Source organism: Lepus europaeus, chromosome 7 (genome assembly GCF_033115175.1).
Source record: "Lepus europaeus isolate LE1 chromosome 7, mLepTim1.pri, whole genome shotgun sequence".
Classification (NCBI taxonomy): Eukaryota; Metazoa; Chordata; class Mammalia; order Lagomorpha; family Leporidae; genus Lepus; species Lepus europaeus.
This window is the reverse complement of record NC_084833.1, coordinates 59,663,699-59,735,091: the sequence shown is the minus strand read 5'-3', so window position 1 is coordinate 59,735,091 and position 71,393 is coordinate 59,663,699. Positions and strand designations below refer to the sequence as shown.

At 42.3% G+C, this 71,393-nt stretch overlaps 3 protein-coding genes and 1 pseudogene across 4 annotated transcripts; 3 read left to right on the top strand and 1 right to left on the bottom strand.

Moving 5' to 3' along the window:
• Positions 1-659: 659 nt before the first annotated feature.
• On the bottom strand, positions 660-1,607 carry LOC133764489 (olfactory receptor 52H1-like; annotated as a pseudogene).
• Positions 1,608-19,216: 17,609 nt separating this feature from the next.
• On the top strand, positions 19,217-20,227 carry LOC133764488 (olfactory receptor 52B6). The gene has a single exon (XM_062198164.1). The coding sequence runs from the start codon at positions 19,217-19,219 to the stop codon at positions 20,225-20,227; it is 1,011 nt and encodes a 336-aa protein (XP_062054148.1).
• A 12,878-nt stretch (positions 20,228-33,105) lies between these two features.
• Positions 33,106-44,622, top strand: LOC133763226 (tripartite motif-containing protein 6-like). Of its 2 annotated transcripts, XM_062196603.1 has the most exons (7): positions 33,106-33,558; positions 34,354-34,449; positions 35,045-35,275; positions 42,204-42,226; positions 43,465-43,565; positions 43,823-43,849; positions 44,057-44,622. In XM_062196603.1, the coding sequence occupies exons 1-7, from the start codon at positions 33,136-33,138 to the stop codon at positions 44,620-44,622; spliced, it is 1,467 nt and encodes a 488-aa protein (XP_062052587.1). In that variant the 5' UTR covers positions 33,106-33,135. The 2 variants fall into 2 exon arrangements, with proteins under 2 accessions (XP_062052587.1, XP_062052586.1); XM_062196602.1 differs by lacking the exons at positions 42,204-42,226; positions 44,057-44,622 and adding an exon at positions 41,751-41,773 and having other exon boundaries at positions 33,136-33,558; positions 43,823-43,857.
• A 3,230-nt stretch (positions 44,623-47,852) lies between these two features.
• LOC133763224 (tripartite motif-containing protein 5-like) lies at positions 47,853-64,698 on the top strand. The gene is made up of 8 exons (XM_062196601.1): positions 47,853-47,961; positions 51,105-51,585; positions 52,174-52,269; positions 52,573-52,803; positions 61,931-61,953; positions 63,182-63,282; positions 63,543-63,569; positions 63,817-64,698. Exons 2-8 carry the CDS (start codon positions 51,157-51,159, stop codon positions 64,389-64,391), a joined length of 1,482 nt encoding a protein of 493 aa, XP_062052585.1. The 5' UTR covers positions 47,853-47,961; positions 51,105-51,156; the 3' UTR covers positions 64,392-64,698.
• Positions 64,699-71,393: the final 6,695 nt, after the last annotated feature.

Sequence of the window (71,393 nt, the reverse complement as noted above, 5' to 3'; positions counted from 1 at the left end):
GAACTCTACCCACTCACAACTCATTTGACCTCAGAAATGAGTGAAAAGTGACTTTTGTATCTTAGCAATGCCTTTAACCTTTTCCTTAGAAAAACACTTGCAATCATAATTGAATAATTTCATGGTTATTTTCTAATCAGTCATTTGCTAAACATTGCCTCTGCACTTACTATATACCTAGACCTTGCACCTGATGTTGCCTAGAAATGGATAGGGGCTGCCAAAAGAAAACCCTAAAACCTTACTGAGCCATCACAGCAGTAATTCCCTGCCCCACAACAAGGTATAAATAAGCTTCTCTGATGTATAAATCTGGAAAAAGTAATTTAGACTACTTAGAGCAGCTTTATAAGGAAAGTGAGATATCGATTTATTTTATTCTATTCATTAGCAGTTTTGTGATCACTTTAGAGCAATGACAAATAATTCTAAGTACTTTTGGTTTTAGGAGTAAAATAAGTATTTATTAATTCCTAGACTCAGAATTTATTTGCCTGTACCTAGAATGGCAGAGTAGACTTCTGCCTAAAATAAGAAAGCAAAATCCTAATTATTATTAATACGGAAATTTCTAATTTGCCTTTCCTCTGAGGCTACTGACTATAGATTCAGTCTTTGAGGTAGGAAATTCCCTCCCCATCATTGACCTCAGAAATATATCACTGGGACCCTTTGGGAAAGAATAGAATAATGACTTTGTCCCGGATCTGCTTGGTCTTTACTCCATAGACAATAGGGTTGAGTGCTGGTGGGATAATTACATAGAGGTTGGCAAACATAATGTGAAAGGTACGAGGGACATTATGCCCAAAGCGATGGGCAAGGATGGAGAAGAATGCTGGAATATAGAACATGAGGATGACACAAACGTGGGAACCACAAGTGCCCAAGGCCTTCTGACGGGCATCTCGGGAGGGCAGGCGAAACACGGCACAGAGGATGAGAGTGTAGGAGATGGCAATTAAGACCACATCTGTAATCACTGTCATGATGGGAACACAGAAACCATACCAGATGTTAATGGAGATATCAGCACAAGCAAGCCGGGCAACACCTATGTGTTCACAGTATGTATGAGGGATGATATGTGTCTTGCAGAAGGGTAGACGATTCACAAGGAAAACACATGGGACGAAAACAAAGAAACTTCATAAAGAGATTCCCACAGCAATTTTGGCAATGGTTTTGGGGGTTAGAATAGTGGTGTACCTCAATGGTGAACAGATGGCCACATAGCGGTCAAATGCCATGGCGAGCAGTATAGCTGAGTCCAGGACAAAACTGTAGTGCAGAAAGAATAATTGGGTGAAACAGCCAGGAAAACTGATTTTCTGGGGACCAAACCAGAAGATGGTAAGGGTTTTGGGGATACATGTGGTAGACAATATGAGGTCAGTGATGGCCAGCACAGAAAGGAAAAAGAACATGGGTGTATGAAGACTGTGTTCCACTGCAATGAGATAGAGAAGGATGCTATTGCCCGCAATGGCAACCATATAGATGAAACAGAAGGGGATGCTTATCCAGACATGGTACTGCTCAAGTCCAGGGATGCCTGAAAGAGTGAAGAGGTCTGTGTTGTAGCCAGTGAGGTTGAATGTAGCCATTGAGATCTGAAGAACAGCTTCTGTGTCCTAGAAACAAATCATGTAGGATGAACATGAGCCAATTGCATGGTGAATTTTCTTCCACCCTTCCTCCCTTTTCTCATTTTTGAAAAAAGAAACCTCTCATCACTACTGTGATCAATGCTCATCACTTCAAGAAGGATTCCCCAGACCCAGTATTCCCAGTCCTAGTCATTTTATTACTCTGGAATCTTCCTCAAACTGCATAAAATGTTATTCCCATTTCAGTGACTGGGTTCTCCTGAGTCAACGTGATTTGCTGTTGTATATATGTGAGTACAGATAAAATAGTCTAGCTATAGACAAGAAAAACAGAGAAATGTGGGTCACAACTGAGAAAAATGAGATAATTAACAATTACAGACTACTATAACACACCCGGGTATTATGAAGTCTTACTTAGACTAATCTTCTGAGATAAGTATTTTTATCTCCCTCTTTTTTCTTTTAAAGCAACGGAGACTCTGAGAAGTAATCCTACCTAAGAGTTCACGTTTAGTAACTGGCAGAGGGAAGGTCATTAGATTCCATAGCCAACAGTCTTTCATGCTGCTGTCCCACACCAGGGGTTGTCTCAATACTCCGATTTCAGAAGCAACATGGGCCCTGCGCCTCCAGGGCACCTGGCCTTCAAGCCACCCGCCCCATGCTTTCCTGGCTTGCATGCTACTCCATGTGGCTGGCTCCTGGTACTCTGTATGAAACCAGATTTATCTTTCTTTTAGATAGGACCCCCATTCTCCTCTGCATTTCTCTCACTGAATAAAAATCTTAAAACTTAAAAAAAAGCAACAGCAGCAGCAGCAGCAGCATGGAGGTATAAAGAAAGATGTAAAGGAGCAGTCACTGGAACTGTAGTTTGCCTAGAACAACCCTGCCCCAATTCCAATGACTGACCTGAGATCCTTGCACTGTATGTAGAACCTCAGGATGTACAGACCAGAATTTTCTGTGACTGCTTTTTCAAACCTCACACAGTCGGATGATATGAGAAAGAACATGAGGCTCAGGCTTCAGTTCATCCTTAGGAATAAATGTGGAAATCTCACTTAAGAATTAGAAAAAAACTGTTCAAGTGTGTTATTTGTAAGTACAGAGGAGACCTCTAGTGGAAAAAATAGAATTTATATATTTTAAATCTTGGGTCAAGATAAAAGCAAATAAGTAAATTTTATAACTAGAGTTCATATTTTTTTGACCAATTTCATTTTTGTACAAAAAATAAGATCTTTACATAGGGTCACATTTGTAACTCTCTTCATAATCCTAGGAGATACATAAAATTATTACTCATATTTTGAAGATGCAAAAACTGAAGCAGACATAAATTAAATAAGCTGTCAAAAAATGATGCAATGAGGAAATAGTAGAGCTAAGAATCAAACCCAAAAGTCTTTCCTTAGACTTCTGTGTACATAATCAAAATTATTTATGCAGTCAATAGACTATATGGCTGCCGGCGCTGCAGCTCACTAGGCTAATCCTCTGCCTGCAGCACCAGCACCCCGGGTTCTAGTCCCGGTTGGGGCGCCAGATTCTGTCCCGGTTGCTCCTCTTCCAGTCCAGCTCTCTGCTGTGACTGGGAGTGCAGTGGAGGATGGCCCAGGTCCTTGGGCCCTGCATCCACATGGGAGACCAGGAGGAAGTACCTGGCTCCTGGCTTCAGATCGGTGCAGCGCGCTGGCCTTGGCGGCCATTTGTGGGGTGAACCAATGGAAGGAAGACCTTTGTCTCTCTCTCTCTCTCTCTCTCTCTCTCTCACTGTCTAACTCTGCTTGTCAAAAAAAAAAATAGACTATATGGCAAATAGCACACATATGAAATCTGTGTAACAAAAGATACAAAATTAAACCAAGTAAAGAAAAATTTAAAGAACTTAACTAGTTGAAAGCATGATACCAACATGTCACTTAAGATAATAAATGTTGCCAGCACTGTGGCTCAGTGGGTTAACGCCCTGGCCTGAAGTGCCAGCATCCCATATAGGCACCGGTTCTAGTCCCAGCTGCTCCTCTTCTGATCCAGCTCTCTGCTATGGCCTGAGATAGCAATGGAAGATGGCCCAAGTCCTTGGGCCCCTGCACCCATGTGGAAGACCCAGAAGAAGCTCCTGGCTCCTGGCTTTGGATCGGAGCAGCTCTGGCAGTTGCAGCCATCCGTAGAGTAAACCAGAGGATGGAAGACCTCTCTCTCTCTCTCTCTCTCTGCCTCTCTCTGTAACTATCTTTCAAATAAATAAAAATAAAAAATCTTTAAACAAAAGAAAAAATAAAATTTAATTTAAGTAGGCTTTAACCAGAGCAAAAGTTACCTTGCACTGTTAAAAGGTACACTCCTCAATGAAGGTTTAAGTCATGACACTTGCCAACATTTCTTCTTAGCACTCTATTGTTTAAAATAAGTAGGTAAACCATGTTCTTTAGTAACAATCTACTCATTTACTGCTCTGTCTGTTTCCTTGCTATAGTTCACAGTTCTTCTTGTAATTTTTCATCATTCTTTGAAGATAGATGTCTCACTATTAACTACAAGAAGTTTCACATTCTTGTGACTCACCAATCCAAAACTTTATCCTCAAAGGATAACTTTATATTGTTACTGAAGCACAAGCACCCAATTCTAGAGCCCTATCATTTAAAAATTTTTTTACTATTTATTTACTTGAAAGGGAGAGCAAAAGGGTAGATGGTAGGAGGTAGACACACACACACACACACAGCAAGAGTGAGAGCGAGAGTGAGTGAGCAAGTAAGCCAGGGAGAGAGACTCTTCCCTCCTTTGATTCACTCCCTAAATGGTCACAACAGTCATGGCTTGGCCACCCTGAAGCCAGGAACTATAAACTTCATCCAGGTCTCCCTAATGGGTGGTAGGATCCTGAGTACTTGGGGCATCTTCTACTACTTTCCTAGGCACATTAGCAGAGAGCTGGACAGGAAGCAGACTAGTCAGTCAAATCAGCACTCTAACACAGAATGCCAATGTGACAAGTGGAGGCGAAACCCACGGCACCACAATACTAGTCCCCAGGTCTCTATCTTTGAAGCATTGTAATCCAAAATTAGTTGACCCCATAAATCACAAATTTAGGCATTCCACTTGTATCTGTTTGGTTATACGACTCAGTTATTATCAATTTACTCTTCAAAACACTTGAAACTTCTACCAGAGTAATTGTCTCTTACCATTCATGCAGTGTCCAGATATCTTTTCATTCTCCTCTATGGAGTCTGAATTCTGAAATTCAGCATTTCAACCATTCTCTTATCAGTATTTTGTTTACCATTACTTCATTGACCTCCAAATTAAATTCCTAGATTAATCAATCTAATTAGTACTCGGTCATGGGAAAAAGAAAAATCTTTGACTTTTTACTTCATGATCTTATAAAAAACTTCCCATATTCTCCTCACCTCATTTTCCCCATTAACATTTCATGTTAGTGTCTTTATATTTTCATGATCATCAGCCTTAAACTTAACCATAGACACTGTCGAATGATCCAACTGTGTAATCTTGTTCAGCCAAACTTGCTTCCTCTTCAGGATTTTTGACAGACTCCAGGAATGTTTGATAGTAGACATTCTGCTTTTTCTGAAAATGAGTATGTTATAAAACAATTTTCATAATAAGCCCCCTCATCATTTCCAGATTCCAACTATGGTATCTAGTTATTAAGTTTTTACATAAGCATTCATTGAAATTCATCTCTTTCCTCCGAGCTGAGCAAAACGAATGAAACAGAGATAGTGGAGACCTTTTTGATAAAGAAGAATAAAGCCACAGCCATTGCTTGAGATGGAACTCTCATGCTGCAAGATGTCATCAAGTAGAATGCATTGAACTGTTTGCATTGAAGACTGAGCTGTTTACAATAGATGCAGAAAAATAAAATCCAAATAAATAATGCGTGCTATTCTAAATAGAGGTGACCTAGGCATATGTTCCTCCAGTGCACATACTTCTCCTTGATCTAAAGCAATCATTCCCACTCTTATCCTACCTGCAAGCTAAGTTCTGTTTATCATCTAAGGCTCGATTAAACCCCTCTCGTTTAACTTGTACTTTCCTTGCCTGGGAACAGTTTCCTGATCTTTATTTATTTGATCTCGCTAAAATGAATATTTTCTCATCAATTTAATGTATATGTTACATGGAAAGGTTGTCAACTCAGTGTCTGGAAAACATAAGGTTCTCAATAAGAGCTGTTGTGAGATATCTTTATTACTATAAACACATGCAAATATTTGAAGAGTCTTCAAAAAATTCATGGAAAACACATATGGGGGGAAGCTATGCATGGATTTCAAAATTGTCTTGCACCAAAATAAACATAACTTTTAATTCCACTTTTCTACAAGGTTTTAGAAGTACCCTTCTACATGGATGGGCAGAACACCAAGATGCCAGAAAGTCACAAGTCATATCGAAACCAGAGTCAGACTATTATTCTTGATCCTGTAGTTGGGGCTGTTGAATTGCAGCCTCCATAAACCGCGGTATCACTTGTTCCCTGTGCTCCACTTATCCATAGCCCTTCCAACCTCTAAGACAATATTCCAAGGGGAAACTAGACTGAGCTCAACCCAGTCTTAACTGCCGCTCCTTGCTCTTCCCGGTCTCTATGTGCCCATCAGTTAAACTTCTCTAGAATCTGAACTCTGCTGTTGACTTCCCAGTCCTGCCTGTCTCGCCCACCTGCCAGCACTCACCAAGCCCCAGGCCCAGGATAGGGACTGAGGATGACAAGAAACAGCATTGTCAAGAGGCTGGTCCTCTTATCCTCACTCTGGCCCTTCAGAGAGGGCACTCAGAGGGATCACACACACACAACCCCCATCAGTGAGCTATGATGCACAGTGAGGCACTTCTCCAGGGTCTAGCTCCTGAAGTTCTGGGGTCCCAAAGGCTAGGGTGAATCTCACAGGCTCAGATATTCCAGGACAGGCAGTATCCTGAGAGAGAAGAATCCCCCGAGGCTTTCAAAATAGAACGTGCTCTCTGCTACTAGAATAGCCCACAGGGAAATCTCTGTATTTGTTGTGTGAGCATGAGTTTGAGGAAATTCGTACTCTCTGAGTGCTACATTCTTATTGCTATAAACGTTTATTTATGTAAATATATATAGTGGTTACTTGAGTTACAGAATGGGTAGATGAGAGGAACGATACAGGTTCTTTCTGATTCAAGCCTAAAACAGGTTGGAGAACGCCATGGTTATCACAAAGAAGGTAATATTTATCAAACAGTTGAATTTTCATATAAAACTCTTCCATGGACACTTGCCAGTCTTGTCACTTCAGATTTCAGATATTCAGCTTCAGCTTCTCCCTCTAGTCACCACTGCTGAGTGGTGCTTGTTGCTTCTGCTATTGGGTCCTGATTGATTTAACAACTCAATCCTAGGGGTGGGCATTTGGTGCACATCCCATATGCCTGCGTTCCAGTCCTGGCCTCGCTGTCAATGGCAGATTCCTGCTGATGTGTACCCTGCAGGTCAGCAGGTGATGGTTCAAGTAGTCAGATTCCCTCAACCCACTTGGAAGACCTGGATTGAACTGTGGACTTCTGGTTTCAGCTCAGCGGCAAGTGTCCCACTGGGGACACTTGAGGAGTGAACCTGCAGATCAGAACTTCCTCTGCCTTTCAAATAAAACTATGTTTTAAAAGGGATTCATATTTGATTATTGTCTATAGCCCTTGTCTATACTCTTAAGGAACAGTGATTTTTCTGCTTGCTACTTATGGAATTCTTTGTTTAGTGGAATGTTAAGCTTGTGATTGTAAAGAAAATGTAAGTATATCATTGTAAAAATTTTTTAAAAAGTAAGAAAAGGAGGTAGGGTGGGAGTGAGGAAGGGACACTCCCAAGTTGCCACTAAGCAGCCCCTTAATAAACTTAAAACCTATTTAATGAGGCCAGCACTGTGGCATAGCCGGTAAGGCCGCCACCTACAGTGGCAGCATCCCAAGTGGGAGCCAGTCACAGCTGCTCCACTTCCAATCCAGCTCTCTGCTATGGCCTGGGAAAGCAGTAGAAGATGGCCCAAGTCCTTGGACCCCTGCTCCCGCTTGGAAGACCTGGAGGAAGCTCCTGGCTCCTGGCTCCTGGATTTGGATCTGCCTAGATGCAGCCGTTGTGGTCATCTGGGGAGTGAACCAGAGGATGGAAGACCTCTCTCTCTCTCTCCCTTTCCTTCTCTCTGTGTGACTCTTTCAAATAAATAATATTTTTAAAAGACCTATTTACAGGGTTCTTGGGGTGAAAATCTAGTGATAAAGCCAGTGTTAAAGCCTTTAGAGGGGCCGGCTCTGTGGCATAGTAGATAAAGCTGACGAATGCATTGCCAGCATCCCATGTGGGATCCAGTTCGAGTCCTGGCTGCTCTACTTCCAATCCAGTTCTCTGCTGTGGCCTGAAAGTTCAGTGTAGGATGGCCCAGGGGTTTGGGACCCTGCACCTGCATGGGAGACCTGGAGGAAACTCCTGGCTCCTGACTTTGGATTGGTGCAGCTCCAGCCTTTGCAGCCAATTGGGGAGCAAACCAGTGGATGGAAGACCTCTCTCTCTCTCTCTCTCTCTCTCTCTCTCTCTGTCTCTCCTTGTCTCTCTGTATAACTCTGACTTTCAAATAAATAAATTTTAAAGAAAAAAAGCCTTTAGATATTATAAAATTCTATACAGCAATGTTGTGCCATTTTTTAAATGTCATTATATTTCCTGATAGGAAGTTTCTCCCTCCTTTTGGTCAAAGGCCAAAAGCAAAGAAAAGCAGAAACCTCATCCTTCGTCTATAACAAAGTCCCTCTATCTCCCTGCTTCTTTCTTTTTCCACAAGGGATGCTTAGCTACAAGAAGCATCTTCCCACAGAATTTCCCCATCAGAATGAGCCTCCCGCTTTGGATGGAGGATGACCATCGGCACTGTGTGCGCCATCTGCACTTGCTGTCCATATCCCAGGCAATGGGAGCTTCCCATACTCACTCACCCTGCTTCAGATGCCCTGTGAGAATTTTCAAGGAAATTTTTACCATGTTGCATAACCATGGGCCTTTCTTCTCAGTTGTCTGCCTAAATTCTTCATTTATTATGAAATAGATTTCCTATGTATTTCATAATATATGTACTATTGTTCCCCGGGGTAGGACTTTCTGAATCGATTTTTTCAAAAACTTAGGGTGTGGGGCTAAGAGCAAGACTTGGGAAATTAATTTATGACACAATCCTGAGACTTACAGAGAGATTTACTTCTGGAGACATCATCTGGTGGTAAAGTAGGTAGCAATGGTCTTACCTTTCCCCTGAAAAATTCATATTCCATTAGTCTCTAAAAAAGTTTTCTCAAAAGGAAGGCAACTGTGTTGGTGGGGAGAGGCACTATCTTGGCTTCTATAAGTAGAGAGCAATTTTTTTTGTTCTTTGCCTATGATACATATTTCTACAAAGAGCACTTGACCTGACTTCCCTTATATAATCCCAGCAGTAAGAATCAGGTGTGAGGAACCACATGGTTATTGTTTGATTTTTAAGTAAATTATTATAATAGTTCTGTGGTCCAGAATACTGTGTGTGTGCATTCAGGATAAAATAAATATTGAAAACCCAGCAAAGCTCAGTGCAAATTTCCAATGTAAATAGTCTTCTACTTTTATGAAATTCAAACCTGTTAGTCTTGGACAGCTATTTCCCTATGTCTATCCCTGTCTCTATTTTTAATTCTCTGTAGCTACACAAATACCTGGGCTTTAAAAGATTTACCTAAATCATAATCAAATAATGTGCAATGACATCCTGCTCAATAATATTACAAAGCTTAGAAATATGAGGGGACAGGGCCAGCACTGTGGTGTACTAGGATAAGCTTCCGCCTGTGGCATGGGCATCTGATGTGGGCATTGTTTGCTGCCATGGCTGCTCCTCTTCTGATCCAGCTCTGTGCTCTGGTCTGGGAAAGCAGTAGAAGATGACCCAAGTGCTTGGGCCCCTGCACTCATGTGGGAGATCTGGAAGAAGCTCCTGGTTCCTGGCTTAAGATCAGCTCAGCTCTGGCTGTTGTAGCCATTTGGGAACTGAACCAGTTGATGGAAGACTTTTCTCTCTGTCTCGCCCTCTCTCTGTAACTCTACCTCTCAAGTAAACGAATAAGTTTTTTTTTAAAAAAATAAATATAAGGGGAAATTGGAAACAAATGAAACAAGGGAACATAAAAATCAGAAACAAACCTAACAGAGTGGTTGAAGTGCACATTTGAAGAGTTGATTATTTTAAAAATGTATTTGGAAGGCAGAGAGACAGAAAGAGAGAAGCTTCCATTCTCTAATTCACTCCCCAGATTCCTATGTCATCCAGGGTTGGTCCAAACTGAAGCAAAGAACTCAGTCTGGGTCTCCAATGTGGCTAACAAAAACCCAACTACTTGAGTAATCACCCAATACCTCCTGGAGGGTACACTAGCAGGAAGCTGGAGTTGGGAGTGGAACTAGGACTCAAACCCAGGCACTTTAATATGGGATGCAGGAATCCCAAGTGGCATCTTTACTGCTATGCTAAATGCCTGCCCCACAGATAAGTTGTGAAGTTAGGTCATGGCCTGAGCCATATCAGGCTAAGATGAGCTTCAATATGACAGTAGCTAGAATGCATTGGTGCACGTTTATCAACTGGCTATTAGAGGTTGATTTACAGAGTTGCTGATTCCTGAGATGTAGATACTCTCATCATGGTTGATTTCAAGATAGCAATACGATGCTGATGTGCTTCAAAATTCTTGGAAATTTGACATTTGGCTGTCATGATCCTATGAGAGCAGCCTCCAGCACATGATGGATTGTAGCCCTTTGTTACATCCAGCTCCAGGGGAAATAGAATGATTTAATCAGAAAGGATAGGGAGAGTGAATTCCTGTGTTATTTGGAAGTAGAGGAGTAAGAACAAAGATTTCGGAATCCAATTTTCAATTATATACCATCATATATTATTTGTGTGATACTGAATGTATTCAAGTTTTTATTGAGATAAGATTATAATGACATAAAATTCACAATTGTAACCATTTTAAAATGTACAAGTTAGTGGCTTCTAGTACATTTACAATACTGTGTAACCATCACCATGGTCAAATTCCAGAATATTTTCATCAACTCCAAAAGAAACCCAGGTTCACTAAACTACTCTTTCCCACTATTCAGAGCCTGATTCCTAGGGAAGCTTGGCAGCCACAGGAGAGAGCAAAATGATGCTGGGGCCCCTTCAAAATCTGGTTCTCAAAGAATTGCCAATATATGTCTAATCTGTCTGCTGACTACCAAGAAGACACAATGTACAAAGCTTAAAGGGAACTTGTCCAGTGTTAAAAGCTCTCTTCAATATGAAGAAGAGTTGAGGGGAGATTTGTTAAAAACAATGTAGGCTGGGGTCGGCGCCGTGGCTCACTTGGCTAATCCCCCACCTGTGGCACCAGCATCCCATATGGGCGCTGGGTTCCAGTCCCAGTTGCTCCTCTTCCAGTCTAGCTCTCTGCTGTGGCCCAGGAAGGCAGTGGAGGATGGCCCAAGTGCTTGGGCACCTGCACCCGCATGGGAGACCAGGAAGAAGCACCTGGCTCCTGGCTTTGGATCGGCGTAGCTCTGGCTGTAGAGACCATTTGGGGGGTGAACCAACAGAAGGAAGACTTTTCTCTCTCTCTCTCTCTCTCTTTCACTGTCTAACTCTGTCAAACAAATAAAAAAAAAATCTTTAAAAACAAAAAAACCATGTAAGCAAGAGTTTTTAACTTCACTACTGGCTGCAACAGTGGGTAACCATTGTGGTAAACAACAAGCTAATCAAAAATTAAAAAGGAAAAACTGGGTAATGAGATACCCATAGGGGCTTTAAAAAGCACTGACTATCCTTGAGAATCTAGGAGTAGTGTGTGTGTGTGTGTGTGTGTAGGGCTGTAAAAAGTCCTAAGCTTGAACTTTTTGCTGACAAGATGCTGCAAATCTAAGGGAAAGCTAAATAAAGAAGGGTTGTAAACTGCATGGCTGAGTGTTGAATATGTGTCTAAAAGTGCTAACAGAACCCCTCAACAAAGACAAGATTTTTTTTAGGTTTTTAAGAAAATCTCTGTCCATTCATTAGCAATATGATGAGAATAAAATAGAAAATCCAGTAACTATATAAAGCAAAGGATGAAAACTTTGCAGAAATAGTTCAATAGGTCACTTGAAGAAAAACCTACAATAATCACTGACAATAATAAATCACAAGAATGGGGGGGATCTAATTTGCCAAGTCATATTATACTATTTAGATTTTCCCATTCTGACAGAAAGAAAAATCATGGGACATGCAGACATTCAACATATGGCCCATACAGGGGGAAGGGGAAAATTAATGAAACCTTTCTTGAAAAGCCCAGATATTAGACTTACTTTATAAATACTTTAAATCAGCTAATTTTAAATATGTACACAGAGCTAAAGCAAACTGTGTCTATAGAGCGAAAGGAATGTATGAGAAAAACATCACATCAAATGTAAAATGTTAACAAAGAGAATTTATTAAAAGAGCCAAATAAAAATTTTGATGATCAACAGTAAAATAACTACAATCAAAATTTCACCATTATAGCTCAAAGATTTGAATACAGAAGAAAAAAATCAGCTAACATGAAGATAGACTGATTTAGATTATCTTATCTGAAAAACTAAAGATAGAAATGACCTAAAATGAACAAAGGCTCACAGACATGTGACACACAACCAAGTGTACCAATGAATTCATAATAGGAACCCTAAGAAGAGATGTGAAAAAGAAAGGTACAGAAAGAGTTTTAGGAAAAATAATAGCAGGGGCTGGCGCTGTGGCTCAGCCAGTTAAAACACCAGCCTGCAGCGCCAGCATTCCATATGGGCACCAGTTTGAGTCCCGCTTACTCCATTTCGAATCCAGCTCCCTGCTAATGTACCTGGAAAAGTACCAAAAGACAGAAGTACTTGGGCCCCTGCACCCATGTGGGAGACCGGGAAGAAGCTCCTGGCTCTTGACTTCATCCTGGCCCAGTACCAGTCATTACGACCATTTGGGGAATGAACCAGAAGATGGAAGACCTCTCTCTTTCTCCACCTCTGTCTGTAACTCTACCTTTCAAATAAATAAAATAAATATTTTAAAATTAATAGTATTAGCAGACTTTCTATAAGTTTTTAAATTAATCTACACATCCAAGAAGCTCAACAGACTAATCAGGATAAACTCAAAGATCCACAGCATAATAATGCAAATATTGAAAGACAAAGAGAAAAGGAGAACCTTGGAAAAATCAAGAGAAAGGGACTATAAATTCCAGGGATCCTGAAAGAGATTAGTAGCCATGAAGGTGAAAACGTTGTGGGATTATATTTCTAAAATGCTGAAAGACAAATCAGTGAACTAAGAAAAATATCTAGCATACACCCTTTGAAAATGAAAGAGATATTCAACAAACTGGTATAGAATGGAACTCCCTTAATCTGATAAAAAACATCAATGAAAATTAAACTGCCCAATAACAGCAAATAACACCTCCCAGATGGGGCCGGCACTACAGCATAGTGGGTAAAGCCACCGCCTACAGTGCCAGCATTCCATATAGGCACTGGTTCAAGACCCAGCTGCTCCACTTCCTATCCAGCTCTCTGCTATGGCCTGGGAAAGCAGTAGAAGATGGCCCAAGTCCTTGGGCCCCTGCACCTGCGTGGGAGACCTGGAAGAAGCTCCTGGCTCCTGGCTTCGGATTGGCACAGGTCTGGCCATTATGGCCATCTGGGAGTTAACCAGCAAATGGAAGACCTCTTTCTCTCCCTCTCTGCCTTTCCTCTCTCTCTGTATAACTCTTTCAAATAAATAAATACATCTTTTAAAAAAACACTACCCAGAATGAAAAGGAATAAATAACAGTACTTCTATTCACAGATGACATGAACACACATATATATATGTATGTATATTCATATATGTATATATATATTTAAAACCCTAATAAATAAACCCAGAAAGATTGCAAACCAACATATAATATTGACAATCGTTACAAAAATCAGAGAACAAAATTATAGAACTCCCAGAAGAAAACTTAAGGAAAGATATTCATGAATTGGGCAAAGTCTCCTTAGATATAACACCAAAAGCATGAACAACAAAAGAAAACATAGGTAAACTGAGCTACATCAAACTTAAAAATAAAAATAAAACTTTCATGTTTATTTAAAGGACATCATCAAGAAAATGAAAAAAAACTCTTAAAATGAAAGAAATACTTTCAAGTTATATATACTAAAGATCTAGTACATAGAACAAAGAATCCTTACAACTCAATAAAAAGTTAAATATTCAAATAACAACATGGGCAAAAAAAATCTCAATAGACAGCTCTCCAAAGCAGATAAGATAAAATGACTAGTAAGCACATGAACATGCCATTGACATCATTAATCTTCAGGGAGATGTAAATCAAAACCACAACGAACTATCCTTCCACATTTGCTAAAATGTACACATTCAAAATTTCACATTAACAGTAAGTGTTGGTGAGGATATGGGGAAGATGCAATCCTTATGCACTGCTCGTGAGGATGTAAAATAGCACAGCCACTCTGAAAACTGACTGGCAAATCCTTAAACAATTAAATAGTGAATATGTAATCCAGTCATTTGATTCTTAGATATATACCCAAGAGATATAAAAATATTTTAACACAGAAACTTGTACATAAATACTTTTATCAGCACTATTTGTAATAGCAAGCAAAGGAAGATAACCCACATGTCCATCAATAGATGAATTTATAAATAAAATACATTATATATGTGCAATCAAATATTATTTGGTCACACTAAGAAATGAAATACTGGGCTAATGAAAGAGATGCAAGGTGAAAAAGCATTGTTTTGAATACAGACACTAGGGAGGTGAAGAATGAAAAAAGTCCCATGAAGAAAATGTTTTGGCAAAACAATGAGAAGACAAGGGGCAGACAGAGTAAGATTAAGAGCATAGAAAGGAGCTAGTTTGGGAACAGGAAATAAAAATTTCCAGGCCAAAAATCTTTAAATTGGGGTTGAATATCCCCCAGTTGTCACCCTGGATGTTCAAGATATCTTTCAGTAGGTCATGTCCATCTGGCTACATACCTAAGCACACACTTCTGTGCCTTAGGTCCTCGTGTTGAATAGGGAGGGGGATCAGAGCTGAGAAAGGAAAAGGTGCACAGGGGAAGAGAACTCCCATTCCCAAAGGAAAAGGGGGAATAAACACTGGATGAGGCAAGAGTTGAGATTCAATTCTGTATATTAATGAAGACTGAGCTATGCATGAAACCTGGGAATGAGAAACAATCTGAGAAGCTGACATCAGGGAGGTAAGCCTGGGTCTGATATTCTCAGGATGGTGAGAAGACACTAATGTGGAAGAGAGAGCAGGAAATGGGTCACAGATAAGTACACAGCGCTGTAGTAAAGTTCAAGGAGGGGCAAGCAAGTTCAAGTGAAGTGAATTTTGCTTCCTGGGGAGTGAGGTGGGAGAGGGCAGTTTAGAGAATTCCTTTCCAGGTGACGATGGAGAGACTTGTGAAGAACTGACCCTTGGCTTCCAAAGAGGAAGCAGGAATCTTAAATGACACATAGATTCTATTCTCAGATATTGAGGTAGAATGGTACTGCAAATTAAACACTGCATATGAGGAACTATGTATAAAAAATGCATGGGTTATGTTCCTCAACAGAATAGTCAGGTAGAGGATTAAATAACAGGTATTAGGAATTCACCAGAATGATAGAAGGGATATTGTCTCCTGCAAAAAGAAAAGAATTAAAGGATAGAGTAGGAAATCTAGAATAGAGAGAAAAGAAGATAAAGAAAATTATTCTTAATGTCATCATTTATCTACTATTGCATAGATAAGTCCATTGTTGTAACAGGGCTGGGAGGAGAGGAGAGAAGGCTTGGAGACAGCATTTATTCATTAGGAAAGCAATAAGGAGTGAATTGAAGGATGACAGAGATGTTCCGGTGGAACTTGCCTAGATTTGTAAATGACCAGATATATGAATTTGTCAAACAAAACCTATTGCCTAAGAATAGAAACCAGGAATGATCCAGAATGAGTAACTGCTGATGATTGAAAGAAAGAGATGTGGTGAGATGTGATCAGCATCACTCAAGTTTATGACCCAGGAACTCAAGCTGGCAGAGGTGAAGCCTGAAGACAGGAGAAAGTGAATAAAATCTGCTTCTGTTCTTGTACTTAACTTTGTATGCAACGTTGAATATCCTACCTCTGCCCTGCTTGCACTCTGGAAATGTAAATTTCCTTGGCAGACAAGAGCTGTTTCAGAGATACACTGCAGTGGAGAAATGTTTTCAAAGAGAGGAAAAGAGGAAATTCATGGAATGGTGTCGGGTATATAATATAAGGAATGGGGGAATCAGAAAAGAAGCTGCCAGGCAGACAGCTTGCAGAGGGTTTACTGGATTTGCTGACTGGTTTGGGGGTGTGGAATTGCCAAAATGTTCCTGCACTGAACTGAAAGTGGGGAACACCAAGATGGATGTGAGGAAGACACTGTGAGGGCAGGATGCCTTGGAGCTCACTATTTAGAGAGAGAGAGCTGACACCATGTTGGAGAGGGAAGGTTAGTGCAGGTGCTGATGTCACCGACTAAGGTGGGAACGTTCAGTGGAGGATGACCATGAGCGATGCTGTGGGAAGAATGAGCACAACAAACGGTGCAAACAAAACATAAGAAAGATCTGTGATGATACACCTGCGATTTTTCTGGTGTGGATATGTTCGGTGTCAGTGTAAGCTTACAAGGCTGGCTGTGTGGTTTACTTATTCTCTAATCTTTTGAACAATTCTCTAAGTAAACAAACCCTACCCAGAGACAATTCTGGCTCTTGGGAAATTGCCAATATATTGGGGATGAAGGTAGTCAGTCTGAGAGGAACATAAGGAAACAGAAGAACAGAGAAACAGAGAGTGAACAGGAGTACACAGGTGGTATCTACCTCAGCCCTCTTAAAGGATGAGAAAAATCTTACTAGATATCTAAACAGTTTACATTAAATGGGAGAAAGGAGGTAGAGGAAGCAGAACATATAAAAGACAAAAGAGAAAGAAGAACAGGTTCAGTGATCTACATGTTTGAGTAGAGAAACCAAGGAGGGTAAGGGGGAAAATGATTACGACCCATAATTGAGAAAGAATCATGTTCAAAATTACCTTTTAGAACGTAAAATTTCTTCCTGGAGGATGACTTAGAGAATAGGAGGAGTACGGTTAGGAGAATAGTTAGGAGGTGTTTGAATAAGTGAATATGGAGCCTGGAAAGCAACATAGATGGCAGATATAGTTATGGGAAGTATTAGAACATGCGGGCTAAATGAAGCCAACACAGCAGACAAGACTGGCCACAGAAAGTGAAGAGTGAAGAGGACACCGACAGACCCATTGGCAATGACAGGAGTAGTCCATCCTGCAGGGATGCAGCTGATGTTAGTGAGGACTGGAGCACAGCCAGGGGATGAGAAGAACTAGTAGAGGGTGGAAAAATCATAGCAAAACAGAGTGCATCATGGGAAGGAGCAATTTTTAAAGGGAAGAGAGACAATGTGATAACTAGTGAGAGATGTTACAAGAATATTGTTTTATTATTATCTGTTATATATGTTAGCATATCTGGTATTTTTATTATTTGCTATTTTTTGTCTTCTAGGTTAAAAAGAGATGAATGCTCTCAAATAATAAAGATCCAAAAATTTGGGAGAAACTGAAGCTGTCGAAGAAAGAAGTTAGTGGATGAGACAAAGTCTCTAAAGTAAGAGGAAAGAAGGGAATTCAGAGAGCAGATGGGGAAATCATCTTGAAGACATACAGACAGACACACATATAAACACATACATACACAGGTGAATTCATGCATGTAAGTATACATCTGTATTTGTATGTGTACATGTATGTTTATTTTTATTTTTTTATTTATTTTTTTGACAGGCAGAGTGGATAGTGAGAGAGAGAGACAGAGAGAAAGGTCTTCCTTTTACATTGGTTCCTCCCTCAATGGCTGCTGCGACTGGTGCACCAGGCTGATCCGAAGCCAGGAGCCAGGTGCTTCTCCTGGTCTCCCATGCAGGTGCAGGGCCAAGCACTTGGGCCATCCTCCACTGCACTCCCGGGCCACAGCAGAGAGCTGGCCTGGAAGAGGAGCAACCGGGACAGAATCCGGCATCCCAACTGGGACTAGAACCCGGGGTGCCGGCGCCGCAGACAGAGGATTAGCCTATTGAGCCGTGGCGCTGTCCCATGTATATTTTTAAAACAAGCAGTCAGGGCCGGCGCCACGGCTCAATAGGCTAATCCTCTGCCTTGCGGCGCCGGCACACCGGGTTCTAGTCCCGGTCGGGGCACCGGATTCTGTCCCAGTTGCCCCTCTTCCAGGCCAGCTCTCTGCTGTGGCCAGGGAGTGCAGTGGAGGACAGCCCAAGTACTTGGGCCCTGCACCCCATGGAAGACGAGGAGAAGCACCTGGCTCCTGGCTTCGGATCAGCGCGGTGCACTGGCCGCAGCGCACCAGCCGCGGCAGCCATTGGAGGGTGAACCAACGGCAAAAGGAAGACCTTTCTCTCTGTCTGTCTCTCTCACTGTCCACTCTGCCTGTCAAAAAAATAAAAAAAATAAAACAAAACAAGAAAACAAGCAGTCAGTCTTTCTTTAAGATAAGTAAAGTAAAATATATTACAGCTATGATGAAGGAAACATTATAAAGCAGAATGGACATTGGCGCCCTTTTCTCTCAGAATAGAAGAAATGAGGGGAGAAACAGTACCAAGATAACATAAATTTATGGGAGGAAAGTAATCATGTTAGGATGGAGTTCATGATCATCTTAAAATATCAGCCATGTAGGAGCCAAGTTCAGCTGAGAGGGAGAAAGAGGATTTGAATGGTGATAAGAGTTATATCTTTACTGTGAAAATAATTTATTAGTACTGAAGAGAGGTCAAGTGTCTTAACCTGCAGTAAAGGCTGCCTATTGGAGTACATTGTTGTTGTTTTTTATATCCTGACTAGTAAGCTAAAGATAACACTAATTAGATTTAGTTTCAGAGTGAATGTGACAGAAACCAGTGGAAAGTTACTGGTCCTGGCAAAAGGAATGATGGATATCTAGGTTAGATACAGAAAAAGATCAAATAAGTGCTTAAATCAGTGGTTCACAACCTTTAGCATGAATTAGAATCACCCCATGCTAAAATACACATTGCTATTCCCAATCCCAATACGCTTGCAGCAGGGCCCAATAATTTACAATGCCACACTTCAGAAACATAGCTCCCAAGCCTCCTTCCTTCTCTGGATGATAACACCACATTTCTCATGATAGACATGATTCCGGAAGTATTGCCCAATGTAATAAGACTTCAAAGAAAAAACTTAATTTAATATACCAATAGGACAACAAGTATGTCCATTTTAAAAATTGGAAAATTTTTGCTCAGAGAAAGCAGTGACTTGTCTACAAGCCTCAATGTGCACTCTGCTAGGCTGAAGTTCTTTTTCTCCTATGGCACAGGTGAGAACATTGCAGAAAGCCATGGCCCTTCAATCTACTAACAACATAGCTTATCTAAATGACTCGGATACTCGCCTGGCAGGCTGCTTGCTCACAGGCATCCCTGGGCTGGAGTACCTACACATGTGGCTCTCCATCCCCTTTTTCACCATGTACATAGCTGCACTGGCAGGCAACGGCATCCTGATCTGCATCATCATCTCCCAACCAAGCCTTCATGAGCCCATGTACATCTTCCTGTCCATGCTGGCCAGCGCTGACATCCTGCTCTCCACCTCCACCATGCCCAAGACACTGGCCAATTTCTGGTTCGGTTCCAGCCATATTTCCTTTGATGGCTGCCTCACACAGATGTTCTTCATCCACTTCCTCTTTGTGGCTGATTCTGCTGTCCTGCTGGCCATGGCCTTTGACCGCTATGTGGCCATCTGCTCCCCTCTGCGGTACTCCACAATCCTCACAAGCAAGGCCATTGGGAAGATCACGGCCGCCACCCTGACCCGCAGCTTCATCATCATGTTTCCATCCATCTTTCTCCTCAAGCGCCTGCACTATTGCAGGAACAACATCATTGCTCACACATTTTGTGAGCACATGGGCATTGCCCGTCTGTCCTGTTCTGATATCTCCATCAATGTCTGGTATGGGTTGGCAGCTGCTCTCCTCTCCACAGGCCTGGACATCATCCTTATTGCTGTTTCCTATGTCCACATCCTCCAAGCTGTCTTCCGCCTCTCTTCCAGAGAAGCCCGGTCCAAAGCCTTCAGCACCTGTGGATCCCACGTCTGTGTCATTCTACTATTCTATGTCCCCGCCCTCTTTTCTGTCTTTGCCTACAGGTTTGGTGGGAGACGCATACCAGGCTATGTCCATATCCTCCTGGCCAATCTCTATGTGGTCATCCCACCTATGCTTAACCCCATTATTTATGGAGTAAGAACCAAACAAATTTGGGATGGGGCTAAGCAGATGTGTTTAAATCTTGCCAAGGAATCTACATAAATCTCCCAACTTGGCCTCGACTAAATCCATTTCTATACCTATTAACTGTCCTGTTTTTAACCCATTATGATAGGTCCATGCATGTCCCAATTTATCTAAGATTGTCAGGGCAAGCATTGTTGTATAGCAGGTTGGGTCACCACCTTTGACAGCAACATTCCATATGAGGTCGAGTTCCAGCTGTTCCACTTCCAATCTACACTCCCTCCCTACAAATGTGCCTGGGAAAGCAAGCAGAAGATTCCTCAAGTTCTTGGGCCCCTAGACCCATGCAGGAAACACGGCTGAAGCTCTAGGCTCCTGGCTTCAGCTTGGTCCAGCCCTGGCCATTACAGTCATTTAGGGAGTGAACTAGCAGATGGAAGATCACTTGTTCTCTGTCTCTCTCTTTTTCTCTGTAACTCTGCCTTTCAAATAAATAAATAAAGCTTTAAAAAAAAAGTCAACTACTCAAATCCACCTCATTTCTTTTCTTAGAAAGAAACTATAATAATATCTATAGTAATATCTCTTCATTCTCTACCTATTAGTCACATACAATTTCATCCCTCATTAGTTCAAGAAGAACTAATTTGAGGAAATAACATAAATTATCCTAAATTTGCCATTGAAACCGGACTTTTTTTCACCCTCTATTTGCGTTTACTCCCTAATGTGTTCTTAATAACCTGCATTTAACTTTCACACTAATATCTTTCTCATGATGGGAACCCCTGAGATCTTTCATGTCTAAAAATTTATAGTCCCATAGGACATACTTAATTTTCCTACCAGCTACACAAATTCATGATAATACATGTGTCTATACTCAAGGTCAGGGATATTAACACAGAACAGCAATTGTAGGATGATACATCTATCTTTCAGTTTAAATATGAGCATTTAATTTCAAAAACTTTTTATCAGTAACCTGGACTACCGTTACCTGTTTTGGACAGAATTTTTCTCAAAATACAAATAATTGCATAAGGATAGAAAACTCTTCTTTCCAAATATGCTTTGTATTTAAAGTTTATATTCATCATTAAAATTAGAAGTCAAAATACTATTCATATCTAATAGCTATGGATCTATGTGAGCTTTAAAGAAACAAATATAGGCCGGCACCATGGCTCAATAGGCTAATCCTCCACCTGTGGCACCAGCACATCGGATTCTAGTCCCGGTTGGGGCACCGGCTCCTGGCTTCAGATCAGCGTGGTGCACCGGCCGCAGCATGCCAGCCGCAGCGGCCATTGGAGGGTGAACCGATGGTAAAGGAAGACCTTTCTCTCTGTCTCTCTCTTTCACTGTCCACTCTTCCTGTCAAAAAAAAATTAAAAAAAAAACAAATATAAATACCTATATTTATTTAATAATGCATTCACTTACCGTTAACTATTAACATCAAGAATTAGCCTAGGTTGATGTTCCTTGAGATTAAGAAGAACAACACAACCTGAATCCAATTTTTTTTTCCCCTTTGGAGGGACACAGAGAGAAAGAGAGGCAAGCAGATAAAGAGAAGTGCTTCCACTCCCCAAACGCCCAAAACAGCTGGAGCTGGACCAGACACAAAGTCAAGATCTGGGAACTTAATATAGTCACTTATGGGTGACAGGAATGTAACCACTTGAGCCATCACTGTTACCTCTCAGGGTCTGTATTAGCAGGAAGCAGCAGATAGGAGTGGGAACCAGACATCGAGTCCAATGTGGGATGCAGGCATCTTACTGGGTTCTTACCCACAAAGCCATTGTCTGCCTCTCAGCCTGAGTTTTAGCCCAAGATCTACACATTCCTGAAAATATTCACATCTCAACCCTGCCCACTCCCATACTTAGCTTACAGTAGTAGGTCCATCTTTTGAGAGTCTCTACCACTTTTCGCTGTTTTGTTGGATCATGAACATATTCCTTCTTGTTTTATTAGAAATCATCTTATGTTTATTCTTGAACTCCCTGTCTAGATTCTGCATTCCTTGAAGAAAATTACTAATTTGCAAGTCTTTATTTCCATCATTCCAGCATATGAGAATCTGCTAGTTGTATACAATGCTCGCTAAAATTTAACATCACTTTTCTACACTTCATTCATTCTTTGAGGGAGTTCTTCTCAGGCCTGAGATTCAATCTCATGTAGGAAAAAGAACTATGCAGATGCCAAGAGATGTGGATTTAAAGCCCACATGAATTTCTCACTTGTTCAATAAGCTTAGGAGCTTGCATAACATCAACATACTTAATTTTGTCCCTGTCTACAAGGAAGAGAATGATATACAATATACCTATTGCATAGGAGCATTCAGAGAATGTTCATTTCATTTCATTTCATTTCTCCTTTCCTTATGAATTCTCAATTGTCCAGTAAAGGATTTCAAAAGTTGGAGAAAGGTTACATTTGGAATCAAAAATAGGGACATCTAGAACAGCATAGAGTATTTGAATAATGATCTTGAATTTTGGGTTTGTAGTCTCTGACATAACAGGGATACTGTGTAATCACAGTTCTTGATGGTCTCAAAGCAGTGAGTGAGTAGTGGTGAACACTGTCAGAGTGTGAAAAGTCAGTCCAAAAGAATTCACTGCTGTCTGCTCCAGCTCATGGACAAAAATGGGAAAGAGATAGAACTGGTGTTCTCTGGAGCAGGGGAGCACTCTCTTGATCCCTAGGGCATCACCCCACCATTCTTTCCCCTGTGTATATAACATGGGACCCACCTGGTGCCTGCATTGTGGCATGGCAACTTAAGCTGCAGATTGCCATGCCAGCATCCCATATTAGGAGTGCCTGTTTGAGTCTCAGCTGCTGTACTTTTGATCCAGCTTCTTGCTAACACACCTGGGAAGATAGCAGAAGATACCTGGGCCCCTGCCACCCACGTGGGAGACACAGATGGAGTTCCTGGCTCCATGCTTCAGCTTGGCTTAGTCATGGCTGTTGTAGCCATTTGAGGGAGTGAACAAGCAGATAGCGCTCCATCTGTTCCTCTCTCTCTCTCCTCTCTCTCCTCTCTCTCTCCTCTCTTTCTCTCTGCATTTCAAATAAACAAATATAAATCTTTTTTTTTAAATGAGCCTCACCTGTTCTCCACAGCCCAAGCCAGCTATTGCTTGGGTCTCTCTGCCTTAAGTACATATTAGTAGGACTCTAGAACTTTTTAAATGATCTCAAAATTATTTAGATCCTTAAAACAGTGATATATTAACTCCATATTATGGAGTAAGGAAAACGTATAAAGCCAAAATTAATCAGTGATTAATTTACTGTCTAGTTAGCATACTATTGTTCTCTAACTCAACTCTAGCTTTTTTAAACATGAAACACATGAATACACACACACACACACACTATATATAGAGAGATATACTCAGTGCTCAAAATCTTGGCATAGTTCTCTCTTGCTCCTTAAAATACATTTGTTTTACTTACCATCGCTCTGGGACTGACGTCTTATCTTTTCTGAACAAAGCACAGACTGGGAATGATTGCATACTTTGACTCTGACACTCTCAGCAGGCTTTTCTGGACCCACCTGTCCCTTCCAGACACCTTGTCCTTTCCTCTCCTCCGCACTGAGGCACTTTTCTTGTGCTGTCCACATCTGCACGTGTAAGCAGACAGTATGAAGTCAGGGGGCTACAGCTTCCCTATTGAGGGTATCACCTCTCTACCAGACTTATTTTGGCATTGGGTAAAGAAACATAGAACATTTTGCTTCTTTAAAGTGTCACCCCAGCTTGGAGAAACAGCACAGAAAAGTAGATCTTCCACCAGCTTGTTTTCTCCTCAAATGCCTGCCACAGCCAGGGCTGTTGTTATTACCAATTCTCGCCCTGTGTCCTAAGCAATAATCCTGATATGTTAAGTGTTCAATGCATTCAGCGTTGTTGTAATGCCATGCTGAATCCATTCTAGACTACATGGGGCCTAGAAGTGCAAGTGCTTGGAGTACCCTCGGACCTACAGATGTCAAAAAATCTGTGCCCCCATAATCTTCACACCTCTTGACCTACATGGTTCACATCACCTCACCACGCCTCAGAAACCCATGCACTTCTTTCCCTTTTAATGCCAATAATATGTAATTCTATTGAATATATTGCTTTTAAAAAATCTATTCAACACTTGAGCATTTCGATTAGTTCTAGTTTTATAAATGCTAATGAGTAAAACTGCTATGCACATTTGTGTAAACATCTTTCTGTAAACTTGTTTTCATTTCTCTTGAGTATAATCCTAAGAGTGGATTTGCTGGGTCATATAATAAGCTTATAATTAATTTTAAGATCCCTTGAATTATTACCAAGTATATTCAAATATTTTCTTTTTTAAGATTTATTTATTTATTTATTTGAAAGTTGGAATTATAGAGAGAGACACAGAGACCTTCCATCTGCTTGTTCACTCCCCAGATGGCCTCAATGGCCAGGGCTGGGCCAGACGAAGCCAGATGCCAGGAGCTTCTCCCAGGTCTTCCACAGGGGTGGCAGAGGCCTGAGAACTTGGGCCATCTTCCACCGCTTTTTCCAGGATATTAGCAGGGAGTTGGATCAGAAGTGGAGCAGCTGGGACACTAACTGGCAGCCATATGAGATGTTATCATTACAGCATTTACCTGCTATTGCATTTACCTGCTAAGTCACAATGCCAGCACTTCATTCATAACTTTTCCATTCCAGAATGCCGTTTCCCAGCTCAAGATGAGAAATTGGCAACTGAGAAATTGGAAATGGCCTTAGTTATCAAACAAAATGGGAAAAGGTCTGCCCACTGAGAAACATTTTCTTTTTTAAATGAGCCTCTTATTTGTCTTGTTTGGCCTGAGGAATGTACAGGACAGTCTCTTGACGCTTAATGCCATTCCCTCCATGTTACAACAGGTCTCTCACCCTGCCCTGGACCTGGATTCCCTCCTTCCTCCTCTTTCTTGGCTACCCTCCCCTTCCACCTTTCTAAATTCCAAGCCACTCACCTAATTAGTATCCTTGGGCAGGAGGCACTTTTTCTTCTTAGAGTTGCTGTGTCATTGAAACTCTTCTGTTACATTTCCCAGGCTCTATAGGCTTTGAATGTGTTTATTAGTAACCTGAAAACAAACCTTAGTGTTCTCTCAGATATTGGGTTGAAATACAGATACACACAGATATATATTTATACATACATAATTTAAAAATATATAGTACAAGTATTACTAGATCAACTACATATATAAATTTATATAAACATATGTAAATATAGATATATATTAATTCTATTATTTATTTTTAAATTTTATTTCAGGTATACAAAGTTCACATATTTCATATTTACAAATTTAGGAACATAGTGATATAAATAAATTTAAATATGTAAATTTTAATGTGCTGTTTGCAAAACATGCCAGTATGCCAAGTGGTCATCTTTTACTCACTTTACAACTTCAGCTATTTGTATCTGTCTATAAATTATAATACATCAACATGAGTACAGGTGTACTATCAGTGTCACTAAACTCTGATACCCTGTTGGAAAGCTAAAGCCAACTGAAGGCAGCTTACAAATGTCATCTCTAGCCTTCAGGTGATCCCAAAGGCGTCAGAACTCCGGTTTCCCGGCTTTGCAAGTCTGCCTTCAGAAACCATCTTAGTCTACCTTACTGCCTTGGGGGTCAAATGCTGACCACACCCTTGGCGTTCCAAGGTCTCAGCGCACTGGCCCAGTCGGCCCAGTCGGCCCTGGAGGCGGTGCCTCCTCTCCCCCGGCCCCACCCCTTTCCTCTGAGTCTGGGCTCAGGTGGTGGAGGTGCCGGCTGCGAATCCCGGGCCCTGATCCGGGCTGCAGATTCCAGGTTAGTGAGCAAATCTATTTTCTGGCCAACTTATGCTGTCCGTACTAGTACAATGCCTACCCCACTCCACTGGTTGGGTAGGGGGTTCAAGGGTGGAGGAAAACTGAGGGCCCGTTTTTGCAGGTTTGAGTTGACTCAAGTTTGGCAGGGGATCGCTGCAGAGGCACCTTTGCACCTGTTGAGTGGGCACTGCCAGGGGCAGTGAGAGTGAAGGCCTAACTCTGGAAGCTGAAGGATGTGGGGGAGGCTGGTGTGGAGGTCTTGTGTTAGGAAATGAGGACGAACTACAGGGTGCGGCCCAGCGTGGTCTCAGAGGTCAGAATCCCCTCCCCCCACCTCCAGCCCCGCCGCCGCAGGAAGTGAGCACCGCTTATCCTACCCCCAAGCAGGCCTGACTGCTCCCTGAGGGAGCGGGGAGCCCGGCCTCCTCCCCACACCGCCCCACCTGAGGGTCTGTTCCAAGGCCAGAGGCTGGCCCAGGGCTGGGCCTTGAGTTTCTCGGAAGGGCGCAGAGCTTTGCATGGTTTCCTTCGGATAAGACTTCTGAGAATTCGTGAGAACGAATTTGCGAGTCCCGGGTCTGCTGCCTAGAACTCAGACCGCCGGATGCTGCTCTTATCCGGAGCTTCCGTGGCTTCTCCTTCCCGGGATCTGCAGCCGGCGGCGCCGAGGGGGTTGGCTGCAATTCTGTGACTGAGGAGACACGCCGTGAAGTAGATGAGGTCCTTTCCGATTTGGAATGCATGACACAATTTCATCTCTATTTACTTTTCTTATGGCAAAATGAGCTCGCTGTCGTTGGGACATTCTTCTCATCAGCCAGCGGTGAGAGAGGTGGGTGCTTGTGATCACAGGCGCTGCACCCCAACGGCTTGTGTGACCCTGGTTCTCTCTCTGGCCTGATTGACTCTGGCCGTGGGTGCTGGCCTGTTAACTTGGCCACCCTGAACTTCAGTTTCTTCTGTCTGAAATGGACAGGGTGGTGTGTATAGACCAGTGTATAGGTGAGGATTAAATGAGGCAGAGGTTTAAATACATAAGACTGTTTGATAAACAGTAAATACTTAAATTTTTGATAAACTCTGTGCTTGATATTTTTAATCAGATTTTTTCCCTCATTTTCTTTCTTTCTGTTTTTTTTTTAACTTTTATTTAATGAATATAAATTTCCAATGTACAGCTTATGGATTACAATGGCTTCCCCCCCCCCATAACTTCCCTTCCACCTGAAACCCTCCCCTCTCCCGCTCCCTGTCCCCTTCCTCATTTTCTTAAAGATATATTTATTTACTTGAGAGGCAGAGAGAAAGGTCTTCCATCCTCTGGTTCACTCCCCAAATGGCTACAATGCCAGGAGCTGGGCTGATCGGAAGACAGCAGCTCCTTCCAGATCTCCTACAGGGGTGCAGGGCCATTTTCTACTGCTTTCCAGGGCCGTCTGCAGGAAGCCGGATAGGAAGTGGAGCAGCCCAGTCGCAAACTGGCTTTACCGGCTGTGCCACAGCGCCAGCCCTGTTCTTGACTTTTAAGAATGCACAAGCACCCCGGGTTCTAGTCCTGGTTGGGGCGCCGGATTCTTTCCCAGTTGCTTCTCTTCCAGTCCAGCTCTCTGCTGTGGCCCTGGAAGGCAGTGGAGGATGGCCCAAGTCCTTGGGTCCCGCACCCGCATGGGAGACCAGGAGAAGTACCTGACTCCTGGCTTCGGATCAGCGCGATGCGCCAGCCGCAGCGGCCATTTGCGGGTGAACCAATGGAAAAAAGAAGACCTTTTCTCTCTCTCTCTCTCTCTCTCTCTCTCTCTCTCACTGTCCACTCAGCCTGTCAAAAAGGAAAAAAAAAAAGAATAAAAAATGCACAATAAAAATGATTTTGAAATAGGCAACAAAATATGTCAAAATGCATTATGATAAAGGGGAATATCATTTCTACTTGTTAACAAGTCAACATATAACAGTAATTTTTTAAAGTTAGGGATGACAAATGAAATGCAGAAAACTACAAAAATTTTGTACTCTAGACTTTAAAAGAGACAGCCTTGCTGGACTTTTTTTTTTTTTAAGAGTTGCAAATTTGTTAAGTTTTCAGTTTCTGAAATGCAGGGAGGAAGAGAGTTTTTTTGAGATGAAGCTTAAAAATATTTTTAAGCTGATTATGTTGCAACTCATAGTTTTATTGAACACTGTTAGATGATCAATTCAAGATAATAGGTGAAAGTAGAATATACCAGTACACAAATCTCAGCAATGTTATTCCCAAAGAACAAGAATTCCGGCTTATAAACGTTGTTGAGATTTGTAGCTCTACTTTGTGTAGGAGCAGCCCTGCCCTTCCCATTCCTGTCTCATTCTGACCCCCAGCCTTCCCTGCTCAGTCACTCATTTTTACTCTAAAGCCATGTTGACACTGGATTGTGAACATCTATTCTAGTAGATGATTCAGATCTAAATATCAGTTTATGCCCTGTCCCTCGTCCCCATTGAGCTATGTTACACTAACTATAACCATTTGGTAAAGAGGATTCCTTTAGCTAAGGCAGTGCTTCTGAGCCTTAATATAATATAATATAATATAATATAATATAATATAATAAGATCATGGAGATCTTATTAAAAGTGCAGATGCTGGGGCCAGTGTTGTGTAGCAGGTAAAACCACGGCCTGCAACACCTGCATCCCTGTGGGAGCCGGTTCATGTCCTGGCTGCTCTGGTTCCCATCCTGCTCCCTGCTAATGACCTGGGAGATGGTGGAAGATGGCCCAGCTGCTTAGGACTCCATCACCCACATGGGAGATCCAAAAGAAGCTTTTGGCTCTTGTCTTCAGCCTGGCCCAGTCCCAGCTATTGCAGCCATCAGGGGAGTAAACCAGTGTCTTTTTCCCTCTCTCCTGTAACTTTGACTTTCAAATAAATACAAATAGATCTTTTTAAAAAGTGCAGATTCTGAATTGATCTGAGCAAGACTGAGGTTTTACATAAAAAGAGCTCCAGTTGAGGCCTTTGCTGTTAATTAGGGGGCCACAGGATTTTCTTTTCTTTTTTTTTTTTTTTTCTTTAAGATTTATTTATTAATTTGACAGGCAGAGTTACAGAGAGAGGGAGAGACAGAGAGAGAGAAAGATCTTCCATCCACTGGTTTCTCCCGCAAATGGCCACAATGGCCAGGGCTGGGCCAGGATGAAGTCAAAAGCCTGAAATTTTAAGGTATTCCAAGTAAGTGGCAGGGACCCAAGTACTTGGGCCGTCTTCCACTGCCTTCCCAGGCACTTGAGCAGAGAAACAGGGAGCTGAATTGGATGTGAAGAAGCCCAGATTCCAACCAGTGCCCCTTGGGATAGAGCAACTCACCCATTGCTACAACCCTGGCCTCCACAGGGCCTTTTTCAGGAGAAAGCTTTTGATCGAATTGGTCCCGCCTAGTCACAAATACAGCCTCTTTGATCTGCTAATTTAATCCAGTGGACTGTAGGACTTCAGCCTCTCCTGCTGGGTCCACACACCTCCTGGCCAGACCGCCTTTTCTGAATCTCCCCATGCTGCTCTTTTAAAATTTTTTTAAATTTGCTTTATTTTATTTATTTGAAAGGTAGAGAGATACAGCAGGGAGAGCAAGTTCTCTCATCCACTAGTTTACTCCCCAAATGCCCTGTGGCCAAAGCCTGAACCAGGCACTCAATCAGGACCTCCCCTGTGGATGATAGCAGGTAAAGTACTTGAACCATTATCTGTTGCCTCCCAGGGTGCATATTAGCAAGAAGTTGGAAGGAAAGCTAATCAGGCACTCCAGCATAGGATGCAGGCTTCCCTAGAGAAAAGTTAACTATACTGCTCTTGAGGGAGGTAAAGACAGTCAGCTTCTCTGGCCTTCAGTCTGTGCTTAGCTGTAGCAGTTAATCAAAGGTATGCTGATATGTGGTCAAGGGTCCTACAAACCTATGCTAACAGTAAAGTCACCTCTTTCATAATTTTTTCTTGCCAGCTACAACATTGTACCCATTAACAAGAGACTTCAGCTCTTAGACCACATCTTCAACAGTTTTTCTTTGTCTTGAATGTCTAAAGTAGCCCAATAAATGGGAAATAATGAAATACAATGGAGCCACATATTTAATTTTAAATTCACTAAAATGCAAGAAGAAATAGGTGAAATTGATTTTAATATATTTTAACTAAATACATACAAAATAATTGCAGTATACATGATCAATATAAAAATTATTGAGGTACTTTAGATTATTTTTTTCTTAACAAATCTTCAAAGTTCAACATAGATTTATAATTAAAGCATCTCATTTCAGAGTAGCCATACTTCAAGTGCTTTATCCAGGCCTCTCATGCGGTGACAGGGATCCTGGCACTTACACTTGGATCTGCTGCCTTCCATGGTGTGTGCATTAGCAGGAAGATGGATGGCAAACAGAGAAGCTGGGACATGAACCAGGCACTTCGATATGGAATATGGGTGTCCCAAATGGCAACTTAGTGACTGTGCCACACACCTGCCCCATGGCATCTTTCACTTTGCATAATGTTTTGAGATTTATCGTATGCGTATCAGCAATTTCATGAAGTTTTTGATAACTTGCCATGGTATATGTGTATCACATTTTGTCGACTTGTCAGTTTGTGTTCTTTTGGATTCTCTGTAGTTTGAGGTTATTGTGATGTTGCATTTATAAAGCAAAAATTCTCCCTTGTCTTGCATATTGTATTTATTTGAGAGGAAGAGAGAGAGAGAGAGAGGAAAAGCTCCCATCTGCTAGTTCACTCCTCCAAATGCTCATAACAGCCAGGGCTGGGCTAGGCTGAAGTTATGGGCTGGGAACTCAAAACAAGTCTCCCAGGTGGGTGCCAGAGACCCATCCACTTGAGCCATCACCACTGCCTTTTAGGGTGCACATTAGCAGGAAGCTGGAGTCAGGAGCAGAGCTGGGACTTGAACCAAAAAGGCACTCTGATATCAGAGTGCAGCATCCCAAGTGGTGACAAAGCTGATGACCCTGTGCTGTACTTGCAATAGCATCACTGAACACTAGGTGGTAGCAGGGAGGCCCTATCTCAGCACAGTGGTTCAGTCACCCTACTCAGCTGTGCTTCTTTTCTATAGTCTTTTCTTTCTTGTCTGGATGCTTTCACAGGCCCCTTCTTTTAATGGGAGTGTTTGTTAAGTCATGATTTTATTAAGTCACTTAATGGATCTATCTTCTTATCAAATAGCTACAAATACTCTCTCTTTTTAAAAAAATTTATTTGAAAAGCAGGGCTACAGAGAGAGAAAAAAAGAATTTTTCCATCCACTGGTTCACTCCCCAAATGGCCACAACATTCAGGGCTGAGCCAAGCCAGAGCCAGGAGCCGCTTCCAGGTCTCCCATGTGGGCACAGGGTCCCCAAGGACTTGGGCCATCTTCCGCTGCTATCCCAGGCGCGTGAGCAAGGAACTGGATTGGAACTGGAGTATCTGGGACTTGAACTGGTACCTATGGGATGCTGGCATTGTAGGTGGTAGCTTAACCCACTAGGACACAGCACTAGCCCCAACAAGTATCCTTATGAGTATGCATAGCTGCTCTATCAGGGCAAGACAGCAAAGGAATGTGATTTCTAAGTTATAACTCGTTACAGATGTTTTTGTTGTAAAACTACTACCTCCCCTATTGAGGTCATTGCTGTTACTTTGAGCTTTTCTGGGAAAATGAACATAGGAGGTAAAAGGCATTTGTAGGAAGAAATCACCAGTACTACCTTCTTATTTATCAAAGGTTTTGTTTGTCAAGCACTATGCTAGATGCCAAGGTTATTGCCGTGAACAACAAGAACAAAATAGTCTCTCAGGGAGAGTGTTGTGGCACAGCAGGTTAAGGCATTGCTTGCTTTATCTACATCCCAGATCAGAGTGCCTGGGATGGACTTACACCTCCCCTTCCATTCCAGCTTTCTGTTCACGTGCCCCCTTGGAGGCAAGGGTGATGGTTTAAGTACCTGGGTCCCTGACACCCATGAGGGAAACCTGGATAGAATTCCTGGCTCCTGGCTTCAGCCTGCTCCAGCCTTAGCCCTGACTATTAGGGGCATTTGGGGAGTAAACCAACAGATGGAAGATTTCTCCTGTCCCTCTGCCTTTTTTTTTTATTTACAGTGAGTGAGAGAGAGAGAGAGACAGAGAGAAAGGTCTTCCTTCCGTTGCTTCACTCCCCAAATGGCCGCCACATCTAGTGCTGTGCCAATCTGATGCCAGGAGCCAGGTGCTTCTTCCTGGTCTCCCATGCGGGTGAAGGGGCCCAAGCACTTGGGCCATCCTCCACTGCTCTCCCAGGCCACAGCAGAGAGCTGGACTGGAAGAGGAGTAACCGGGACTAAAACCTGGTGCCCATATGGGATGCCAGTGCCGCAGGCGAAGGATTAACCAAGTGAGCCACCGCGCTGGCCACGGTCCCTCTACCTTTTAAATAAGTACCTTTTTTTTTAAAGTCTCTGACCTCATGGAGCATACATTCCAGTGAAAGGATTCAGACAATTAAAGATACATATCAGGGATGATAAGAAGAAAACCAAAGCAGATAAGTAGCCCAGAGTGATTGTATGGTTGTCATGCCTTAGATAGGCCAGACAGAGCAGACTCTTCTGATAACATGTAAGGAGTGAGTAGGTCATGCAGAAGTCCAAGTGAATGGTTGTCCTTGCAAAACAAAATGCTAAAATCCTCAGGCAGCAGTGGGTTTTGGTACTGTTGATAGAGAGGTTGTGATTTGGTGGGTTGAGAAAAGGTCAGACAGATGGTGGCTCGCACAAGGCCTCTCGTCTCTTGGTCCTCCATTTGTCCCTCTATCCACTAGGAGTAAAAGGAAATCATAATCATTGCTCTAATAAGGGTAGAAACCCTTGTCTCATGGCTGGGGCAAAGCAAACGTTAGGACTTAGAATGAGAAGCCCTTGCTACCCCAGTATCTAACTCTTTATTTAGGACAGTTGGCATCCCTTTATTCTCACTCCCTTCTTACTCTGTCCTTTTTTGTTTGCTCATCTACCTTGATTCCTGCAAGCAGGACACATCTGAGAAGCCAGAGCTTGGGTGGGCAGGAGCCAGAAGATTTGTAGCTACAATGACTTCAGCAGTACTGGTGGACATCCAAGAGGAGGTGACCTGCCCCATCTGCCTGGAGCTCCTGACAGAACCCCTGAGCATAGACTGTGGCCACAGCTTCTGCCAAGCCTGCATCGCAGAGGACAGAGAGGAATCTATGATCAACCAAGAATGGGAGAGTTGCTGTCCTGTGTGCCAGATCAGCTACCAGCCTGGAAGCTTGCGGCCCAATCGGCACTTAGCCAGTATAGTGGGGAGGGTCAGGAACGTGGTGTTGGGCCCAGGGAAGGAGCTGAAGGTGACTCTTTGTGCACACCATGGAGAGAAACTCCAGCTCTTCTGTAAGGACGATGGGAAGCTCATTTGCTGGCTTTGTGAGCGTTCTCAGGAGCACCGTGGTCACCACACATTCCTCATGGAGGAGGTCGCCCAGGAGTACCAGGTGGGAGCCCCAGATGGAGAGAAGACCAAGGAACGGAGTCCTTGGCTGCAGATGTTAACTTTTCACCATGCTCTCATCTAATTTCTTTGTAGTCCTCCCATCTAGGTGGAGGATAAATCTAGAAAATGCCCCAAGATCAAGAGTAGAGACTTTATTTTTTGTTGTTGTTGTTTTGACAGGCAGAGTTAGACAGAGAGAGAGAGAGATAAAGCTCTTCCTTCTGTTGGCTCACCCCACCCCCCCCAATGGCCACTACGGCCGGCGCTGAGCCGATCCGAAGCCAGGAGCCAGGTGCTTCCTCCTGGTCTCCCATGTGGGTGCTGGGCCCAAGCACTTGGGCCATCCTCCACTGCCTTCCCGGGCCACAGCAGAGAACTGGACTGGAAGAGGAGCAACCGGGACAGAATCTGGCATCAAAACCTGGAGTACTGGTGCCTCAGGCGAAGGATTAGCCTAGTGAGCCACGGCGCTGGCTGAGACTTTATTTCTTACTTGATGCCCCGGATTGAGTAGTGGGAGCTACTGGGTGCAAAGAAAGGGCTTGGTGGGTTGTGTGTGAGAGATGGGTTAGCATTGTGAGCACAGGAACAAAGTGCTTTGTGGGCAGTTCTCCCTGCCCCACCCCAAGGAAAGAGAATCATCCTATTCCTGCAGGTTTCCATCCATCCCCTATGCGTAAAAGATACTTTAGCATTCTCAGATTTTCATCTCAGAACAGGACAGGCTTCTTCTGAGGTCAGCATCTTCTCTGCTTCATTCATTCAGGTCCTGCTTGACCTGTTGTGTTTCTTCTAGGAGATGTTCCAGGAGTCTCTGAAGAAGTTAAGGAAAGAACAGCAGGAAGCTGAGAAGCTGAAAGCTGTTATCAAAGAGAAGAGGGCATCCTGGAAGGCAAGAGGAATTCCTTAATGAGGGTGCCCTGGGGCAGGATTCAGAGCAGGTCATGGACCCAAGGAGTCCTTATGCTCTCAGAGCAGCCTTTTGTCTGTTCTTTCACGGTATCCCTTCCAAACACAAGAATTGCTAGTGTGTGGGACCTGAGTGGCAGATGGGAGGATGGGGAAATTGCATTACAAATATATCAAAAATAAATCTTGATCTTTGTTGACAAGCACATAGGAGAGGAACCATGTCAGGGGTAGCCCCTAACCCATAATTCTGATTATTTCCTGTAGTTTTTGTCTTTGGTTTCCAAGGACAGGTTAGGTAGAGGCCAATACTTCCTATCTCAATACTCAAAATTGGAAGGGGATGTGATACAGATGCCTGAGGCAAAGGAGACTGCCTGAAATCAAAACCTCACCCCAGCATCTAGATACAGCCTAGATAGGAGGCCTGGATACGGCAGCCTGGGCTAAGAGAAGAACAGGTTCCACAAGCCTGCACCTGCAGACATTTTTCCCCTCCTCTGCCAGTGCTGCCCTGCTCCCTATTGAGACCCTCAGCCTGACAAATAGCAACTTCTTTCTCTTCCCTGTTGCTGAAGAATCAAATGGAACCTGAGAGACACCGGATCCAGACAGAGTTTAATCAGCTACGAAGAATCTTGGACAAAGAGGAGCAGCGGGAGCTTAAAAAGTTGGAAGAGGAAGAGAGGAAGGGACTGAGTGTGATAGCAGAGGCTGAGGGTCAGCTGGTCCAGCAGAGCCAGTCTCTGAGAGAGCTTATCTTGGATCTGGAGCGCCGATGTCAGGGGTCAACCGTGGACCTGTTGCAGGTAAGACTTCTGGAACGGACCCAACTGGTCAAGGAAAAGAGAAACTAACTTTCCTTCCTTTATGGGACACACAGCTAGCATCCTGGTGGAATAAGGAAAAAAACAATTTCTTTGGCCATATAGTGCCTCATTCTTTAAATTATACAGAGTTTATGGGGTAAAGCATGAGATAATTCAGAGTATAAAATAAGGTACTTCAGAAAGTTCCTGGAAAATGGAATTAAAGGTACATTTATTTTAAGGCAAAGAAATGAAATCCATGTACAAGGAGTCTTCAGAAAATTCTGTAGACAATACAATGAAAATGCATGGATTTAAAAAAAATTGTACTAAAATAAATGCTACCTTTTAATTCCATTTTCCACAAACTTTTTGATGTATATCATAAGGAAGTCCCATTTTTATTTATTGTTTATAAAGGGTGACCCAAAACTGTTGGGTACTGTGGAGGTCTGTTGTGTCCAGTGATTGATAGAACAAGATTTCTCATTCTCAGCACTGTTTATTTCTTTGCTCTGAGAGGCTCTATTTTACATTGTAGAATAGTAAACAGAATCCCTCAAATGTGATGACCAAAAACGCCTCCAAACATTGCCATGTATTCCCACAATATTTCCTTCCACTCCCGAATTGAGAGCCACTGTTCACTGGGCACCTTTTTTCTCTGGGGCTATGCTAGGGGTAACTCAGGTGCTTTTTACTCAGCTTAGTCACAGGCAAACGCATGACAAACCCAACACAGATTCTTTATCTCATTGCCACCCCTTCTATACCTTCATTCTCCTTAAGGCAGAATGACTTGACATGTTGTAGTCAGATGTTTGAACAGGCTGGGTTTGGGGGCTGGGCTGTGCTCTCTGTGTGAAGAAGGTTGGAGGGCCCTAGGTATCAAGTCTAGAGAGATTTGATGGAGGAACTTAACTTGAGGTAGCAATTGGAGCTGCTGTCTTTTACACAGAACAGTGTAACAATGAAGTTGAGGCACAGTATACGCTGTACTTTTCTGGAATGTTTAGGCTGTTTCCTGTTGCTATTCCTTTGCTGGTAGAATAATTACATCTTTATTCTTGGATCTTAATATTGGGATTATGGAGTAGTTTCTTTTCACTTATTAGAGCTCTTCCAAATCATTGCTTCCTACTTCACATCATTTTATTCTCACCATTTTGTCCTCATCTTTCACATTAGGTTGCAACACTTTTTCCTTCACCCCTTTTTTTTCTTGCTTCTCCACAGACCCCCTCAAACTGTAAAAATTCATCCTTATATGAAAAGAAGTCATGAATTTATTTTGCTATTCCTGGCACTCTCACATCGATTAGTATGACCATTCAATGAACATTTTAACTCCAGTATTATCCAACAGTCAAGGTTCTGGAATTCTTTCTTATCCATATGTGTTTGACATTGTTGACCAATACAATTTGATAGCCAACGTATAAGCTTCAAAATGTGAACACTGACAACCAAACCAACATAAGAATAATAGCCATGAAGTGGCACACTGACTTGATCATTGAGTTTCTCAGTGCAGCCGTGATTGAAGATAATAAAATCTGGGGTCAGTATTGTGGTATAGCAGGTTAAGCTGCCACCTGTGGCACCAGCATCCCTTATGGGCACTGGTTTGAGTACTGGCTGCTTCACTTCTGATCTAGCTCCCTGTTGACGTGCCTGGGAAAGCAGTGAAAGATGGCCCAAGTATGTGGGCCCCTGCTCCCCTGTGGGAGATACAGATGAAGCTCCTGGTTCCTGGCTTTGGCCTGCTCTAGCCCCAGCCATTGTGACCATTTGGGGAGTGAACCAGTAGATAGAAGATCTCATTCTCTCTGTCTCCCCATACTCCCCTTCCATAACACTTCCTTTCAAATAAATATATATTTTCTAATAAATGATAAAATTCTGGGTATTTGGTCTAAATTGACACACCAGTACCTCTCAGGCTTTCTGTGTTCAAGTCAGTTCCAGTTGTATTTCTGTGAAATAAAACCAAAAATAGCCCCATTGAACAAAAAGTATTATTCATGTGTGTATATATGTAAACTGTTGACCTTTTTATTTTTATTGGTCACTGAGGTATAAAGAGCAGCAGTTAGAATAAATAGTAGGCATTTGGAAAGTTCTATTAAAATAATATAGGCAGGGGCTGGCACTGTGGCGTGGCAGGTAAAGCCACCGCCTGCAGTGCCGGCATCCCATATGGGTGCCGGTTCGGGTCCTGGCTGCTCCACTTCCAATTCAGCTCTCAGCTATGGTCTGGGAAAGCAGTGGAGGATGGCCCAAGTCCTTGGGCTCCTGCACCCTTGTGGGAGACCCAGAAAAAGCTCCTGGCTCCTGGCTTCGGATCGGTGCAGCTCCAGCTGTTGCAGCCAGTTGGAGAGTGAACCAGCGGGTGGAAGAACTCTCTCCCTCTCTCTTTCTCTCCTTCTCTCTCTGTGTAACTCTGACTTTCCAATAAATAACAATAAATCTTAAAAAAAAAAATAAGATAGGCAGTGGTTGGTAAAGGTGAATAGAAGGAGGCTAAAAGAAGGGTATGGAAAAAAATTGAAAATAAAAGAAGGGTATGAAATGGACTGCCTTGGTTAAAGATGGGATGTGAAGATGAATATATATGATGAAACTATATGTATTTATATATGAAAGTATATATATATGATGAATTATATATATAGTTTTCACTTTAGTATTTTGTGGGTTTTTAATTAATTTCCCCCCCAAAGAAGCATTTTATCTGAGGAATACAGACTTAGTGCATTTCATGAGTACAGCTTTAAGAATCTAGTGATTCTTCACACCGTATCAGCCTTCCCACCCACTCTCCCAACCCTCCTCCTCCTCCCTTTCCCATTCCCAGTCCCGTTCTCCACTAAGATCATTTTCAATTAGCTTTATACACAAAAGACCAACTCTATACTAAGTAAAGAGTTCAACAATTTGCATGGTAAAAAAAAAAAAATACAAAACAACAAAAAAGCTGTTCTTCAGCCGTTGAGACATGGGCTGTTCAAAGTCATTGCATCTAAAGTTCATTTCACTTCTTTTTTTCTTAATTAACTTTATTAAAATTTAATTAACTTTAATGAAGCACCAAGGATGACACATCTTTAGGGAGAACTTAGATATAGTTATAATACAGCTCTTTGAGGACAGAGGTCCTGCATGGGAAGTTAGTGCACAGTGACTGTTGTTGTTCATTTAACAATTAACACTCTTATGCATGACATCAGTCATCACCTGAGGCTCTTGACATGAGGTGCCTAGGTTATGGAAGCCTTTTAAATCCACAAACTCAGTCAGTATTTAGACAAGGCCATAAGCAAAATGGAAGTTCTCTCCTCTCTTCAGAGAAAAGTACCTCCTTTGATGACCACGTCTTTGCACTGGAGTCTCACCCACCGAAATCCTTCATGTAGTATGTTTTTTTGCCACAGTATTTTGGCTTTCCATGCTGGAAATGCTCTCATGGGCTTTTCAGCCAGACTAGAATGCCTTAAAAGCAGATTCTGAGGTCAGAGTGCTACTTAAAGCAGTTGGCACTCTATGTGACTCATATGTGGACTGCTTCCCATGTTGCAGCATTCACTCCTTTTTAATTCTATCTATTATCATTACCAGACCCTTAATCCTATCCATATGATCACTTTAACACTTAAGATGGTAATTTTTACCACCCAGCTTAAGGGGATTTGGGGTCCCATGGCAAGTTTTTAAACTGTACCCTTAGAAGTAAGTCTATAGGAATGTATGCAGAACTATACAGCTTTACAATTACAAACTTCATACACTTCATAATTGCAACTTTAGGAACATGGTGATTCTTCCCACTGTGCCCACCCTCCCACCCATACTCCCAACCCCTCTTCTTTCTCCCTCTCTTATTCTCACTTTTATTTTTTACTGAGATTTGTTTTCAGTTGACTTCATACACATATGTTTAACTCTATGTTAATTAAAGAGTTCAACAAAGTATAAAAAAAAACTGTTCCTCAACAGTCATTATTTCTCAAAATGTCAATTTCACTTCTAAGATTGCCTTTTAGGTGCTCTGTTAGTTATCACAGGTCAGGCAAAACATGTGATAGTTGTCCCTTTGGGACTGGCTTATTTCACTAAGTATTATGTTTTCCAGATTCATCCATTTTTTTTTAAATGGCCAGATTTCATTTTTTTTTTTAACCGCTATGTAGTATTTCATAGAGTACATATCCCATAATTTCTTTATCCAGTCTTCAGTTGATGGGCATTTGCATTGATTTCATCTTAGCTATTGTGAATTGAGCTGCAATAAATATGGTGCAGATAACACTTTCACATGCTGACTTCATTTCCCTTTGGTAAATTCCCAGGAGTTGGATGACTGGGTCATATGGTGGGGCTATATTCAGATTTCTGAGGTATCTCCACACTGTCCTCCATAGTGGCTTTACCAGTTTACATTCCCATCAACAGTAGATTAGGGTACCTTTTTCCCCACATCCTTGCCAGCATTTGTTGTTTGTTGATTTGTGTATGAAAGCCATTCTAACCATGAGGTGAAACCTCATTGTAGTTTTGATTTGCATGTCCCTGATAGCATCCTGAGCATTTTTTCATGTTTCTTTTGGCCATTTGGATTTCTGCTTTTGAAAAATGTCTATTTAAGTCTTTTGCCCATTTCTTCACTGGGTTGTTTGTTTTGTTGTTTTTGAGTTTCTTGATCTCTTTATGTATTCTGAGTATTAACCCTTTATCAGTTGCATAGTTTGCCAATCATTTCTCCCATTTTGTAGGTTGCCTCTTCACTTTCCTGAGTGTTTCTTTTGCAGTACAGAAGCTTCTCAGTTTAATATAATCTGAAGCTGGACTGATCCAAAGCCAGGAGCCAGGAGCTTCTTCCAAGTCTCCCATGCAGGTGCAGGGGCCCAAGGACTTGGGCCTTCTTCCACTGCTTTCCCACGCTACAGCAGAGAGCTGAATCAGAAGAGGAGCAGCCGGGACATGAACCGGCGACCCTATGGGATGCCGGTGCCACAGGCAGAGGCTTAGCCTACTATGCCACAGCACCGGCCCCTATTCTTGTTTCTTGAATTGGTGCATTTATTATTCAGAATTTGTGGAGATACTCGTTTTTGTTTTTTGTTTTTTTGGTTTTGTTGTTGTTGTTGTTGTTGTTGTTGTGGTAGCTTTTATCTTTGGACTGTGTATGACTTAGTGGATTGTCTGCTTTCAGGGAACACCTATAGGCCCGTGGTGTGTGTGGCCAGGGAGCTCTGTCCAGTGCTACAGGTGAAGGGAGTGTTAAGGTGACACTCAGGTTGGGGATGATACATCCCCTCTTCTTTTTTTTAATTAGAGGGGAGGTTTTTCTTCTATTGGCATAGACTCAAATCATTTCCTCTCCTCAAAGAAGACCATTGCCTGTGCTAGCCCCAGTGGGTATAATATTCATCTTCCACAAGAACCACGCAAAGGATCTGTGCAGTCCTCGGTATAAGCAGATTCCCCAGCAGTGTCCCTCACCAGGAAACCGGGTTGCCCTGGGCATGTGCAGCCTCCCACAGTGACTGCCCAAAGTCCCAGCCACACTCTGAGCCTTTCCACACAGCCTCAGTGTTTTCAAAGCCCTACAATCTCAGTGTTTTCACAATCCTGGCACATGTCACAAGCACCCAGCCCCCCATCAGTTCTCCCCACAAGACTCAGGAGTCTGCTCAGCTGGTTGCTGGGTGTGGACAGAGGTTGATGCAGCTTTTATATATGTACAAAATGGCACCCACTCTGTATTGGCCTGCTACAGCACACCATTGCAGGATGATCAGGGAGAGTGAAATGTGCCCCCTCCCTTTTTTTTTCTCCTTTTTTTTTTTTTTTTTTTTTCAGTAGGTCCACTATCTGCCACAGGGTTCCAAGTCAGATTTTTTCCCACCTCTTCCTGCAGCTTTATCACCAGTGCCTGGGTTGCTACAGTCTGGTCTCACCTCTCTCCAAAGCTGGTGTGGAGGCTCTCAGCTGCTGTGGTCCTGAGTTGTGCACATCCACACCCTCCATGTAGGTCTGCTGTGTCCCTCTAATTTGCGTGCTGTTTCCTCTGGTGTTTTCTCCCTAACTCTTCCCTGAGACTACACTCTCTTCACTCTTTTAAGACTGTCTTCCCTAGACTAGAGCTGTAAGCTCCCTCCCTGCTTTGCCATCCTAATCCTTATTCCACTATAATATTTTGTGTCCATGTATGTACACATGACTACATGGATGTTAATATCATTCAGGAGCATGAAAGTCAAGAGACAAAGTAGTCATAGGAATGAGAAGTTTTCCTTTCAGCGCCCTGAGTTTGTGTCTCAGAGAGCTCAATCTTGGATGATCTGGAGGTGCTGAAGCTCATTTGTGGTGGTATACATTAATCTGAATTGTAAAGGACAGAAGACTGATAGATATAGATTTGAGAAAATGTGTGTGTTGAAATCAAGGAGATGGATGAAGTCAGCAAGGTCAGGGTATGGATAAAGTCAGGGTAAGGTGTTAGAGGAGATGATGCCTGAAAGCAACCATAATTAAGGCCTTTGAGCTGTATCTTCAGCAGTCAGAATGGAATGATGAAAATTAAGGCTTTGTCATCTGAGAGCCTCTAAGGCCAGGTACAATGTCTGATAAATAATGGATGCTGCACCATGCATAACATACACACACACACACACACAAGCACAAGCACACTCATACATGCTGTTGTGAAAATAAAGGAACTCCTACATTGATTGAACTATTTCCTGATGTCTTCATGGTGTTTGTAGGGACAGTCTTCCCTCAGTCTTTAAGCTCTGTGTTATGGCCTTCACATTGGCACTAACTTTATTCCTGTCATATCATGGGGTGACAGAGATGGGATATGGAGCATGTATAAGATCATGACCTGTTACTCCTTGACTTAACTTGTCTTTTTCATCCCTAGGATGTGAGTGATGTCACGAAAAGGTATGTATGGCAGAATATGAAATAATCTCTTTGATTGACAAAAGATTCCTGTACCCATAGAGTTTTCACAGAGCAAGGAAAGTTCTAGATTGTGTGTTTTAAATTGCTAAGGCTATGAACATTTTAGGTTTCCAAAATAAAGTGAATGGACTGACTTTCGTGGTAGGAGAATTTGGGTGGGGAAGGTCATAGACTTGGGGATAAAGAGCTGTCGTGAGGGTGACTCAGCCAGTACTGTCATGCTACTCCTTTGCCACAAACCACTGCATGTGCTTTCATCCCTGAGTATCATTTATAACTACAGGGTTTTCCTTGCCTGTTCATTTATCAGAGGGAGCTTCCTTAAAGCCATGTTTCCCGAGATCCAAACATTTGCTCTTGCAACATCTGCCTTAAATTTCCCGTCTTCCCATAGCTTTGGAATGGTCTAGGCCATGTTACCTCCTCAGATTTCCATTTGTCCCAATTCCAGTAAAAACGTAGACTTGAGATCTTGAGAAGAATATTTTGGCCCTGGACAGAACACATTCTTTATCACATGGCCTAGACTCTCATCTAGTACCGTGGCGTTTAAAGGTCCTCACAGATACGTGTAACAGGGAGACCTTCGTTCCTTCTGAAGTCTTCACTCTGAGTTTGCAAATAAGGACGTCCCCTCTTTCTAGCTGACATAATGTTCCTGCAACAGAATCCTAAATGCTGCTCTGACTGTCTTTTCCCTGGGCTTCTGGCAGAACCTAGGGCCTGAGACTATGATCTCAGGAAGAAAGGAAGCTGTTTTTTCACTTGATCCTCCACTGCGGATTCCTGGTGTTCTGTCGACATAGCAAACTGCAGTGCTTCCCGGTAGACCCTCTGATAAGGCACATTTTATGTCTTTTTTTAAGGGTAGCAAAGTATTTCCCAGAAATTATTTTACTTTATTTGATATTATAGCTAGGACATAGAGAAAGAATGGAGAGTTACTAGATCTTAGGAAAACAACAACAGCAAAATGAAACACAAAATGAGTCATTCAAGGGTTCGATCTTACTGAAGTTTACACAGGGCATGAGAAACTATAATTTCTAGTCTAGGTCTTTTGGGTTCAGTGCCATGACTCTTTGCAGAACAATGCCAACTTTCCTCAGGACTGAGAGCTGAGGTTCACCCATAGGCCTGAGAGTGAGAGAGACAGATATTGGAGGAACCCTTGCATGGTCAGCTGTGTGGGGACTCACCAGACCTGTCCTCTCCAGGAGTGAGTTCTGCACCCTGAGGAAGCCCCAAGCTCTCCCCACCAAGCTGAGAAGTATGTTTCGAGCCCCAAATCTGAAAAAGATGCTGCGAGTGTTTAGAGGTGAGGATTCCAGGGAAAGGGTTTCGATGGGGAATTCCTGCCGTGGTGAGAAATAGAAGGAGAGGGGGTGTTGGTATTTGAGAGTAGTGGCGACGGAGAAGTTCCCAGAGGGAGAGACAGAGTGTGCTAAAGATGTGATTACTATTTAAAGGGGAATGAAACTCCCCACCACCACTCCTGTTTGCCTGGTTGGGGCAGAGACCCAGGCCAGAGGCTGCTAGTTCTGTTCAACATTCCTGACTTTTTTATCATTGCAGAGCTGACAGATGTCCAGAGCTACTGGGGTAAGTAGAAGCCACGGCCTCTGAGCTGACGCATCTGATCCCTTGTCACACACTCCCTCCAACCGTGCCCGCACACACTCTCAGGTCTGCCCCTGACCCCCATCACATAGCCCTAGATCCTCCCAACCCTGCCCAGCGTCCACCCCTCTCAGTGTCACAAGACTCACATACCCATTCTCAACTGCTGACCTTGTACCTTTTCTGCAGTGGACGTGACCCTGGATCCGCACACAGCTAATTTAAATCTCATCCTGTCTAAAAACAGGAGACAGATGAGGTTTGTGGGCAGCACACTGTCTGGGCCTTCGTGTCTGGAAGAACAGTATGACTATAGCGTCCTGGGCTCCCAGCACTTCTCCTCAGGAAAATATTACTGGGAGGTGGATGTGACCAAGAAGACTGCCTGGATCCTGGGGGTGTGCAGTCACTCAGTGGGACCTGCATGCTCTTTCCACCCAGCCATGAGCCAGCACCGTGCCTACTCCAGATACCAACCTCAGAATGGATACTGGGTGATTGGGTTACAGCATAAGCGTGAATACAGAGCCTACGAAGATTCGTCTCCCTCCCTGCTCCTCTCCATCACTGTGCCCCCTCGCCGTATTGGGGTTTTCTTAGACTATGAGGCTGGCACTGTCTCATTTTATAATGTCACGAACCATGGCTTCCCCATCTACACCTTCTCTAAATACTACTTTCCCACCAGCGTTTGTCCATATTTTAATCCTTGCAACTGTGTAGTCCCAATGACCTTGCGGCGCCCAAACTCTTAATCCTGTTTGTTCTCCCCACCTGTCTCTGAGTAGTGCTCTTCACCCCAGGCCTCCTCCGCACATGATTTACTCTGCTTCAGTATTGACTTTATTCAATACAAGCATGGGACACACAGTGGTGATGATGAACATCTTTGATTAATTACAGATCTTGAGAGGGGTAAAGGGAGGGTTCAGCATTTTACCACAAAATATAGAATTTGGTGCAGATTTTTGGTTGATGTAAAAAGATCAAATTTAGGAAATGCTCTTCTGTTAATTTGCTATGAGGTTTTGTACTTAATGAAAAACTAAATTCTACAGATTCTTCTTCTGTTATTCAGATAATTAATGCCATGTTTATTCTGTTGTGGCCAAGTACATTGGTTTATTTCAATTGTTTTATCTACCACAAATTCCTGAAGCAGACTCTTATTATTCATTTATGCAACACTTGATTTGTGTTTGCTAACACATTCCTTAGGTTTTGTTTTCATCCATGCCTTTGAAAACACATTTGTCTATAACTTTACATTCCTGTCGTCAGGTTTTATAAAATGCAATCATAAGCAAAGAGATTGATGTGTTTTTGTATAAATGTATAATACTGAGTGTTAAAAACAGTCCCCTTCACTGTTAATTTTGGTGGCTTTAAATTCAAATTAAAGGAAGATATTATATGAGTCTTGTACAGCCTTCAACTTCTATCTTAAAACTTTAGAGCTAGCAATGAAAAATAAAACATTATTTTCCAAATGAAGTGAAGTTTTAAAAAAGTAGTGGAGAAGAGGAAAATATTCTATCCAATACAGATCTTTCTCTGAGTGTGAGGAAGATGCAAACAGGAAATATGAAGAATCGAAAATACTTTGCAAGAGGATGATGTCTTTCATCTTCCACACCCCTGTTCTTAATGCTCAAATACACAAGCAGCTAATGAATAAGCTCCTGGTGTTCCTTGTCCAGTCTGGTAGCTGGGAGCCAGAGGCTCGTGAGCACGTTCAATGTGACTTGTTGGAATGGAGCTGTGGTTGAGTACAAAATAGACACTGGCATTTGAAGACTTTGTTAGAAAAGGAAAGTATCTCTTTGTTTTAGAGCCTATTGTGGAATTTGTGTCCCTTGGGGAGCCCTACTGTAACAGTCTTTGGCCCCAGGAAGCAGAGGGGGCTTCAAGGTACATAGATTTTCTCCAAAAGAACCCCTCCCACAGTGGTCTGGGGCGTTGTTATGGAAGAAGGTGATAGCAGAGAAAGGATCTCAACATATCTGGAAGCGTGGAATTTTGAAGATCACAGGAAGGAATCCTGGTCCCAGAAGGTGATTCTGCCTGGTCTCGTCGCTGCCTTTAGTCTTGTTGGGTGCTTGGGGTTTAAGAAAATATTGAGTCATGCTCAGGGCTCAGCTCTAGCATCTGGTGAGAGGAAAAAGTGCAAATTACAGTAGATGCCCAATCCTGATTTGTTCTAGGGTAATTTCATTTGGGAGATCAGATCTGTGGGAGGCCAGAGGCCAGATGCACATTCTTCATCCTGATCTGAACTTTGGAAAAACAATGAGAAGGCAACCTGGGCCCCTGAGGATGGTGGAGGTTCAGATATCAGAGGTTGGCCTGAGTAACAGTCTCCTCACTTACTTTCTCATGCAGTGTTCTAGGCAAAAGGGGTTAGTCCAGGTCCCTTTCACCCAGTTAAATCTTAACAAGAATCGGAAGAAGTACCCAGGTAACAAAGGCCAAAGTACTCTGTGGACCTTTGTGAGACATGGAGATGGTTACCCAAACTGTTTTCCCTTTGGGACAATTATTAGGTTAAATTTGCAGCTCTGATCTTTTCCTCAGAGGCCATTTTGACCTTGACATTTTTAGTGTGGCAAAATAAACTATATTGAAAATGAAAATTGAAGAACATGCATACAATCAATCAAATACTAAAGACACTTATTACTCATGTAAAAGAAATCCAGTGTGAGTGTAACTTGTGGATAAGTGGCATCATTTCATTTGGGATTCATGGAACATATTTTCTTCCGTCTTACACTTCTGCCATCACCTAAAACATTGTTTTCAGCATTAAGCCACAGAAAGGTAAAAAACTCAGGGGAGGCAACTAGCTTTTTAAAATCCTTAGTTCACAGAAGGAACTTTCACCCTTTCTCGGTTCTCAAGGAACTTTATATTTGTGGGGAGAGAAGGAAAGTGGGGAGAGGAGAAAAGAAGAGGAGGGGTCGCGGCGGTGGCCGCCAGCAGCAGCTGCCGCGCCAGCCCGCCCAGATCCCAATGTCCCTTTATGCTGATATCGTCCAATCAGATGAAAGGGCGCGTATAGCCTCAGGTCGAAAGTTCATCTGTTTCACCTGGTTCTTCCTAGTTGTTTCTGCAGAGTCCATTCTGTTTCATCTGTTTCACCTGGTTGTCTTGTGGTCCACCGATTGCTGCAAACCATGTAGAGGAGGTTCCCACAGGTGGCCAGCCTGCGGTTCCCCACACCTTCCCAGGGCCTTTAAAGTTGTTCTGAACGAAGGTGGCATAATTCCAAAAGTCCTTGTGCGAGTAGTTAGAGTATCCATTCTCCCAGGAACTGGCTAGGGACCTGGAAGAAGCTCCTGGATCCTGGCTTTGGATCAGTCCAGCTCCAGCTATTGCGGCTATCTGGGGAGTGAACCAGGGGATGGAAGACCTCTCTGTAAGTATGCCTTTCAAACCAATAAATGAATCTTAAAACAAACAAACAAACAAAAACCCTTCAGTTTTGGGGGTACCATGTGGAGTAGGAGATGAAATTATTTTAGTATAAGTGGCAACAGCAGCCTACTGGTCTCCTTATTGGTTTCTCATGCATTCTGTTTCAAACTCAGGGGATACTATGGCCTCTATATGAATGATCCTAATCCCAAGGGAGACTTTCTGTAGTGTTCAAATCAGGGGAACCTTATCTCCTTAAGCATATTCATCATTCTGTGTGAAAACATCAAAATCCACTCTAGCTTTTTAAAAGTATATACAGCCTGTTATTGTTATCCACAGTTATCACCCTATTTGCAACAGAATAGTAGAACTTCGTTCCTAATTATAACCTTGGTTAATACAAGGAGATGTCCAGAGAAGAAACATCATAATGACACTGAGGCCCATGACAAAAAAGGGTTAAGTGGGAGCGCCTTTGTTTTTCTACCTCTCTTCCTGTGAAAGGCACAGCTGCAGCCAGCTGCCTGGCTCTCTCAAGGACCTACAGAGACAACCCATTGGTCTGTAGTTTCGCTTCCCTTGCTGCCCCTCCCCCAAGGGTTTTAGTTTCATTTCTTGTGGGTCCTGGCTTCCTCTTCCTCGGTGGGAGCTCCTCTGGGCAGATTAGGCCTCTGGTGAGTAAATCCTGACCACACTGCTCCGGCCTTCCTTTCACCTTTCTCCACAGAGTCCCAGCTTCTCCACTGGTGTCTGAGGGTGTGTTGAGGGCAGAGGTTGGGAAACTGGGTTTGCTTGGGTGAGTTTGATTTCCCGAGAGCTACTCTGAAGGGAGGAAGGGGCATTAACTTGGCGGCTTCCGGTTGTGAGCCCTGACTGATCCTCAGAGGAGCGGAGAGGCAGCCTTAAAAGAGGTTCGAATCTCAGGCTGAGTCTCTCCCACACATCCTTCCCGTTGTTCGGTAACTTCGAATTGCACCTTGCCGGAGAGTCAGAATCCTCTTCCAGAGGCCGACAGCCCCTCCCCCAAACAGGGGCAAGGGAGAGGTCTTCGAAAACTTAACAGTTTAATGCCTGTCAGGATCACCGGGTAGTATTTCTGCATGACTCAACAGATCAATTTCAGAACCGTGGCCCGGGTTCGGGCTTGGCGTTGCCTGGCCACCTCGCGGGCTACCCTGCGAGAGCCAGAGAGATTGGGGGAGCTGGGGTGCCGCCTGAGTGGATATGGCGCAGTGCAGAGGCGTAGGGACAGGAGAGGCGTGCTCTGGCTTCTCACGCTCTTGCTTGGGTGCTCCAGTATTAGGTACATGTAATTTACAATTGTTTTATCTTCTTAAGGAATTACGTAATGATTTTCTTTGTTTCTCATATGGGGGAACTAGGCAGGAAGATTCAGTAGGAATAGGTGAGCTAGAATCAGAATTTCTGCCAGCCCTGTGTTGTAAATCTGCCCCATTACCTATCCAGTATGCCCACTTTCCCATAATTCACCTTTGTTTCATCTGGGGTCAGGGATGAGGAGACACTGTGATAGCCATGTGGAAATAAAGTAATTATTTGCCTGACATAACCCTCAACAAATTACTGTAGTTATTACTTTTGTTGCAACACAACTTCGAAAATTTAGTTAGCAGCGTTGCTAACTGCATCCCCAAACCTGAGTCTGCTCACTGTATGTGCAGGAAGTCAATCACTGACATCTGGTTGGTGGAAGGAAGTAGATATTTACTTGCAAAGCTCAGAGCAAGGAGCCAGGTAGCTTAATTCATGTTTTTTTTGTTTCAGTTTGAAAACTATTTAACATTTCTTGGAAGAAAAGTCTGGTGGTGATGAACTGCCTCAGCATTTGTCTGGAAAAGAGTTTGTTTCTCCTTTGTTGGAAGAACAGATTGCTCATTGTTTCCCTGATCTTGCTGAATTGTCTCTTGGTATTCTTTGCAGTTTGTTAAGCTTCCTTCAAATCATTATTTTGAATTTCTTCTCAGGAAATTAGTTGACTGCCATTTCTTTGGGTCAGACACTGGAGAATTACTGTATTCCTTTCGGGCTTTTTCATGTTTCTTATGTCTCTATGTCTCTATGTTGATGTTTGGCATGATCTACACCATGACACCATCCTAGGCTCTAGCCCCTGCCGCCATTGCTGGAAGCTGGATGGCCACATGGCCCAACCACCTTTGTCAAGCTCATCCCCCATCCTAATGGGATTCCCTGCGCCTGCTTCCCTGCCCGCCCTTTGGCAAAGTTTTAAAAGGACCTGCTCCTGAACACGGGGCTCTCTCCTCTCTCTCTTACACTCTCTCTCGGCTCGGTCTCTTCTCTCTCTTCTCTCCTCACTAGCTCCTCTCCTCTCTCTCTCCTTCTCTCTTAGGCTCTCCTTCTCTCTTTTTCCTTCCTCACCCTTTCCCTCCGGCCTGCTGGGTTTTCCCCAGTAAGCCTTTTCCCTTATTCGGGTGTTTGGTGTATTTTGTGGCGACCTTACATTGCTGCCGAAACCCAGACCTTACAATATCTGCACGTTTGACAGAAAACTCACTTCTTCCATTCCTTTTTTTTTTTTAAGATTTACTTATTTATGTGGAAGAGATGAAAGAAATGAGAAAGAGATGGCACTGTATTGCAGAACCTGCAATGATTTCAGCTCACTTAGACCTAACTAACTACATATTATTTAGGCTCACCTTTATGGTTTTGGATATTAGTGTAGTTGCTGGTGTATGAATCCATCATGCATGTGTCAAATGAGCACATCTAATATTTTAAGACTTGCTAAAGACTGCTATCCATTTCTTCTGGGATTATATTTTTCAAATTTCTGACTAATGTGATCACATGAGTATATCTATATCATCTATATGAGTATATCTATATCATCTCCTTCCCCAGCTACCACATCTATACATACTTTTAGGCTGCTGTCAACGTCTTTGGCAAATTTCCAGGCCAACGTGAAACCTCCACATATACAAACACAAGAATCTCCAAAATCTCCTAAAACACTTCCTGGAATCTAGAAGAATACTTCCATACTCCTGTTTTTCGGAGTACTGATTGTGTGTATGTATGAGCACATGCAGTTTTCCCTAATTGTCTGATTAACTCTGTGGGATAGAAGAGAAGCTTCTGAAGGAGGACCATGAATGTATTAAGTTTATCTCAGCTCAGTATACTAAAGATAAATGATTTTTGGAAGTTGCTTGGTATCTAAATTTACCCAACTGGTAAAAGGATTTGCTCTCACCATGTGTGCAAAAATGTATATATAGTGCTATTTATAGTGTGATAATAAAATAAATTATTGTTAATGTATGTAACCAAAACATACACTGTAGACAAGGTGCCCAGAGTAGCTCTTTCTAATAAGAGAACATGAATGAGTTTGCCAGTATATAAGAATGAGTCAGACTGATACCAAAGAGAGTATTCCATGATGAGAGAAGAGCAAGTTTAAAAGCTCTGAAGTATAAGTGGTTTAATGCTTTTAATACTGAGCAGGTGTTTTGGCTTGGGGAAGAAAAGGCAAGGATAGATGACAGATCACTCAAAGTCTGGGTAGGAAAAGCCTCAGTGTCTCTCCCTTTCATTAACAATAAGGGAAAATTACAATCATTACATGGATGGACTTTGTCATGTGACATGAGATAAGAGTAAGTGCTTTTAATTGTTTGAAAATCCCTATTTACGAAGTCACCACATTCCTTTCCTTATTTTTTTTCTTTCAGTAATTTGGTCTTGGCCCATCCTTGATTTTTACATAATCAGTGTCCCTTCCAGTTTCCTTTCTTATTCTTCTCTTTTAATCTTCCTTGTCTTGCAGAAATCTGTGAGCAAAAGGAACCTCTGAAACCGGAACAGGTAGGAGCAGAGAGATGATTTCTATGGCTTCAGCAATCTTAGCGAATATGAAGGAGGAGGTGACCTGTCCCATCTGCCTGGAGCTCCTAGTAGAACCCCTGAGCATAGACTGTGGCCACAGCTTCTGCCAAGCCTGCATTACTGCAAACTATGAATCCATGATAGCCAAGGAAATGGAGAGCAGGTGTCCTGTGTGCCGAATCAGTTACCAGCTTGAGAACCTGCGTCCTAATCGACATGTGGCCAACATAGTAGAGAAGATGAATGAGATCAAGTTTTGCTCAGAAGAGGGGCAAAAGCAAGAGCATTGTGCACGCCATGGAGAGAAACTCCTCCTGTTTTGCAAGGAGGATGGCAAGGTCATCTGCTGGCTTTGTGAGCATTCTCAGGAGCATCGTGGTCACCACACATTCCTCATTGAAGAGATTGCCCAGGAGTACCAGGTAAGAGATTAGCAAGGAGGGAACACAGGGCAGGAGATGATACTTCATGGGAAATGTCTACTCTGCATTTTGCTTATTCTGTCAACACAGAACTGAGGCCTATACAAATTTCTCTTTATCCTGTGCTTACCTTCCAAGGCCTAATGGCCATTTTGTGCACTCCATGCAGTTATAGGAGTTAAGCCTAGAACTCAGACTCTTGGACAGGAGTAAATATTTTTATACCTTATGCTTTTTGTGCAGAGATTTGGTTCTTGAGAAAAGCTTTGACTGTTGTTTTTAGCAGGAGAGTAATGGGTGAGCTGAGATATAAGATCATTCTTTGTTACAAGATCAATTTTTTCTTCTATGAAAAAAAAAAATAGTAAGAGAAGTCATGGGGAGGGGATGGTGACTTCTGTTGCCTGAGCCTTAAAGAACACATTTATCACCTCGAGTTTTCTTCCAGCTCAGAGATTCTGACTGCCGCTCTCACAGTCACGGTGAACTCCAGGCTTTTCTGACATCAGCTTGATTTCTTCCCTGTTTATCCTCCAGCCGGGCGCTGAGAAAGCTCCTAGCCTGACTGCTGTGATTCCTTTCTCACAGGAGAAGCTGCAGAGCGCTCTGAACAACCTGATGACAAAGCAGGAAGAAGCTGGGAAGTTGAAAGCTGGCATCCAACAGGAGATAACTTCCTGGAAGGCAAGAGGAGATACTTTTTAGGGAGTTAGCCAGAAATTAAGGACCTCTCTAACTTTATTTTCTTGATAGTTGATAAGTCAAGAAGTTATTTTATTAGTCCCTGTGAGTGTCTTGAAAAACTGTCTTAAAGCTAAGCCACATGCAGACATCCCATTTTGGGTCAGGGTTGGCCTGACCCAAAATGGTAATACTCCCAAAAGGTCATTACAAAAGGAAAGTAATAGGAAAAATAGGCTTTTATAAGAATTGTTCCTCTGCTTCTATATCCCTTCTGAATGCCTCTCTCTGTTCCCATTCCTGAAGAATCAACTGCAGAAAGAGAGACAAAATATTCAAGCAGAGTTTAAACATCTGAAAGACATTCTGGATTCTGGGGAGCAGGATGAGCTGCAGAAGCTGGAGGAAGAGAAGGGGCATATTCTGAAGAGTATGGAAGAGTCCAAAAATGAGCTGATCCAGCAGAGCCAGGTTCTACAAAATCACATCTCAGACTTGGAGAATCGCTTGCAGAGGCCAGCAATTGAGATGTTGCAGGTAAGACTTGCAAAGTCTCAACATGCAGCATTCAGGGAAAATGAAAATATTTGCTTTTCTTTCTGTGTTTCTGTGTTCCTTCTGTTAGTAGCATTAAAGTTTTAGGGTTCTACAGTACCCCTGCACAGAATGAACTTCAGAGGCTATAGGAATAATTGCATTATGAATAGCAAGGGAAATTACATTTTCATGAATGTATCAAATACAGTGAAAAATTTGACATTGGAGAGAAAAATCCACTGTATCCAGTGATTTTTCAAAAAATTTTAAAGTTTTGGGGCCGGTGCCATAGCATTGTGGATAAAGTCGCTGCGTGCAATGCTGGCAGCTGGGTACCTGGCTGCTCCACTTCCAATCCAGCTCTCTGCTATGGCTTGTGAAAGCAGTGGAGGATGGCCCAAGTCCTTGGGCCTCTGCACCCATGTGGGAGACCTGTAAGAAGCTCCTGGCTCCTCACATCGGATCAGCGCAGCTCTGGCTGTTGCGGTCATTTGGGGAGTGAACCAGCAGATGGACGATCTCTCTGTCTCTGCCTCTCTATAACTCTGCCTTTCAAATAATAAATAAATCTTTTTAAAAAATTTTAAAGTTTTACTTAGTTGAGAGGCAAAGAATAAGAGAGAGAAATTGAGAAAGCCCCTATCCATTGGTTCACTCCCCCAACATCCACAAAGCCCAGAACTTGGTCAGGACAAAGACAAGACTGGGAATTCAATTTAGTTCTCTTACAAGGGTGGCAGGGACCCAATTACTTGAGCCATTTCTGCTGCATCTCAGGGTCTACATCGATAGGAAGCTGGAGTTAGGGTTTGGAACTAGGAATCAAAATGTCTTAACCACCATATTAAACACCTGTTCTTATTCAGGGATATTTTAAAGGCACCTGTGCTCTGTGATCTACCATTAGGCACCTTTTCAGCACTCAGCTTAGTCACTGGTAAGATAAATTACACTCTGAATTTTAAGAAGGATTTTTATTTTTTGAACTTGTAGAATGAGTACAAACTTTTCCCCACTTTCTTGGTTTCCTAAAAAAAAAAAAAAAAAAATTGCAAACTTGCTTTATTTCTTCTGTAAATATTTAGTGGAATTCACTAGTAAAACCTCTGTTTGCCTTTTTTCTTCTTTTTGGAATGGTATACAATTTAAATTGTTTTCACTAGCATTAGATTTATTTGAATTTTCTATACTTCTTAAGTCAATTTTTGGCAAAATATACCTCTGGAATTTGTTCATTTCATCTAAGTTTTCAAATTTGTAGGTCTAAAGTGATAAAAATTCTTTATGATCTCTTTCATTTAAAAAAAGTTATTTATTGATATGAAAGGCAGAGTGACAGAGAGAGAGAGATCTTCCATCATCTGCTGGTTGACCCTAAAAATGTCCAAACAGCCAAATCTGGACCTGGTTGAAGCCAGAAACCAGGAACTCCATTGGGGTTTCCGATAGGGATGGCAGGGTCCCAAGTACTTAGATCATCTTCTGCTGCCTTCCAGGCACATAAGCAGGCAGCTAGATGGGAATTGGAGTATCTAAGATTAGAATGGGCACTGCAGTATAGGATGCTGGTGTAGCAAGCGTCAGTTGAACCCACCATGCCATCCCGTAATTTTTATTTTTTATTTTGTTTATTATTCATTTTAATAAATAAATATACATACTGATGTAAATATCTATCACGTAGAAAATGCTAGTTTCTAAAATTTATTTGAGAGACAGAGAGAAAGAGACAAAAAGAAAGAGACAGTACCCGTCCACTGATTCAGTACCCAAATGCCCACAACTTGGTTAGGGCAAAAGTAGGAACATCTCAATCGAAGTCTCCAGTGGTGGCAGGAACCCTATTACTAGAGTCATATTGCTGCTCCCTAAGGTCCAATTAGAAAGATATTTCACTCAGGATAGAGTGCTGGGTGTGGAACCCAGGCACTCCAGTGTGAGATGTGAGCATCATCACCAATGCCTTAACCTTTAAGCCAGGCAGCCACTCCCAAAATATTTACAATTATTTACATTGTGAAATGGCTAAAGAGAGCTAATTAACATATGTATTGCATCACAATCTTAGAATTTTTTTTGTGTGGTGAGAACACTTAAAATCTACTCTGCAATTTTCTAAAATACAAAATGTTTTAACTGTAGACATCATTTTGTGTAATAGTTCTCTTGAAGACTGTCCCTCTATCTAATTGAAATTGTGTACTTTTTGACAATATCTGCCTGGTTCACCCTGTTCTACAGCCCCAGGAAACCCCTCTTTCTCTCTCTACTTCTAGGATATCGCCTTTTTTACATTTTAAATAGTTAAGTGATTGACTATTTTATGTTCTACGTATGAGTAAGGTCATGTAATATTTGCCTTTATATGCCTGGCTTTTTCACTTAACATGAAGTCTCCCAAGTTCATTCTCACTGTTACAAGTGATAATATTTCCTTCCTTTTTATCTTTTTAATTAACATTTTTACCTAATTAATTTTAATTTTATTTGAAAGGCCAAGAGACAGAGAAATAGAGATCTTCTATACAATGGTCCACTTCCCAAATGTCTGCCACAGCTGGGGCTGGGCCAAGCCAAAGTTAAGAGCTTGAAACTCCATTCAGGTCTCTCATGTGGATGGCAGGGAACCTGAGAGTTGAACCATCATCTGTTCTGTTATCTCCCAAGACACATTAGCAGGAAGCAGAATCAGAAGCAGAAGAGCCAGAACCTCAACCAGTGACTCCAATACGGGATGTAGGTGTTCTAAGAGGCAACTGAATCACTGTGCCAAATACCCACCACCATCCTTCCTTTTAAAAGGCTGAATAGTTTTCCATTTTTGCACATATACCATATTTTCTTTATCCTTTCATCCATCAATATATACTCATCTTAATTCCTTATCTGGACTACTGTGAATAATGTTGCATAAATCATAGCACTTGGACATGCTTATTTCATAGCCTTTCAATATATCCATAAAAGTAGATCAAATGGTAGTTCTTTTTAGTTTTTTAATAATTTCCATATTGTTTTCTAGAATGGCTGTACTAATCTGTATTGCCACCAACAGTGAGCAAGTGTTCCTTTTTCTCTATATCTTCAACTACCATATCCTGTCAGTCAGTGTACTTCAGATTTATACCGACTTCATTCCTATAAAATACTGAGACTTGCCTTTGATATTATTTTTCCTCTTTCCTTATCCTTTGTGTTTTTCTTGTCATATATTTATATGGATCATGAACAAATGTCATAAACCTATCAATACTGAATTTAAATCTTGTGTTTGTCTTTTAAATTTACTAGGAAAATAAATTAGAAAATAAAGAGTCTTTTATATTAAAATATTTTATAGTTTTTAATTCTATGAATTTGAATCACTTTTTGGAGAAATTTTCTTCCTGATGGAATAACCTTTAGCAAATATCATTTTAAGATACACATGCTAGGCCGGCACTGTGGTGCAGCAGGTTAAAGCCCTGGCCTGAAGCACCAATATCCCATATGGGTGCCGGTTCGAGTCCCAGCTGCTTCACTTCCCATCCAGCTCTCTGCTATGGCCTGGGAAAGCAGTAGAAGATCGCCCAAGTCCTTGGGCCCCTGCACCCATGTGGGAGACCTGCAAGAAGCTCCTGGCTTCGGATCGGCACAGCTCTGGCCCTTGCGGCCAATTGGGGAGACCTCTCTTCTCTCTGCTTCTCCTCTCTGTGTAACTCTGACTTTCAAATAAATAAATCTTTTAAAAAAAGATTCACATGCTAGCAACAAATTCAGTGTTTATCTTGCAATAAATATGTATTTTCCTGTATTTCTGAACAGGCTTTTTGCCTTATATGGAATTCTGGATTGATGATTTTTTTTCTTTCTGTCCTTTCAATGTGTCAGTCTAGTCCTTTCTGATCTCTAGTGTTTCAAATGAGGAGTCAGCCATTCATAATTTCAATAGCATTCTATAAGAGATAATTGGTTTTACTCTTACTGTTTTAAGAAAATTCTTTTATTTTAGCTGTTAGAAGTTTATATGTTACCTGGCGCTGTGGTTCACTAGGCTAATCCTCTGCCTGCAGCACCGGTACTCCGGGTTCTAGTCCTGGTTGGGGCGTCAGTTCTGTCCTGGTTGCTCCTCTTCCAGTCCAGCTCTCTGCTGTGGCCTGGGAAGGCAGTGGAGGATGGCCCAAGTGCTTGGGCCCCTGCACCCGCATGGGAGACCAGGAGGACGCACCTGGCTCCTGGCTTTGGGTAGGTGCGGCGCGCTGGCCGTGGCGGCCATTTGGGGGGTGAACCAACAGAAGGAGGACCTTTCTCTGTCTCTCTCTCACTGTCTAACTCTGCCTGTCAAAAAAAAAAAGTTTATATATGTTGTATTTACATGTGGATTTCCTATTTGACTTGGGACTCATTAAGCTTAAGTGAGTATATTATTGTTTTTACAGAAGTTTTAAAGTCTGTTCCTAGTTTCTTCTTTTTTTTTTTTTTCTAGACCACCTACTACAGGTGTGTTGGTACATTTGATGTCATCTCACATGTCTCAAATTCTTGTCAGTCTTTTAAATCTTTCTTTCCTCCATTCTTCAAAAAGTGTTTATTGATGCAGCTTAAAGTTCAATGATTTTTTTTGTCTGCTATTGAGCTATTCTAGGCAGTATTTCATATTTTTTATTTTACTTAAAATGTGAGGATTTTCGATTTTTAATCATTTTTACCTCCCTACTGTGGTTCTCTATTTTTTTTTTTTTTTTACAGGCAGAGTGGACAGAGAGAGAGACAGAGAGAAAGGTCCTCCTTTTGCCGTTGGTTCACCCTTCCGATGGCTGCCATGGCCGGCGCGCTGCGGCCCGCGCACCGTGCTGATCCAAAGGCAGGAGCCAGGTGCTTATCCTGGTCTCCTATGGGGTGCAGGGCCCAAGCACTTGGGCCATCCTCCACTGCACTCCCTGGCCATAGCAGAGAGCTGGCCTGGAAGAGGGGCAGCCGGGACAGAATACGGCGCCCTGACCAGGACTAGAACCCGGTGTGCCCGTGCCGATAGGCAGAGGATTAGCCTATTGAGCCGCAGCGCCGGCCAATTCTCTATTTTTTAAAAGATGTATTTATTTATTTATTTATTTATCAAAAGGCAGAGTGACAGTGTGTGTGGAGGTGGGGAGAAACACACACACATACACACACTCACACACAGAGATTTCTATCCACTGGTTCACTCTGCAAATGGTCACAGCGACAGATGCTGAGCCAGACTGAAGCCAGGAGCTAGAAATTCCATCTGGGTCTCTCCTATGTATAACAGAGGCCCAAGTACGTAGACCATCTTTCACTTCCATTGCAGGCAGCTAGCAGGCAGCTGGATTGAAAGCCAAGCAGCCAGGACTTGAGCTGGAACCTCAGTGTGGGATACCAGTGCCTGAAGCAGCGGCTTGACCTGCTGTACCACAACGCTGGCACCCAAGATTTTCTCTGTCTCTGAATTGGTTTTCACACTTTATGTCTCAATCTGAATTCTCTTTATATCTTAACCTAATTACAATAGTTCCTTTGAAATCTTGATGTCCTAACTTTGACATCTGTGGTCACTCAGAGATACTTTGTAGTTTTTTTTTTTTTTTTTTAAAGATTTATTTATTTGAAAGTCAGAGTTAAACACAGAGAGAGAGAGAGAAGTCTTCCATCTGCTGGTTCACTCCCCAATTGGCTGCAATGGCTGGAGCTGCACCAATCCGAAACCAGGAGCCTCTTCCGAGTCTCCCACACGGGTGCAGTGTCCCAAGGACTTGAGCCATCTTTACTGCTGTCCGAGGCCATACCAGAGAGCTGGACAGGAAGTGGAGCAGCCAGGACTCTAACCCATGTGGGATGCCAGCACTGCAGGCAGCAACTTTACCCACTATGCCACAGCGCGGCCCCAATATTTTTTACTTTTGTTTGGTATTTTTCCCATGAGCATAGGCCTTATTTTCTTGTTTCTTTGTATGTTTCATAAATTTCAGTTGTTAAACACATTTTTATGGTATTATGTTCTTCCTCTGTATTTTTTTTAAAGATTTATTTTATTTATTTGAAAGACAGTTACAGAGAGAGAGAGAGACAGAAAGATAGGTCTTCCATCTGTTGGTTCACTCCCCAAGATGGCCACAACGGCTGGAACTGTGCCAATCCGAAGCCAGGAACCAGGAGCTTCCTCTAGGCCTCCCACATGGGTGCAGGGGCCCAAGGACTTGGGCCATCTTCTACTGCTTTCCCAGGCCATAGCAGATAGCTGGATCAGAAGAGGAGCAGCCGGGACTCAAACCGGCACCCATATTGGATGCCGGCGCTTCAGGCCAGGGCTTTAACCTGCTGCACCACAGTGACGGCCCCTTTCTGTCTATTCTTATCTGTTCCTCCTAAGAAGTTTATTTTTATTTTTACATTTAGTTACTTTTTTTTAAGATTTATTTATTTATTTGAAAGGCAGAGTTACAGAGAGGCAGAGGCTGAGAGAGAGACACACAGAGACAGGTCTTCCATCTGCTGGTTCACTCCCCAGATGGCCACAATAGCCGGAGCTGTGCTGATCCGAAGCCAGGAGCCAGGAGCTTTCTCGGGGTCTTCTACATGGGCATAGGGACCCAAGGACTTGGGTCGTCTTCTACTGCTTTCCCAGGCCACAGCCACTGCATAGAGCTGGATCAGAAATGGATTTGAACCGGAACCCATATGGGATGCCGGCACTACAGGTGGCAGCCTTACCCCCTATGCCACAGTGCCAGCCTCCACATTTAGTTAATTTTTTTCCAGGGCTGCAGATGTCACTGCTGAGTTTAAATGAACATGAAGTGTAATTTTAAAGAATAGTATCCTATATTTCCCAGGTGTGCCAGTGTATCTGATTAAATTCTAGGTTGAAGAGATTATACAAATACTCAGGCCCTTCAACATAGGAAAACTTCTGCCTTCTACCACTGCATCAGTGTTTGGACACAGGAGTGAATTCAAAGTTTAAGTCATTTTCAGATCTGTTGTGTTCTTTCAGCTTTCCTATTCATGTGTGTCCATCTTTAGCCTGGTCAGGACTATATGTAATTTAGCCCAACTTAAATTGGTATATGCTGTTCCTTTGTTTCCAGCAATAACATAATGATGCTTTTAAGAGGGACATCTGAGCTTATGTAGAAAAATAGGAAAGCTCAGAACTTTTTGTCAAAACTTAGAAGTTCTCTGATGGGTATATATAAGAAGAATTCATTCTTGTATGTCCTTCAGGTATTGTGAATAAAGTAAATAAATAGAATTTGGAGTTGAATGTAGACCAGATCTGGATGACAAGTTTTGAGCTGAAAAACTATGGCTAAAGTTACAATTACCCTTTCCAAAGTTCTTTTTGCCATTTAATTTAGTCTTTTTTGGTTTATGTGAAGGCAACATAATAGCAAAACCATATGTATTTAGGGGTGTGTGTGTGTGTTTATGTGTATTTGTAGGCCTGGGTTTTGCCTTAGTTTTTAGAGAAAACTTTTAATTGGAGGAAAAGATCAATTATATTGACTCATGACTTTCCAAGCAGATAAAACAGGATGTGCAATGGTAAAGAAGAGTAAGTGGCTGAAAAACATTAAGGATATAGACTCATCTGGCCTGCCAGACACTGTCATTTTTAGGACATTGACAAAGTGATATTGGCAGAATTCTAGATAGTGGGGTACAAGAGAAGACAATGTGACTGGTGTTATATCCTGAGTTGTTGAACCTTACGGCTTCTTTATTAGTAAATATATCAATTGTATTTAAGTGGCAAATCTGAGTAAAAACAGAGAATTGGAAATTGAGTACACATATGTGTATTTGAATTTAAGGAGGTGGGTAAGATCAATTATGGTTAGTTTATAATATAGGAAGAGAGAAGCTCGAGACAAACCTGCACCTGTTTGATTTGAGAACTATTATTTACTCATTGATGACTCTCTAAAGCCTAGCATGGTACATCAGTTTTCATGTATGTTGAATAAATGAAAGAACTATAGATTATTGAAATAATTACATGGGTAGTCACACATTTGTGAAGGAAAATGTGGATTTCTTCTTTTCTTTGTCCAATCCTCAGATAACAGATGCCACTTGATGAACACAAGGGTCAAAGCGGTTTCTATTTTTTTTTTTAAAGAAAATATTTATTACTTATTTGAAAGGCAGAGTGACAGAGAGAAGGGGGGAGAGACAAACAGACAAACAGATTTTCCATGTTCTGGAACACTCTCCAAATGGTTGTAGTGGCTGGGGTTGAGCCAGACCAAAGTCAGGAAGTTGGAACTTCATCTGGTATTCCACATGGATCACAGGAGTCCAAGGTTTGGGCCATCATCTTCTGCACTCCAAGGCACTTTTACAGGGAGCTAAATTGGAAGCAGAACAACTGGGACTTAGGAACTGACTCTCCACTATCATTTGTCATTGTCTCAAGCGGCAGCTTAACCTGCTATACCACAACTTCAGTTTATAATCTGGAAGGGGTGCTAGACATCTTTTAAAAAAAAAAAAAAAAACAAAAAAAAAAACCATATTTATTTGAAAGAGAGAGGAGAGACAGAGAGTTAGATCTTCCATATGCTGGGTCACTCCTCAGATGGCTATAATGGCCAGGGCTGGACCAGGCTGAAGCCAGGAGGTCCATCCTGGTCTCCCACAGGGTTGGCAGAGGCCGAGACACTTGGGCCATTTTCCATTTCTTTTCCCAGGCCACTATTAGGGATCTGAATGGGAAACTGAGCAGCCCGGACATGAACTGGCACCCATATTGGATGCCAGCTTCACAGGTGGTGGCTTTGCCCACTACAGCACAATGCTGCCCCCTGCTACAGATGTTTAAAGAGTTAGATCAAGTGTGTGACTGTCCCGAGGAGAGAGGCTAAGGGAAGAACCTGCGATTTCTAAGTATGGGTAGCAGACACAGACGGGCGGATATTGTGTGTTGATATGTAGTCTTTCTATATTTTGGGAAACTGACAAACTTACATGAACCTGCTAAGATGATTATATTGAGTCTTATAATTACTTCTCTTTCACACTGGGACCATGTCCATTTCAGCACATCAAGGGCTATTGGGATGTGATGAAGCATTGCAAACGAGGGATGCCTATTATTACTCATGTTTTTTTCTGTTCTCCCCAGGATGTGAATTACATCATTAACAGGTACGTGTGGGAATCCAGGGATGGTCCTGTGATGCTATGAGAAGAGATTTGTAGCCATTAGAATTATCTAATATTCATATAGAAAAAAAAGACCCAGGGTGGGAAAATTTAGATGTCATGATATCCCAAATTTCTGATGACAATTCTCAGATTGACTGTTCTGCAACTACAAGGAACAGACAAGATTTTGTGGTAGAGAATTTGAGTTGTGGAAGTCACAGGTTTGCTCTCAGTATTGATATTAGGGATAAGATATTTTAGTGTCAGACCCCTGTGATATCACTATGGAATTTACCCTCTGTTCCTTCAACTAGATCTGTTTCTGTACATAAAAATAATATTCTGGAGGGCACATATTATTTTTGTCTGCTAAGTATGCATAATGTCCAATGAGACAGTTCTTGCATATTTTCCCCCCTCTGGCAATAGAAGTGATCAGGTCCTTCTTCATGGTTTTATTTAGATATTCAACAACAGATTTGAATCTCTTGGAACAATGCTTTGGTTCCCTCATACAAACACTTGATCCATCTTAGTTGTCGGATACTTTCAAAGAGTGTGGAAAGGTGTCATTTTGATGTCTAAACCTTGGTAAAATCAAACTCCTTCCAAACACATGGAACTCAGACTAGTATTATTTTGGTGTTTGTAATATGTCCTTTGCGAGGTGTTTGTAATTTTCACCCAGATAGTCTGCAATCTCAGGTGTTGTCTGAGGGCCAGGCTGTTTTTTGAACAGTCTTTGAAGATCTTGGGAATCCCCAGATAGGAAGCCACGTTTGATTTGTCTCAAACTCCCAGGAATCAGTTTCTACAACCTTACTTTCTATCTCCCTTGGAACCTCTACCCAAAGCATTGATTCTACCACGAATTAAATACTTTATAAGGTTACAAAGTGTGACTTCAATTTCATTTTCAGGTCTATAATTGCATCTTCCTCTATGAGTCTAGGATATGCAGAGGGTGAATTTAATTATTTCATTTTAGAAAGAAGAAATTGCTTCTGAGAGGTCCAGATCTGTTAAGGTTCACACAGGCAAAATAGATGGAAAAGTGAACATCAGAAAATTCCTCTGGCAGGATTCTACCCTCTCCCTTCTCAAGACCCCCATTAGAGAGGATTCCAGTGCATTAGTGGAGTAAAATGATAAGAAGTCAATGTTAGGGGAACACAAGGTCAGAGGTGTGGAGGTCAATTTTATTTTATTTTATCTTTTTTCATTTTAGAACTGAGACCTTTACCCTGAAGAAGCCAAAAACTTTTCCTGAGAAAAAAAGGAAATCATTTCAAACTGATGAGCTGAAAAGGACGCTGCAGGTGTTTCAAGGTTAGGAGAGCTAGATCCAGTGTCTGGTTGGGGGTGTGGAGGTGCTAAATGGGAAAGCGGGTACAGTTCATAGATATGTATTGAAGAGACAAGGGAGGATGCACATTGTGTGGTAATGTGGTCGTATTTAATGGGGAACCACAAGGTCCTGGTTCACTGTCCTACCATTGTCCTCTCTCCTTCCCCTAATCTGGAGAAGAAATAGATTTCAGTGCTGTCTTACTTGCTTATACTCAGTACTATGATTTTTATCATTTCAGACCTGAGACATGCCCGGCGCTACTGGGGTAAGCGTACATCATAATATTATAAGCCATTCTGTTGCCATCCTTCAGAATTTTGTTCTCTAGTAAGTCTTATGTTGATCACTCATGTTTCTCTTTTCAACACACATGGAGTTTCTGCAGTGTTCTACCTCTGCCGATGACCAAAGTTCCGCCAAGTTCCAAACTCTCAAGTTCTTCTCAAGATTATTCTCATAGCATACAAATAACTACATCATGTCCCTAACCTAACCCTCTACTTTTTCTGCAGTTCACGTGACATTGACTCCAAGCAACAATCAAAATATTGTCGTTTCGGAGAATAAGAGACAAGTGATGTATGTGCATTACCAGAAACATGGCAGTCTTTTTCTTTTTAAGGATAATTATGGCTGTCAGTATGAGGGGATTAAGCAGAATTATTTTGATGGCATCCTGGGTTGCCCAAGTATCACATCAGGGAAACATTACTGGGAGGTAGATGTGTCTGGGAAAAGTGCCTGGATCCTGGGTGTATATGGCCCACCCTCATTGCAAACCATAAAATCGTTTGCTTATGGACAATTTTCAAAGTATCAGCCTATAAATGGCTACTGGGTAATAGGGTGGCAAAATCAATATATTTCTTATGAGGAAAATTCCATTTGCTTAACACCCATTGTTCCTCCTTCTTGTATTGGAGTTTTCATAGACTATGAGGCTGGCATTGTCTCATTTTTCAGTGTTACACAACACACGTTTCTCATCTATAAGTTCTCTGCATGTTCTTTTGCTGAGGAAGTTTTTCCATATTTCAATCCTATGCAATGTCCAAAGCCCATGACAATCTGCCAGATGAGCTGTTGAACCTCCTTATACCCTTCTCCACTTCAGTGTGGTATCTCTTACCCTGGGGTACATCTCTTGTGTCTAAGCCCGTCTGTACCATTTTAACTATTTTTTCCTTTTGAATGTTTCCATTCTTTCCATTTGAATATTTTTTATCCACTGTAAATAAATGGTTTCTAATAATATGTATCAGTTTACTTTCAAAATTGTTTCCTCCACCTTGTTTTAAGAAATAGAATAACTTGATTAAAGAATCACAAATTATTTTTAGCAAATTGTAAATAATTGTTTCTGTATAATTAAAAAATTGTTCCTATCAAGTTCATAGCTGTGTCATCTCTTTTTTTTTTTTTTTTGTATTTCTGCAATAATTCTGCTTCATTGGAAATCTTTTACTGTGTTTATTTAAAGTGTTGTTTAAAGACATGTTTGCCGGGGCCAGCGCCATGACTCACTTGGTTAATCCTCCACCTGCAGTGCCGGCTTCCATATGGGTGCTGGGTTCTAGTCCCGGTTGCTCCTCTTCCAGTCCAGCTCTCTGCTGTGGCTTGGGAAGGAAGTGGAGGATGGCCCAAGTCCTTGGGCCCTTGCACCCACATGAGAGACCAGGAAGAAGCACCTGGCTCCTGGCTTCAGATCGGCACAGCTCCGGCCTTAGCGGCCATTTGGGGGGTGAACCAACGGAAGGAAGACTTTTCTCTCTGTCTCTCTCTCTCACTGTCTGTCAAATAAAATTTAAAAAAGACTTATTTGCTAGGCCAAAGCTAGGAGCCTGGAGTTCTATCCAGGTCTCCCATGTTTGTGCAAGTGCCCAGGGACTTGAACCATCATCCTCTGCTTTTCTAGATGCATTAGTGTGGAGCTGGATTAGAAGTGGAACAGTTGGGACTCAAACTGCTGCACATTTTGGATGCCAGTGTCAAAGGTAGCAGTTTAACTCACTGTATCACATTGGCAGTCCCTCTGTTTATTTTTTAAATGAATTTTAAAATATATTTTACACAGTGGTACAAGGAGAGGCAGAAGTTGAATTCTGAAAATTCTTGATTATAATGTAGGTAAGTTTTGCTGATTACCTTCAGTCTTTTTTTTCTTTTAAGATTTATTTTATTTTTTTTTTTAGAGGTACCATTACAGAGAGAGAGAGAGACAAAAAAGAGGTCTTCTGTCCACTAGTTCACTTCCCAAATGGCCACAACAGCAAGAGCTGAGCTGATTGGAAGCCATGAGCTTTTTCTAGGTCTCCCACATGGGTGCAGGGGCTCAAAGACTTGGGCCATGTTCTACTGCATTCCCAGGTCTTAGCAGAGATCTGGATCAGAAGTGGAGCAGCCAGGATTAGAACCAGCATCCATATAGCTTGTCAACACTGCAGATAGCAGCCTTACCCACTATGCCACAGCACCAGCCCTGAGATAGGGCCTTTAAGGAGGCAGTTAGGTGCAGAGGCCCAAGCACTTAGACCCTCTTCATTGATTTCCTGGGCCATTAGCAGAGAGCTGGATCAGCCCACATGGGATGCTGGCACCACAGGCAGAGGCTTAATCTACTATGCCACAGCACTGGCCCTGACCTCACTCTTCATTGAGGTGAAAGGAATGAAGGAAAAATCCTGTTCCACTTCAGTGAGATAGGAGGGGAAATGTTTCTGCAGTGGGTGTTCATGTAGAGATCAGTGGGTTCCCCATGTCTTTTGATATTTTTATTCCCATCTCTTACCTGAGTTCTGGGCTAGAAAAATTGTAGGTTTTTTGATCAAGCAGTATCTGTTAACCACACCTGGCCATAGGAATTCCAAATTTCTTCATCTTTGGGTGAACTTTGTTGAGAGAAGGATTCGAAGATGAATATATCCAGTATCTCTGTGTGTACACCCCTTTACCTGAGCACTCATACATGGAAATGGGGAAATAAAGCCTGTAAATTTCCCCTTAGACCTTACCCTCTGATCTCCCGTTGCTATGATGATGGAATACCTCAATTATTAGGAACACTATTTATTTAACTACTTGTACTATCTTTTTTTTTTTTTAACAGTGAACAGAGAGAGAGAGAGAAAGGTCTTCCTTTTTCTGTTGGTTCACCCCCAATGGCCGCTGCGGCCAGCGCATCGTGCTGATCTGAAGCCCAGAGCCAGGTAGTTCTGGTCTCCCATGCAGGTGCGGGACCCAAGCACTTGGGCCATCCTCCACTGCACTCCCGGGCCACAGCAGAGAGCTGGACTGGAAGAGGAGCAACCGGGACAGAATCTGGCACACTGACTGGGACTAGAACCCAGGGTGCTGGTGCCGCAGGCGGAGGATTAGCCTGTTGAGCTGCGGCACCAGCTTACTTATACTATCTTAAGTTGCTGACGGGTCACTCTCCATGGACATTTATTCTGTCTTTTCATTTACTGTACTGCTCAGTCCCTCACTTCAGAAAGAAGTAATTACAGGCCGGCGCCGCGGCTCATTAGGCTAATCCTCCGCCTTGCGGCGCCGGCACACTGGGTTCTGGTCCCAGTTGGGGCACCGATTCTGTCCCGGTTGCCCCTCTTCCAGGCCAGCTCTCTGCTGTGGCCAGGGAGTGCAGTGGAGGATGGCCCAAGTGCTTGGGTCCTGCACCCCATGGGAGACCAGGAGAAGCACCTGGCTCCTGCCGTCGGATCAGCGCGGTGTGCTGGCCGCAGCACGCCTACCGTGGCGGCCATTGGAGGGTGAACCAACGGCAAAAGGAAGACCTTTCTGTCTCTCTCTCTCACTGTCCACTCTGCCTGTCAAAAAAAAAAAAGTAATTACAAGGAAATAAAGACATGAATTTGTAAATACAACAGAAAAAAATTACACAGTGAGGGTATTCACTTTTTAACAGAGGATCCTAGACCCAGAAATGAATACCTTTACTGAAAAGAATATGAAACCTATAGATGTCCCAGCTATTTTGTGTCTTGTCAATAAAAGGCTGCAGAAGATATCTTGGAATCTAAAGTCCAGTGGACAAAAACTGTAAATTGCTGTCTCCCTGTGTATTAGTTCCATGACTTTCTCCTCTTTATCACTGAACCTCAAAGTAGCAATAATGCTAGCTTGTATTCTGGTACCTTAGTTCTGTGCTGGGCTAATAATTACATAGATGTGTGAACACAGTGGAGTATTTGAATGTGCTTAGGAGACTCAAGGCATAAGGGACCTTCAGTCTACAGGGTCATTCATGGGCAAGATGCAAACAGTGGTCCTAAAAGCCATCATCAGATAGTGATCATTCTGGGAACCTGAAATCTTTACTAGAATGGACACAAGATCTACACCCATTGATATAGTACTCCAATGAATACCTTCCATTTGTCCCAAGGATATTGCTGTGTAGTGTCTTCATCCTGATGCCTAATCTTACCATGCTGTCCAATGCCAGGTCATGTTTAATGTCAGTATCAACAATCACTGCTCCCCTTTTCCATGCCTCTTCTGAACTGTGTGCCCTTCCAGTTCAGATGACTCTTATGTATGTCTTCATGGGATAGGAAGTGAGGCATTGTTTTTATACTTAGTGTTGCTTTGCCACCACTGAGACCCTCCAGGTGCATTCCTAGGTAAACAGACAGGATTTGAAGGAGTTAGTTATTTCACATATCTCATATAAATGTGGAATCTGAGGAGCCAGAAGACTTGAGTAGAGTCAGAAAAGTTGACCTTTCAGATCTAATCCAAAGGCAACCTGGGAGCTGAATTTTTTCCTTATGGAGAAGACACCTGTCTTTTTATCTTAAGGCTTTCAACTGATTGAAGGAGGCCCTCCCCTTTTGGGAAGCAGATTTGTTTTACTCAAAGTTGACTGTTTTAAATGTTAATGTTATCTAAAATAACTGCATAGTAACATCTAGCCTAGTGTTTAACCAAAAATTATGGCATCCCATAGCTCAGCTAAGTTGACATGAAAATAGGCATTGCAGGTCCATTCATTTTCAACTTTGCAGCCATAAACATCATAAATCACACTTAATCTTTAAATGAAGATAATAACAAGGCCATGCTTAACCACCCAGTGTGATCCACTGTCCTTTGTACTACCAACTCACATTAGCTCTTTCTTCAGATGAGGATGAAGGTCTTTGAGTAGTGTTAACTCTTTTCCTTGATATATTATAATGTAACTACTAGACTGTTAAGTTATAGTAATGCTTAAATTCTGTGATAAAAGTGAATGTATTTTGTGTTACTTATGAGATGGAGGTGAAAGCATTTTATATACATGCCCAGAAAAAAAAAAAAAAGAGTAAGAAAGACTCTTAATAATTATAGTGTTCATTTCTGTAACTGGCCGTGTATTCACAGCTGGTCTTTGTAACTACTCATTCTACTATTAATCATTTTGTATTCCCTTTGCTGTCAGCAAGCAGCTCACCTTTTGCTTGTTCTTTCACTGGTGAGATAACCCAAACTTCTGAAGGGTCTTTGCAATGACTAGTACTGCCTGAATTGGGTTTGCATTAGACTGTTTAGGTGACCATAATAAAAAACCATTGACTAAGTGGCTTAAATAATATAAAAACAATTTTTAACAGTTATGGGGATTAGAATTACATGATCAAGTTGCCAGCAAGATTTATGCTGAGTTTAGTTTCTCCCATTGGATTGTCTTTTTCATGTGCTTACATGGCCTCCGCCTTAAGTACATGTGGAAAGACAGGGAGAACATTTAGTATCTTTTTTTTACTTTTTGACAGGCAGAGTGGACAGTGAGAGAGAGAGAGACAGAGAGAAAGGTCTTCCTTTTGCCGTTGGTTCACCATCCAATGGCTGCCAAGGCGGGTGCACACAGCGCCGCTCCGAAGGCAGGAGCCAGGTGCTTATCCTGGTCTCCCATGGGGTGCAGGGCCCAAGCACTTGGCCCATCCTTCACTGCACTCCTGGGCCATAGCAGAGAGCTGGCCTGGAAGAGGGGCAACAGGGACAGAATCCGGCGCCCCGACCAGGACTAGAACCCGGTGTGCCGGTGCCGCAAGGCAGAGGATTAGCCTAGTGAGCCACGGCACCGGCCTAGCAGATCTGTTTTTAAGAGGCCTCTCCTTGACTTGCAGATGGTTGCTTCCTTGTCTTCTCATCTCATAGTCTTTCCATTGTGCTCCTGTATTTCGTGGTATCTCTTACAAAGACATCAGTGATATTAGATTAAGGAAAAACAGTTATGGACTCATTTAACCTTAATTACCTCCTTAAAGGCCCCATCTGCTGGAGACCAGCTCCAGCCAGTTCAGGGGCCCCAAGGTGTGAGAGGTGTCGGCGCTCAAAGAAATGAGAGACACTCACAGCAAGGCTGATGGCATGGCTCTGGCTTTCGAGCACCAGACTTTATTTTTATATTATAAGCCACATAACAATTTTTTCTTCTTACAATGAAAGGCCTGTTGTCCATTTTTTCTAATTACAATTTTTTTGATTTTCAAGGGCATATTTAGAGCATGGGTAACAATCACAGACAGCTGCAAGATAACAGGCTGCCCACACAAGCCAAGGCCTCGAGTGCTGCTGAACTATGCGGAAATTGGCTACATAAGCTAGAATAGTACCTTCCTAATCTAATCTTTACTAGAAGCTCCAAGTTCAAAGCGGACCCTTTTTAAAATGTATCCCTTCTTTGCAATTTTTTCTGTAATTCTTTATTGCACTTATTTAAAGGTTTACTTAGATCTATTCTACAGTTTTGACATCCTAACCATTGTAGTATTTGTAGCATATAGTGAATTAAAGCTTTATTAACATCTATCTTTATTCCAGTGGGAAGTATATACCAGAGAGCCTGTTGCCTTTTAATTCTTTTCTACAAACAGCTCAACCTTGCATAAGGCATTAACCCTTTCTCCTACACTAACATTCTGCTTGATTAAAATTCTACAAGGCAATGCACATTTTGGAGGTTATGAGACTAAGTGCTCTTCCGTAAAATTAGGAATTACAGCAATCATTAGCAGAACCACCAGGAAGCTCCGGCGTGCTTATGCAGAGTGTAGTTCCCTAAAACCACCAAGAGGACCGCAGCTGTCCTTCTCATGCCTCAGACCTTCTGCTGTGACCTTGTCAGCCAGCTGAAGTTGCCTTGGCCTCGTTACCCATCTCAGGGCCAGCACTTGTGGCATAGTAGGTAAGGCTGCTGCTTGCAGTGCCGGCATCCCATATGGACGCTGGTTCAAATCCTGGCTGCTCCACTTCCGATCCAGCTCTCTGCTATGACCTGGAAATACAGTAGAAGATGGTCCAAGTCCTTGGGGCCCTGCACCTGCATGGGAGACCCAGAAGAAGCTCCTGGCTCCTGGCTTCAGATCGGGCTGGCTGCAGCAGCTGCGGCCATTTGGAGTGAACCAATGGATGGAAGTCCTCCCTCTCTGTTCCTCTCTGCCTCTGCCTCTCTGTAACTCTTCTTTTCAAATAAATAAATAAATCTTTAAGATGTGCACATTAGGGGTTAGGGATTAACTTGTGAATTTGAGGAGACATAAATCAACCCATAATAATCCATCATCTAGGCTACAAAAATTTACTTTCTTATATGCAAAATATATTCACCCCCATTCCAAAAGCCCTAAAGCCTTAGTACATTTCAGCATCAACCCAAAGTCCATAATATATATATATATACATATGATTTATATATACATATGTATATACATATATGATTTTTATATATTTATATATAAATAGGGTAGGAGTGAGACTTGAGGCATGATTCTTTCTGAGGCAAAATTCTTCACCAGCTATGAATCTGTAAGACAAGATATACTATGTGCTTCCAATAGACAATGGTAAGACAGTTATAGAATGAACATTCTCATTCCAAAGTGAATAATGTGGGGGAAAAGACAGTGACAGTTGCCAAGAAAGTTCAAAACTTCTCAAGGCAAACTCTACTTAAAGTCGTGAGAATCATCTCTGACTTGATCACCTCCCTTTAAGTCATCTCTGGTGATGGCTGGAAACACTGATATGACAATCCTGGTTGCAAATCTGCTTGGGAATTGGACTCATTCCTTCCAGCCCTGGACAG

Bases quoted from the DNA above. Each gene is read 5' to 3' on its own strand.
- LOC133764488 (XM_062198164.1), top strand. From the start codon at position 19,217: ATGGCACAGGTGAGAACATTGCAGAAAGCCATGGCCCTTCAATCTACT.
- LOC133763226 (XM_062196603.1), top strand. From the start codon at position 33,136: ATGACTTCAGCAGTACTGGTGGACATCCAAGAGGAGGTGACCTGCCCC. The intron at 42,227-43,464 runs GTATGTATGGCA...TGTCCTCTCCAG, and splicing joins GTGAGTGATGTCACGAAAAG to GAGTGAGTTCTGCACCCTGA. The intron at 43,850-44,056 runs GTAAGTAGAAGC...CCTTTTCTGCAG, and splicing joins AGATGTCCAGAGCTACTGGG to TGGACGTGACCCTGGATCCG.
- LOC133763224 (XM_062196601.1), top strand. From the start codon at position 51,157: ATGATTTCTATGGCTTCAGCAATCTTAGCGAATATGAAGGAGGAGGTG. The intron at 52,804-61,930 runs GTAAGACTTGCA...TGTTCTCCCCAG, and splicing joins CAGCAATTGAGATGTTGCAG to GATGTGAATTACATCATTAA. The intron at 63,570-63,816 runs GTAAGCGTACAT...CTTTTTCTGCAG, and splicing joins ACATGCCCGGCGCTACTGGG to TTCACGTGACATTGACTCCA.